General features: G+C 48.3%; 1 protein-coding gene and 3 long non-coding RNA genes across 6 annotated transcripts in view; 2 read left to right on the forward strand and 2 right to left on the reverse strand.

The window, feature by feature from the left end:
- Positions 1-1202: 1202 nt before the first annotated feature.
- LOC123582317 lies at positions 1203-5737 on the reverse strand. Its single transcript, XR_006704312.1, has 3 exons — positions 5657-5737; positions 4527-4724; positions 1203-1306 (listed from the first exon to the last, which is right to left on the reverse strand). It is a non-coding gene; the product is annotated as an uncharacterized LOC123582317 (long non-coding RNA).
- A 23418-nt stretch (positions 5738-29155) lies between these two features.
- LOC123584093 lies at positions 29156-51748 on the reverse strand. Its single transcript, XR_006705153.1, has 3 exons — positions 51618-51748; positions 49480-49649; positions 29156-33592 (listed from the first exon to the last, which is right to left on the reverse strand). It is a non-coding gene; the product is annotated as an uncharacterized LOC123584093 (long non-coding RNA).
- A 422-nt stretch (positions 51749-52170) lies between these two features.
- Positions 52171-55604, forward strand: FOS (Fos proto-oncogene, AP-1 transcription factor subunit). The gene is made up of 4 exons (XM_045451543.1): positions 52171-52489; positions 53254-53508; positions 53925-54032; positions 54156-55604. Exons 1-4 carry the CDS (start codon positions 52349-52351, stop codon positions 54795-54797), a joined length of 1146 nt encoding a protein of 381 aa, XP_045307499.1. The 5' UTR covers positions 52171-52348; the 3' UTR covers positions 54798-55604.
- Positions 55605-65114: 9510 nt separating this feature from the next.
- Positions 65115-70518, forward strand: part of LOC123584095 — a 15339-nt gene continuing 9935 nt past the window's right edge. Inside the window, exons 1-2 of one of the 3 annotated variants that reach the window (XR_006705156.1) lie at positions 65115-65193; positions 66860-67068. This is a non-coding gene — a long non-coding RNA (uncharacterized LOC123584095). Of the gene's footprint in view, positions 65260-66510; positions 66753-66859; positions 67069-70518 lie in introns of those variants that run through there. The other 2 variants (XR_006705155.1, XR_006705154.1) reach the window with 2 other exon arrangements.

Below are 70518 nucleotides of genomic sequence, written 5' to 3' on the forward strand. Positions count from 1 at the left end.
GTTGACTTAACAATAAAAAATTGGAAATCTGCACCTGAGTGGCTCAGTTGATTAAGCGTCAGAGTCTGGATTTCGACTCAGGTCATGAGCTCATGGGTTGTGAGACTGAGCCCTACGTCAGGCTCTACACTAAGTACAGAGCCTGCTTGGGATTCTCTCTCCCCTCTTCTCTCTGCCCTTCCCCTGTTCGTTCTCTTTCCCTCTCTCTCAAAATAAATAAATAAACATTGAAGGGAAATGGGTGTTCATGGGGGAAAAAATCTCCAAGCAAAACTAAGTAGCAATTAGGGAAGGAGACAGAGGGTGGTTGGTCCCAACAGCATACCAGGTAAGGTAGCATACCGCGAAACCTACATTCCAGAAGTGTTTTCACACATCATGAATTTCAAGATATTCTGACTGCTATTTCCTCCTGATTCATACCTTCATTTCTTTAGTATCTCAGGAATTTCTCCACTCTTGAGCAGCTCTTGATTCAGGGTGGCTTTTGTTTATTTGTTTGTGTAACAGTGTTATCTTACAGACTTGGTCACCGAATCACATTTTGGCCTTAACTGTGTTTCCTTATGTGCAGAGACTCTAAGGCTGGTGAGGCCAGGGAACTGGAACGTATCCACCATTGCATGTGTAGCACCTGACTCCAAGTTGGGCACATGGCAGTTGCTTAGTAACTATTTGTTGGAGGGATGAATAAAAGAGGTGCTTCCGCATCTGAAGTAAATTTCTGCCTGAAAAGCATGGATTTTCCAATGATATTTCATTTTATAAATATATCCCTTTGGTAGAACTTGATGGTTCTTCCTAGGTCTTCAGGTCTTGGAAAAAAAAAAAAAAACTTGTCAACAGGCCCTTGCCAACTCTGGTGAATTCACAGGAAGTCATGAAGATACTATCACGTCTTACGGAAACCATGTCTTCTACTTAAGCAGTGCATAACGAGTGGGCTGGTCTCAGGAGGCTGCTTCCCAGGACCTACACTGAGGCCCAGACTCTGGGCTGACCACAGAGGTATAATCAGAGGCTGTGCAGTCAAAGGTTTGTACGTTTATTGCTTTCTCTGTTCTGCAGTCCCGGCTTCCTTAAGGAAGCTGCTTCTCTTTCACTCCAATGTGGTGGGAGAGGAGCTCATGGTTCATCCACCTCCCTGGGAGACCTGTGACTCCTGCCAGGCCAGCCGGCCAGGCTTCTCTCTGGTTTTTAAAGCTTGGAGCTGGAGGAGAAGGGGAGTTGCCTTTTAGAACATGGAACTGGGAGGATGTGATGCAGAGTCAGCGGTCGGCCAGCTTCTCTGCCATGTGGAGAAAATCTGCAGGAGAAGAGAAAGGGGGTTTGGTCAAGATTGGGAAATGGAGAGAGAAAGAGAGACCTAACATCCCTATTTGTGTCTGGATCCAATCGTACTTCAGGCAACTTCAACCCGCTGAACTTCCCAGGCATGAGAGCCCCAAATATTCTTCTTTCTTAGCTGATTTGGGTTTCTGTCAGTTGCTGTGGAGAGTTCCATGATGCTGGAGAAAAGTGTGCAACTCCCTTCCCACGTCTAATGAGACTGGTACCCGCTCAGCCAGGGAAGCGGCTATCTGGGCCTCTGCTTGGCCGGGGTGCTGGGCAGAGATAGCCAGCCCTCTCTCCCCCCCAACACAGCTCAGGCTCTCCCTTTCATAGCAAGACTGTCACTGGGGGATGGCACCCCACCCACAGACTACAGGTCCTATCCTCTCTTCCATCTGTGTGGTAACGTGACTAGCTCACCAATGGAATGTGAGCGGTGGTGACACGTGTTGCTTCCAGGCTGGAAGGCATTTAAGAAACAGTGGCCCCTTGGGGCACCTGGGTGGCTCAGTCGGTTAAGCATCTGACTTCGGCTCAGGTCATGAGCTCACTGTTTGCGAGTTCAAGCCCCACATCAGGCTCTCCACTGTCAGCACGGAGCCTGCTTCCGATCCTCTGTCCCCCTCTCTCTCGCCACCCCCCCCCCCGCCCCGGCTCGTGTTCACTCTGTCTCTCTCTCTCTCAAAATTAAATAAATATAAAAAGATTAAGAAACAGTGGTTCCTTCATCGCTCTCTCCTTTCTCGCTACCTCCGAGCTGGATAAGGTGAATTCCGAGGCCCCCAAGGATGGCAGAGCCACAGCTGGAAGGAGGTTGGGTCCTGCCTTTGGGCCAGGAAAACTCCCATCTGACTGTTATACGAGTCAGAAGTAAACTTTTATTAGGTTAAGCCACCGAAATGTTAGGATTTGCTTAAGGGAAGGAGGCCGAGAGACGGAAGAAGGAGAACTGTACTCTAGTCAAGTCCAAGGGACGATTTCAAGGATGGAAACAGGAGCCAAAGCTGAGCAACCAGGGAGGACTGGAGGGCGATAGTAAGTGAGGAATAAAAGCAGAGACAGATGCGAGGGAACAGCAAGCCAAGTGGGGGTGCTTGTGGATGGGCTGGAGGGCTGCCAGCAGCGTGGAACGTGGGTGGGTCTTCTGGGTGGAGAGGGGCAGGGGCGGGGTGGGCAGGAAGCACAGGGAACATGGGGAATGGTGCCAGGTGTTGAGCCAGGGGGATGAGTCGAACCCACAAACAGGAAATCAGTCGATGACAGCAGAACATCCAAGGCTTGGGGACGAGTTGGGATGTAGAACAGGAAACACGTCAAGGCAAGTGGTTTAGAACTAACGACCGAGGTATTTTGGAAACCTCATTCTCTGCGGAGTCCTAGGATGGCACTGGCAGGTAAACTGAAGGAAGGTAGCAGGCCAGGAGGGGATGAGGCCAAGGCAAGGGCACATGCCTAGCCCAAGGGGGCAGCTGCCACTCAGCTCCTGCGGACTATTGCCATGTGGACATGTAGCCCCGATGTCTACGGATCTTATCATTTTTTCAAGAAAAGCAGGAAATCCTGATTTGTGTGTGTGTGTGTGTGTGTGTGTGTGTGAAGTCTCTTGATTTTTAAATGCTGGCAACTAATAGAAAATTTTTAAAAACACCCTGTGGGCCAAACAAAACACATTCACAGGTTGAATTGGCCCACAGGCTGCCAGTTTTCGGCCTCTGGCTGAAAGGAAATGGGTAGAACCAGAAGCATGTAGAAAAACAAAAACAAAAAACATAACAATCATTCAGAGTGTCCCCGGATTTCCAAGCACCACAGGAAACAGAAGAGCTTTGCGACAATCACCCACAAAACACAATACGTCTGGTCTTCAGAAAAGCTACGGGCTTCTGGGAGTTGCCAGAGATATACCTCGTAGTCCCCCAAATCTGTTGCAGTTTCCTAAAACTTGAATCCATAGCTCTGATGGAGTGAGCTCATTTTCTTTCATGTTTCTCTCGGGTGCGTCAGTTTTTAGGGTTACTTTCTTTTCTGAAAGGCCATCAACTTTATTTTGACAGCTGAGTTTCCAGTAAAAGCAATCACTTGAGTGAAGGCAATTTAGAGAAACCGAACTTGAGCCAAGTAAGAGCTTGGCTAACTAAATTTTATGATAGGAAATGCTTCCAGGCCAAAAACCTCAAGAAGTGTTCAAAGGTTTTCAAAGACTGCATCCAGCTAGTTTAGTTTATTAACCTTGGCCTGTGTCTGAGCCAGGGTCGTGCTCAGAGGATGTGGCAAATGCAGAATCTGATTTTTTTTTTTTTCTTCAACGTTTATTTATTTTTGGGACAGAGAGAGACAGAGCATGAACGGGGGAGGGGCAGAGAGAGAGGGAGACACAGAATCGGAAACAGGCTCCAGGCTCCGAGCCATCAGCCCAGAGCCCGACGCGGGGCTCGAACTCACGGACCGCGAGATCGTGACCTGGCTGAAGTCGGACGCTTAACCGACTGCGCCACCCAGGCGCCCCTGATTTTTTTTTTTTTTTAATGCGGTGTCTTAGAGGGTATGTATTAACATGACTGGCTGCCGAACTCTATTGGTGCCCCAACTTAAACTGTAGTTCAAGGCTTTGCACACCCCAACTGTCCTGTTTGCCCAGGACTGACTAGCTTCCTGAGATGTGGGCCCTTCAGTACTAAGACTGGGACAGGCTTGGGCAGACCAGAACACCCTCCATCCATAGGGTCCTTTCCTCAGGGTTCATGCTATAAAGCGTTGACAGTTTCTCACCCCTGAAACTAACAGACTATTGTATGTCAATTATACTTAAATAAAAAAAAAGTTTTGCCACTTTTTGATTGTCTCTTAAAAAACAAAAACAAAAACCTCTCCCATCTCAACTGCAACGGCCATGTGCTCTCCTGGTTCTCTTCCTGTTTCTCTAATTGTTCCTACTCATCTCTTCCTCCTCCTACCTCTCAACTATGAATCGCACCTCAGGGTCCAGTCCTCGGGCTTCTGTTCTATTTTCTGCCCGTCTCAGTGGACTCAACGTGGACGATTTCCACATTTAGATCTTGAGCTCACACTCTCACCCGAGATCCAACCCTCCAGCTCCAACGGCTTCACCAACATTTTCCCCTGGGATGTCCTTGATCATCTCAAGCCCTGAGTCATCATTATCTTCCAGCCCCATCCAGCTCCCACTTACTCACCAAGTGTCGTCTTCCATTCGAGGCAACACCACCTTTTCAAGCCTTTAGTCTCAAAATGCTAGAGACGCTAACTCCAAATTAGCACCTGCGCGCTACGCGTGTTCTCAGCAACTACCATACTGCTGGGCACATTGGAAGGGCTCAGTAAATGCTCCGTGAATCAAATCGGATCTTGGGGAATGAGTCCGAGGAGGAAACCTGTAATAGCATGCTATGCTATCAGAGGCTCGCAATATCCAAGTGATTACCCAGAATTTGTAGGGAGAAGCAAAGTGAAGGTCTGACCTACCTTCTGCCGACACAGCTAATTTAAATCTTTACCGATGCAACTTCAACCGTAGTGTCATGAACACACTATGAAGACGCACACAGTTGTGTCTTTCCACAATGTCAGCTTTATTCAGTCATAAAGCAAGGCTAAAGGAATTACAAAGGAGGTTTGGAGGAGTGCCTGGGTGGCTCAATGGGTCCAGCAATCGACTTTGGTTCAGGTCACGATCTCACGGTTCCTGAGTTCGACCCCCATGTCGGGCTTTGCGCTGACAGTGGGAAGCCTGCTTGGGATTCTCCGTCCGCCTCTGTCACTCCCCCTCCCTCACTCACGCTCTCTCTCTTTCAAAAATAAATAAACATTTAAAAAAAAAAAAGCAGTTTTGGGATTCCAAACTCAATGACATTTCGCCGGGTGATTAACTTGGCTTCTTCCAGGCACACACGGCAGAACACAAGACGAGCCACGCAACAAACAAGATAGAACAAGGGGTAGCAAGTTAACAAGCCAAGTGTGAAGTCAATCTGTGTGTGCGTGAGGTTGAGATAAGGCCTCAGTCCGGTCAGGGTCAGCTCTCAGCACTTACGGCTTATTATGTGCAGGCAGTGAAGGATCTCAGTTCTGTTCCAAGGTCAACTGGGCAGGGCCTTCAGTGGCAGCTGCCTTTTTGAAGTGATCAGACAAAGAGGGGTCATGTCTGAAGAGTCTGACCGTTTGCTGCAAAAATCTTCCCTTTCTTTAAAGGGATTTAATTGATCTTGGGTCCCTGCAGACCTCCTCTGCTTCTGCTTAACAGTTCCAAGTGAGTTGTCCGCTGACTTTGGTCTCGGTGATAATCTGGTAGCTGCAGTGCCCTTACCTGCTGTGTCATTGCTCGAAACGGGCCTCTGCTTGACATGAGTGACTCCATCTTGCTCTCTGCACAGAAACATTTGACCACCTATGAGTTAAATAAACTCAAGAGTTATTAAATTTCTAGCTCACTTTTTATGGTGTTGTTTTTTTTTTTTTCAGGCAGAGTCAAAGATATTTCCAAGGTTCCAGACAATTCTAAGGATTAACATGAAAAATACGGATTTTATTTGCTGGGTTCCTGACAAAAGGAACTTTTAATTACCAAATGCTCAGAATCAGAGCAAAGCTAGTGGCTATAAACCAAGTCTTTCCTCTTCCGTCCTCTACCCTTTCCTAGGTTCTTAGAAGACAATCACTTTATTTTGTATTCTTTTTCAACGTTTATTTATTTTTGAGAGAGAGAGAGAGAGAGAGCAGGGGAGGGGCAGAGAGAGAAGGAGACACGGAATCCGAAGAAGGCTCCAGGCACTCAGCACAGAGCCCAATGTGGGGCTCAAACCTACAAGGTGTGAGATCAGGGCCCGAGCCAAAGTCAGAAGCTTAACGGACTGAGCCACCCAGGCACCCCGAGGACAGTTGCTTTAAAAATACTCCTGAAATAGGGGCACCTGGGTGGCTCAGTCGGTTCAGCTTCCAACTTCAGGTCATGATCTCACAGTTCGTGGGTTTCAGCCCCACCTGGGGCCCTGTGCTGACAGCTCAGAGCCCAGGCCCTGCTTCGGATTCTGTGTCTCCCTCTCTGCTCCTCCCCTGCTCTCTCTCTCTCTCTCTCTCCCTCAAAAGAAATAAACATTAAAAAAAAATACTTTTGAAATAGATCTATAGCATGTTTTGATGGGGACCAGCAGCTTGGAAATAATGCTGCTTAGGGAAATTCTCCCCCAACAGGTCTTCCTTTTCAGATATCCCCAAGTCTGGGGATTCCTCAGAACCCCTTTTATTTGCATTTGTAAAGCACAAACATAACTTAGACCCGAGTTAGTCAACCTTCGGCACTATTGACATTTGGGGCTGGATGATTCTTTGACAAGGAAGGTGCTTTCCTGGGCATTCTGGGGTGCGTAGCAGCATCCTAGGCTTCTACCCACTGGATGCCAGCCTCACACACACACACCCTCCATTTATCACAGCCAAAAATGTCACCAGGGGTTGCCAAATGTCTCCTGAGGGACAACTTGCCCATAGTTAATTCTTTTACTCGGAAACAATAGTGGAACCTGTTTACCTATACTCCTGAAATGTCTCTTTGTTATTTGAGTCTCTCTGGCCAAGACCCAGACAGTTGCATTCCCAGGGTTGGGAGGAGAGAATTATCTCCAGGCAGGGCCCAAGGCTGGACCTGACAGGCCCATCCATCAAGGAGGCTCTAATTGGACCCATTACCTTATCTGAGAGCAAATTCTCCTCTGAAAGATCACCCTGCACCACAGTGCCTCTGGGGTAATTTGCTCTGGGGGATGGGACGGAGCTGGGTGCTGGAGAGGGAAGGTCAGCTGGGCTCTAAGACGCCCTCGAATGGGTGGCCTGAGTCAGCGGAGCTGCTCCGGGCCTCGGGGATTTCCAGGGGGAACTGGGTGGACAGAATTCCCCCTGGATGATGGTCTAGACAGGGCTCACCCTTCCCTCTGCTCATCAGGGGTTTCTGCTTCCCCTTTAGGAAGAGGAAACACCCTGGCTGTTTATTTTGGGGCTGCAGATCTGTTGTGAATAAGCCCCAGGACGGGCAGCGGGACAAGTCCTCTGCGTGTGGGGCATTTTAGGAAACAGGCTGCACTGACTGCAGCCCTTGCCAGAGGGCTCCAGGGGGGCCAGTAGATGAATTACGAACAGGAAGATAACGCCTGGGATCAAATCCAGTAAATAAGAAAATGTAACTTAAAAGCAGTTTAGAGTTCTGGCTAACCTTCCAAATCTTAAAAAAGCAATTGTTAGAAAATACATAATCCCATAGCCACCGACGGCCATTTATTGAAATACCTTCCATGTGCAAAACAGCTGGGCTCATATACATACTATTACATAATTTTTCCACTTAAAATATGTCTCCTAAACATGATTTCATTTTAACAATTATATATGCTCTATCACTTTTTGAAAAGCAGTCTCTATGCCCAATGTAGGGCTCGAACTTATGACCCCTGAGATCGAGTCATGTGCTCTATCGCTGTTAAGGACTAAAACATTTTTCTTTTTTTTTTCCTTTCAGCTTATTTACTTATTTATTTTGAGAGAGAGACAGAGGGCACGAGCAGAGGGGCAGAGAAAGAGAGAGAGAGAGAGAGAGAGAGAGAGAGAGAGAGAGAGAGAGAAGCTCAAGCAGGCACCATGCTTAGGACAGAGCCCGATGCAGGGCTTGAACCCTTGCCATCTCAAGAACCATGAGCTAAAGCTAAAACCAAGAGTTGATGCTTAACCAACTGAGCCACCCAGGCGCCCCTAAAACCTTTTCCTGTGGTACAAATATGCCATAACTATTTCAACTAAAATCTATACCCAAATATTTTAGTTGTTCACATTTTTGCCATTATAAAGGATGCCTGGGAGGCGCCTGGGTGGCTCGGTGGGCTAAGCACGGCTCAGGTCATGATCTCACGGTTTGGGTTGTGAGTTCAAGTCCCAGGTTGGGTTCTGTGCTGACAGCTCAGAGCCTGCAGCCTGCTTCGGATTCTGTGTCTCCCTCTCTCTCTCTGCCCCTCCCCGACTTGCGCTCTGTGTCTCTCTCAAAACAATGAATAAACATTGTAAGAAATTAAAAAAAAAAAAAAGGATGCCTGCCACAAACATATGTGTACAGAAATTCTTTCTTATGCTTTTCCCAATTATGTTCTCTAAAACTTTTCATTCATTTTCTTTCTTCCTTTTTCCACCTTTCTTCTCTCTTGCCTGCGCCCTCCTCCACCCAAATGAATGTCGACACCTAGTACATATATTTGTACGCCTTTCTCTGTGCCCAAGCAACGACGTGCAGCCTATGTACGCACAGGGGGCTGATTTGTTTGGTCACCTGTTTAAGAGTAACGGAGTGCTGCCCCAGATTCTGAGTGATTTGGTTTTCTCTCTTGATGAGAAACCCTCTACCTCTAGCAGGTTCTTTCCTAATAAGTTATTTATTTCAATTATGTATATATATTTATATTAATTAATTAACTAAAATAAATGAATGAATGAATGAATGAATGAAATAAACCTGTACTTGTTCTGTGGCAGCCAAGAAACATAGCAGACTTTATTTGCTGTTTTCCAAACACCCCGAATACTTTCCTGCCTCTGTGCCTTTGCTTGTACCATTCACCTTGCCTGGAATGCCCTTCCACCCGCCTCACTTATCCAAGCTCCACTTACCGCTTAAGGCCCAGTTCCAATCCTGCTTCTTGCCTGTAACTACCTCTGAAGCCTCCAGCTGGAAGTCAGCTTGTCCTCAGGACATTTTTATTCTCTGCATTCCTCTCATTCATTTCCTTGCAGTATTCGGCTTTAAGCTTTTAAAATCTGAATTTGAAAAGCCCCTGGGGGGGCGCCTGGGTGGCGCAGTCGGTTAAGCGTCCGACTTCAGCCAGGTCACGATCTCGCGGTCCGTGAGTTCGAGCCCCGCGTCGGGCTCTGGGCTGATGGCCTGGAGCCTGTTTCCGATTCTGTGTCTCCCTCTCTCTCTGCCCCTCCCCTGTTCATGCTCTATCTCTCTCTGTCCCAAAAATAAATAAAAACGTTGAAAAAAAAATTAAAAAAAAAAAAAAAAAGAAAAGCTCCTGGGGACAGGGACCGCACCTCATGTGTCTTGTGTTACCACAGGGTGCAGCACCATCACCCATAATGTACTCAAATAGCCAATAGCCATCGAACCCGAGAACGAATGAAATGAATGAATGTGTGAGCACCCGCGCGCTACTCCCACTGTCACCCGAACGCTCCCTACGGAGACAGTTTCAGAAACAGATTCGAATCCGGGAAGATTCGGAACACTTTGAGAGACAGATATTTTAGAGGTTCTTCATAATATTTTGTCCTCATTGGAAAGCATTGCCTTGTGGAAAATACAAAAAGGCACGAAGAGTAAAATGAAGATCACTCCTCCTTCAGTCACGTGGAGAAAATTCACCTTTAACATTTTAGTGTATATCTTTTTAGTGTTTCTACGCATATATGAACTTATAAGATATGATATATACATGTATATGTGCATGTATACATGTATGCACACCACACACACAACTTTAAAAATTGGGGGGGTTGGCGCCTGGGTGGCTCAGTCATTTGGGCGTCCAACTTCGGCTCAGGTCATGATCTCACAGCCCGTGGGTTCGAGCCCCGCGTCGGGTTCTGTGCTGACAGCTCAGAGCCTGGAGCTTGTTTTGGATTCTGTGTCTCCCTCTCTGCCTCTGCCCCCTCCCCCACTTGTGCTCTGTCTCTCTCTCAAAAATAAATAAAATTTTTTAAACATTGGGGGAGGGGGATAATGGGAGGAGCAACTCTTGGATGCCCTGGCCCCTGCTCCTGGGCTCTTGGTTAAGGGCAACAAATTCCTGGGGCTCTTTGGGCTCAAGGAGTCATTTAGGTGGGGGAGGAACACTTTGCTAAGAGCTGAGGGTCCCTGGGTTCCTGCATCCTTGTGTCCCACGTGGGACAGAGAAATAGTGTCTCCCTCGTTTATCACTCCCTCGCGTTCTTGCCCCTCCACGGGGAAGCCCAGTTACCTCAGGAGTTCTGGGTCTCACGCATCCTAGAAAACCTTAGCCCTCAGGCAACAATTTCCCTGCCGTCCCAGCCTCTTCCTATTGGACCCGCCAAAAGTACAAGAATTACCCAACAAGTGAGTGGGTGAATGGGTTCTCCCTGGGAATTTTGACACTCCCAGAGGAGAGAGGGAAGTCCACCCACTCCCCAGAATGGATCCTCAGACAGACTGTGGCTGACGGGCTGAAGGGTGTTTTTGGGGTGGGGCAGCGGATAAGAACTCACCTTCCTTGTGTGTTGACTCAGTGCGGGACACCGCTAGCCCTTTACACACCTTCTCATTTAACTTTCAAAAAACAAAACAAAACAAACAAACAAACCCTCAAGGTGGTATCCTCATGCCCAGTTAACAAAAGAGGAAACTGAGGGGGGTGCAGAAGCCTACAATTAAACTGTGTGATCCTAGCTGGCCCCACCTACGTGGCCACACTACTGTGGCCTCATTCTGTAAGAGGGATGACCTTTCTCCTCCGAGGAATCGGGGAAACGTCCTTGACTCTTTCCCTCACCCCCACGTTCGGTCCCTCCGCAAGACATGCCCACTCTGGCTCCAAGCCTCTCCTGCGTCTTCCGCGCCTCCCTGTCCCCACGGCTCCCACTCTGGTCTCAAACACCTTTACTCTCTCCTAAACTATGGCCTGCTGCTCTTATAGTTTGTTTTCTACACCCCAGCCAGAATGATCTTCTAAACAGATCACAACACTCCCCTGCTCAAAAGCTTCTAATAGATTCCCAACGAACCTGCAACAGACCCCAAGCGTCTTGCCTTGGCTTATAAATCCCTACAGGATGTGGGCGGCTTGCTCCTTAGACCTCCGTTCTGGCCACTTCTCCCGACCTCCTTGCTCCAGCCACACTTGTCTCTGTTCCCCCAACTGTGAGACCGCTCTGCCCCGAGACCCTGCAGTTCCTGCTGTTTACTTCTGGTGTAATTTCTCCCCTCAATCCTCACGTTGCTTCCTTCTTGCCATTCAGGACTCTGTTGAAAGACACCTCCCCAGAGAGGTTCTCCCTAACCACCTGTTCTCAGTAGCCGCTCAATCACTTGCGACCACATCATCCTGTCTTTTTTTTTTTTTTTTTGGGGGGGGGGGCTCTTGGCATCCTGTCTTAATGATCTGCATAGTACTTAGCACTATGAGTCACTTTAAAAATGCCATCATTCATTCATTCATTCATTCACTCCCTGCATCCTCCCACTAGGATCTGTCCCCGATGGCAACAGTGCCTGGCATATAGTGGTTGCTCAAGAAGTCTTTGTTGAATACGTTAGCAAATGAATGAATGAGTGAATGAATGACGTTTTTTCCTAGTTCATGAATTTAATGTGCACTTATCATCTGTTAAGGACCAGCTGCTGAGCTGTGGGCTATGTGAAAAGTGAAAATGAACAAGACACATCAACCCTCAAGAAGTGTTTGACTTATGATGTCTGAGATGTGCTTTAAAATAATCTAGAGAAAAAAGAAGGGAGAGTATATAAAACAAGGCTGATCAAATATCAATGACTGTTGAGGTAGCATGATGGGGAAAGGGGGCTTTATTCTGCTCTTCTCTTGATTTTTGTGTATCTTGGAAAATGTCCAAAATAAAAAGTTTCTTAAAAAAAAAAAAATCTCCCGGGGCGCCTACGTGGCTCAGTCGGTTAAGCATCTGACTTCGGCTCAGGTCATGGTCTCACAATTTGTGGGTTCGAGACCGGCGTTGGGCTCTGTGCTGACAGCTCAGAGCCTGGCTCCTGCTTCAGATTCTCCCTCTCTCTCTCTGCCTCTTCCCTGCTCATGCTCTGTCTCTCTCTTTCTTTCTCTCAAAAATAAACATTAAAAGAAAAAAACAAAGCCTATCACCAGGATGGGGGGAGGTATGCCAACTGGTAATCAAGATACACCCATAACTGCTTTGCTGCAGGCTAGTGAGGAACGCTATAAATGAGGGGGACTGTTAATGAATCAGCATTTATCACACTGATTGAGCATCTAGTGTGTGTCAGGGACTGTGCGAAGTGCCACGGGTATAATGGCACACACAGGGCCTGCTTTCGTGCAACGTACGATCTAGCCTATAGACATAGGGACGGTAGCTGAGGAAGAAGGACAAACACAGGGTGCTGAGAGAGTGTGTAAGAAAGAGCACTCAATTGCTCTGGAGTTCAGGAAAGAGAGGGAGGTGAAGGGCAGACAGGGACGGCCACCCAGGCAGAGGGAACAGCTTGCACAATGGCTCAGTGGCTCAGTTCCTGCATCCCAGGACCCAGAGAAGACTAGCATTCCAGGGCAGACAGAGCAAGGAGGAAAGTGGAAAGAGATAAGGCTAGACCAGTGAGCAGGGCCCAGACCCCACAATGACATGAAGGTCCTATTATACATTTGGGACTCCATCCCCCGCCGCTGAAGGAGTGCGGAAGGAGGTTTCTGGAAGTGGGTGACCAATGAACTAGGCTTTGGAGTTGGGGAGCATCGCAACCGGGTAGCAAGGGTAGCCCCCCAAGGCGTTCCTAGTGAAGGTAGCATGGTGAACTCTGATCCAGAGGGAGAAGAGTTCAAGGTATTGAGGAAATAGTGGGTGGCCTGGCATGGGAGGGGCACACGGTATTGTGCAGAGGTATAGCAGGCAATAAGGCTAGATAGGAAGGTCAGAGACAAGCGCCAGACAGCAGGCTAAGGAGTTTGGACTTTATTCCTCAGACAATGGGGAGCCACTGAAGATCTTTTTGATCATTGGACAGATATGATCAGAGCTGCCCTAAGCAAGGATGGATTTGATGGGGAAAGCAGGCAGGACATTATTATATATGTGAGAGGCGAAGGGGGTCTGATTTTAACGCTCAGCAATGTATTAAGCACATACTATGTGCCAGGCATTGCATTGAAAGCTGAGGATACAAAGAGGACAAAGGGGCTGCCCCTGTCCTGCCCTACAGAGCTCTTAGATGGCTAACATGACAATGAGAACCCAGTGTGATACGACTGTGACATGACCAGGATGTTATGAAAATCCTTAAGAAAGGGGGCCGCTGGGGGCGCCTGGGTGGCTCAGTCGGTTAAGCATCCGACTTCGGCTCAGGTCACGAACTCACGGTTCGTGAGTTCGAGCCCTGCGTCGGGCTCTCTGCTGACAGCTCAGGGCCTGGAGCCTGTTTCTGATTCTGTGTCTCCCTCCCCTCAGTTCCTCCCCTGCTCACACTCTGTCTCTCTCTCAAAATAAATAAAGATTAAAAAAAAATTAAAAAAAAAAAAAAAGAAGAAGAAAGGGGGCCGCTGGACCTCCCTGAAGCAGGGGACGTGGTCAGGAAAGGCTCTCAAAGTGATACGAAGCCTCCTTGAGCCTCTCTTGAGGGATGAATTACCAGAAAAGACTGGAGAATAGCATTCCATGTCAGGTGGTCACAGCACAGGTAGAAAAGTCTGGAAGTCTGAGAGCAGAATGACTAGACTTGACCAGAAAATGGGGAAGGCAGTGCTGTGTCCCGAGGGGAGGCCAGGGAGATAAGTGGGAGACACAGGGAGGGTTTGCATGTCAAACCCGTTTGTTTCTCAACATTAATAGCATTAATAGCATTAACAGTAATAGCATAAGTTATCCCAACCTCTCCCCTTTGTTCTGTCAGCCCTGGGGGTAGTGGTTGTCGTTCCCGTGATACTTCAGATCTTTCTGTGTTTTCAGTGTCCTCCTTGATAACTTTAGACTTCATCAACAATTGATCTGAAAAATTAATCTGAAATCTTAACTGAGCTCTGTTAGAATCGTCCCTGTGGGGGCAGCTGGGTGGCTCAGTCAGTGAAATGTCTGACTCTTGATTTCAGATCAGGTCAGGTTCGAGTCCTGCGTCAGGCTCCGAGCTGCCAGCGCGGAGCTTGCTTGGGATTCCCTGTCTCCCTCTGGCTCTGGCTCTCTTTCTGTGTGTGTGTGTGTGTGTGTGTGTGTGTGTGTGTGTGTGTGTGTCAAAAATAAATAAACATTAAAAAAAATAGCTGGTGTGATTTCAGTTCCCTGGAGCTTGAGGGATTTTAAGAGGAGATCTGCATTTTAGAAAGGTCTCTCTAAGAACGATTATAGAGAATGAAGCAGGGAGGCAGAGCCTGTTCAGGCAGTGGTTGGAGTATTGGAGGGGAAGCGGGGAGACCAAGGACAACAGCCTGCAGGATGGAGGTGGAAAGGAGAGGATCCAGTCAAGAGTGAGTAGGGACATTGAATTGACAGAGGTTGGGGACTGTAATTGGAGGTTTGCTTAGGCTTCTGGCTTTGCATGGAGTGCCATTTACTGGGGCGCAAAATCTAGGAGAATTAGGTGAGTGTTGAGGGGATTGAGCCTGAAGGGCGGTGGAACCACGGGTGGAGATGTTCCAGAGGCAGCCGCACGTCCAAATCTGTGGTCAGAAAAGGAGTGGGAATGGGACAGATGGATTAGGCGATCAAGTATGAATTGTTGGGGGTGGTGGCCCTGGGCACGAGCCCCCTGGGAGCAAATGGAGGACGAGGAGAAGATGACCGGGGGTGGAGCCCCGGGAACTGCAACACTTAGGAGTGCCCGGGGAAGAGGGACCCACGGAGAATCCTGAAGAGAATCATGGAAAGCACGAAAATGGCAGAGGGAGGACCAGGCAGGGCATTTAGAAGGAGGATGGTGTCTGGGCACCTTGTGCTTACCAAGGGGGTGTGCATTACACGCACAAGCATACATGTACATTTTTAAAGTCATTCCTTCCCCTAAGTTTGGAATATTAAGCAGAAACTTGTTCACCTCAGTCCTGGTGTCACCGTGCGACCTGGCCCAACCCCTCATCATTGTCCAACTGCGTCAGGAGAAGCCACCTGGCAGGAAGGAGCCAGGTAGAGCAGAGAGCAGCTGGGTCTTGAAGTCAATAACTGGTGATAAGGCCAGATGTGTAGCCATAGCAAATAATAAAGAACCGGAGTCATCCCAGGTAGGAAGAAGTGGTCAACTGTCTTCAGCCAGGAGCAAGGAAGGGGCGGAGGGGTGTCCCAGACACCTGGGAGGGGAAGTGGGAGGGCGAGCACATTTATGGAGTGGGCCAGGCCTCCTGCTAGGCTCTTTGCACGTTATCTCAATTAACCTTCCCCTTTCAGAGATAAGGAAGCTGAGGCTCAGAGAGGTTGTATAATGTGCCCAAGGTCATATAATAAAGGGGTGACTTAAGATTTGAACCCAGGGGCGCCTGGGTGGCTCAGTCGGTTAAGCGACCGACTTCGGCTCGGGTCATGATCTCACGGCTCGTGGGTTCGAGCCCCGCGTCGGGCTCTGTGCTGACAGCTCAGAGCCTGGAGCCTGCTTCTGATTCTGTGTCTCCCTCTGTCTGCACCTCCCCTGCTCATGCTCTGTCTCTCTCTGTCTCTCCAAAAATAAATAAATGCTAATAAAAAAAAAAATTGAACCCAGGTCAAAGCCTGTGCTGTCTCAGATTAGCCCTTAGTCTCCAACCAGATCTATTTTCCTGGTGACCTGAAGGGCCACGTTCTTTAATTTTTGGGCACTGAGACAAAGCTTCTTGTTGAAGCTTGAGCTGAGTGATGGCTCAGCGCCCAATCAGCGGCCTGAGTTAGGTGTTCTCCATGAGTGGCTTCTGATGAAACCAGACTTCCTGTTTCATCATGCTGCGTATTGTCTCGCTCCTGGGTTTCTTGCCAAATGCCTTCCTTGCCACTCCCGGATGGGGTTGAGGTGACGGGGGAACAGGCTGTAATGAGGTGTCTGTCAAGACCTGCTTACCTTCCAGAGACCCTAAGATCTGAGGAACAGCCAGCAACTCTGGAGGCAGATCAATTGCCACCCCATGTCGGAGATCCTGAAAGACCCCCCTGGAGCCTGATTACGGGCCAAATGATGATAATAGCTAAAGGGCACTGGATGGCTTTCTGTAAACCAGGCTTTGGGCTGTGCATCTTACATGCATTGTTTCTGTTTCATGTAATCCTTAAAACAATCCCGTGAGCTAAGTGATTATCATGCCCCCTTTGCACGCAAGGGAACCACTCAGAGTAAGGTTGTCTATACCCAGTAAACATCAGGAATGTCTGAAGCAAAGGCATAGAGAGAGGCCTGCCTTGCCACCCTCACTCTCTCTCCTGTCCTTGCCCCAGGGTCCTCGGTTTGGATTCCCTGATCTGTGAGAAACTCCTCCTTCTTTTTTTCTAAGGCCAAAGGAAATTCTGGCCAGGGTTGCAAAATGGTGGCAAAGGAAACGTGTGCCTTGGGGGTATCCAGAGTCCCAGTCAGGAGCTTTCATTCCACGGATCTTTTTACATAGAGAGAAATATGAAACTGTGTCCCCTGTTACAGGTATTTCGTATGCCTGTACGAAGGGGCGGGGTATGCATGTATGTCTGTGTCCGTGTATGTGTTCACATGTGTACATGAGGGCAGGGTAGGAATTAGGCAAATCAACCTCAAAGACCTGTCGCCTGCCTCTATGGCCATACGTGGCTTCCGCGACTGCATTTTCTAAACCAAAGTCAGGACACGTGGACCGGCTCGTATAAGTGTCTTTGCAACAATGAAACTGATACCATTCACAGGAGATACAGAGGCTGTTGGCCAACAGTTCAGCAGAGGTGCTCTGGTGTGCTTTGGGGGATGTCCTAGAGGCCCCTGGGAGAGACAAGGTTTGGCTAAGAGTTGAGACCGGAGTATGTAAGTGTAAGCTTGCCAGCTGCTCACAGCCCACTAAGGATTAGCATTATGATATGTGATTTTAAAGATGCGGTTACGGGGGATCTGATATTCCCAGAACATCCAAGAGAAACATGATAGCCTAACGCTAGTAGGAAGATCTGAAACAATAGCTTGTTTTAGGGGCTATTATGAGATGCATCACATTAATAATTGAATCTTTATATACTCACAAAATGTCATGGAGAATTGAGCCAGGCTTACACAGGAGGTCAAAAAGATTGCCTCTGCTTAAAATATCCGGTGAGTGGAGACCAAAGTGATTGGCTTTGCATGACGTGAATTTAACAAGCATGTATTGTTTCCTACCACTGCTCCCTACCAGCCTCCAGATCCCGGGTGTCAGGCCCAAAGAGGACTGAGACGCGGTCTGCAGAGGTGACAGGGGTGACAGTTGTGCAGGGCTAATTATGATGCCATGTGACGAGGGTGGCTTATAACAGTGGCAAGAGTGGAGTCCAGGGGTGCCTGGGTGGCTTGGTCGGTTAAGTTGGCCGAGCCGACTTCGGCTCAGGTCATGATCTCGTGGTACGCGAGTTCAAGCCCCGCGTTGGGCTCTGTGCTGACAGCTAAGAGCCTGGAGCCTGCTTCGGATTCTGTGTCTCCCTCTCTCTCTCTCTCTTGGCTCCTCCTCCACTCATGCGTGCTCTCTCTCTCTCTCTCTCCCTCAAAAATAAATAAACATTAAAAAAAAAAACAAGAGTGGAGCCCAGAGGGTGATTAATTCATTCGCAGGAGGGGTCTGGTACTAGCTTTCTCCTCATTTGTCACATAACACATTGCCACAAACTTAGTGGCTTAAACAGCAAACATGTATTACCTCACAGTTTCTGTGTGTTAAGAGTCCAAGCACTGCTTAGCTGGATCCTCTCATCAGACTGTAGTCAAGGTGTCTCTTGGGCTGCCTGACTTTCTGGAGCTTGGGTCCTCTTCCAAGCTCACGTGGTTGTGGGAAGAATTTCGTTCCTTGTGCCTGTATGATTAAAGCCCCTCTTTTCCTTCTAGCTGTCGGTGGGGATACCCTCAGCAACCACAGGCTGCCTCAAGTCTTTGTCACGTGACCCGTTCCATAGGCCCTCTCACAATATGGCAGCTTACTTCTTCAAGGCCAGCAGGAGAATCTCTCTGATTTCAGGGAGGGTCCCAACCCCTCTTTTGAAGGGCTCACCTGATTAGGTCAGACCCACCCAAGATAACCCCCCTTTTGATTACCCCCAAATCAACTGATTGGGGATCTTACTTACATCTGCAAAATCCCTTCTGCCAAAATCAAGGGGGTGATATCACATCATATTCACAGACCCTACCCAAACCACACTCAAGGGTATCCAAGGCATGTACACCAGAGGACAGGAAACTTGGGGGCTATCTTAGAATTCTGCATACCAAGAGTGGGGGAGGGGGAAGGAAGAGGAAAGTGCCAGGGCACACAACCTTTATGCTGAGTACTGAAGAATGAATTTAAGTGCTTCTAGCACTCCAGGGCTCCAAGGGAGGGAGGCTGTTGGGGAGGGGAGAGAGAAGAGTGGCAAGAACATTACGGAGACAGAAGACCATACATAAAGTTACAAGGGCATGTAGAAACCTGCTCGGTGGCAATCAAATTGTCTAGCGGGGCCATAGACTGCAGGGGGGTGGGGGCCAATGTGGAGAAAAAATAGAATATTAAGTCATGAACACCATGTTCTTTCAATGGGTTCTTGGCCTCAATTCCTGAAACCAGACAAGGTGGGCTAGAGACAAAAAAATGTCAGAAAAACAAGTCCTTTCCCTGGAGGTCTCTCTCCAGGGATCCCTGACCTCACCCATCAGTGCCTCATAGTCCTGTTGTTCTAACAAGATGCATATCCACACTCTCCCTGAACCCTTATGCCCAGGCTTCTAAGGGGGACCAGAGTCTTGCTTACTGAGTCAGCTTCTGGATGCTCCTTTGTGTGTGTGTGTGTGTGTGTGTGTGTGTGTGTAAAAGACAACCAGTGAGCATATTGGAGAGAACTAGAGGAAGCCAGAGATGCTAGGCAGCCTACACAAAAATGAAGAGCTAACTGAGAAGAAGTTGGAAGAGGGAGAGAAAAATCCATGAGGGCTGGGTGTCTGGAAGTTTTAGGAGACTCAGAGCAGCTACAAGGTCTAGAGAGGAGAAGAGTGGGAAGGTTCAGAAGCGTGGCTAGGTTTTGGGGCTCCTGGGTGGCTCAGTGGGTTAAGTGGCTGGCTTCAGCTCGGGTCATGATCTCAAGGCTTGTGAGTTTGAGCCCCGCGTCGGGCTCGGAGCCTGGAGCCTGCTTCTGACTCTGTGTCGCCAGCTCTCTCTGCCCCTCCCCCACTCATGCTCTCTTTCTCTCTCTCTCTCTCTCTCTCTCTCTCTCAAAAATAAACATTAGAAAAAACTTTAAAAAAAGTAAAGAAGCACGGCTAGGTTTACCGATCAGATCTTTTTTTTCTCTTCTCAATATTTAAATAAAAATGGGAATTCATTTTTAAAACCAGTTGTTTTTTTACGTTTATCGATTTACTTTGAGAGAGAGAGAAAAAGCGTGGGGGGGGGGGCGGGGCAGAGAACAAGAATCCCAAGCAGGCCGCACTGTCCGAGCAGAGCCTGATGTGGGGCTCGAACCCACAAAACCGTGAGATCATGACCTGAGCCCAAGTTGGCCACTTAACCGACTGAGCCACCCAGGGTCCCCTAAAGCTGGTTTTAAAGCAGTTTAGATTATTTCTCCTGCGTACAAGTGGTTTTGTTTTGGGAGATGATACTGTGCAGATCCTGGGCCACCTGAGAGCTTCAGGATATATTCAGGTTACCTTAGAAGGAAAAGAATCTGACACATCTCTGGTACCTCAGTGTGAAGTGGTTTAATATGTTACCTCTCTCCGAAGTATTTACTTAAAAGACAGCTCAAAGGTCAGAAACACCCCTACTCCCCAGGAGCGGATGTGCATATGCTAGCAGAATTTCAGAGGTAATAGGGTAAGATGATGACTTTCTTCAAAAAAAAAAAAAAAAAAAAAAAAAAGACAACCCAGTTTGATTCTGTATTATTCTTCCGTACTATTCTTGTAATTTCTCCGGTCTCTGGTTCCGAGGGTCATCTGCATTTCCTCCCTTGGAATTTATATGTGGTCCTCAGCGATCAAGATGACAAACCTATAAGTATACATTTGGGGGGGGGGGGGACGACAAAATCTTTCGCCCTGCCTTTCCTCAAGCAGAAAGAGAAACCAAATCAGCCAGCTGCCTCAGCTGGCCAGCATTTCTGCCCGTCACACCTGTGAGCAGGGATTATGGCTTCCACATGAGGCCAAGGCCTTGAGGAGGCCTTCAGAATAGTCAGCCAAATTCATCCAGCCTCGTCCCCTTGTCTTGACTTCTTGGCCCAACTTTTAACCTCCGGATTGTGTGCGTTTGGTTGAACTTCAATAGACACGGTGGGGTTTCGTTTTTGTTGTTGTTTGTTTGTTTTGCAGAATGGGGTGCTAAAGGGCGGGGGAGGGTGGCTATCCTTGACCTCAGCCAACCTTGACCCCACATAGGCCAGAGAGAGGTGGTGTGGAAGGAAGTGAAGAGGAAATGCGAAGGACAAGAGGGTGTGGAAACTGACTCCCCGACCCCCCCCCCCGACCCCCACCAGAGGCCTGGAACATCCTTCTCAAAGCCCCATACAGCCAAGCTCCTTGCATCAGCTCCTGGCCATTCCTCTGAAATGTTCTCAGAGCAGGGCTCCACGTGGCGCGCACGTACGGCCCGAGTACACACACCACACACACGCGCGCGCACACACGCACACACCCCCCTCTGTCTGGTGACAGATGGGGCCTGAAGGATCTGGCAGTGTGCGTGGCCGATGGCAGAGAGTCGAGCTGGCTTCTCACTGTCTCCCTGGAGTCCCACTGCAGACGCAGGTGCGCGTCAGTGCCCGCTCTAATTTTGTCCCCGGTTGATGGAGGAGACTAACCGAGCAGCAGGGAGGCTGCTATTTTGGGTCTCTCCCTGGCTCTGGGTTATATAAAGCCTATTGCTGTGACCTGCATTGCTTTGTGGCTGTGCCTCACTCTTGCTCCTTCTGTCACAATATGTCATCAGTTCAGACATTCACACACACACCCCCGGGGCTCTTGGGGAATGAGGAGGGAGGTGTGTGCTGGCAGAGTGTGTGCGCGCGTGTGTGTGTGTGTGTGTGTGTGTGTGTATGTGTGTGCACTCTCCTGCCAGCTCACTGCGGGGAGGAGGCCTGCAGATACAACCGGGAGCTGGGGGACTGTGTATGAGGAGGTTTGTTTCTGAAGGAAATGGAAAGATCTTTCTGATGGAGGAACGTGAGTGCGTGCGCTTTGGGCTTTAGGACGGAGCACGTTTGTGAGATGATGTTATGGGCCCGCGGTTGGCATGGTGATAAGACGAACTTCTATTTCAGTAACTCTTTTTCATTTGGAAGGAGCCCAAGAGTTTCATAAATTATACACAAACAGCTCTGCCTCTGAATGGCAGGAATTAGCGGTGGCAGCAGGACGCACAAATGTGAAAGCGTGCATTTGCGGATGGGTTGATGGCAGGATATGGTATTTCCCACATCTTTGGGGGCAGATTTTACCTGGAAAAATTTCCGTATAGATCCAAAAACCCTTCTTGTGCTAGTATGGCGGCCACTGTGTAAAGACAGGTGCTTGCAAATGTTAGCGACGTGTGACATCTAATTTATCCTTGTACTTCCCAGTATTGAACCTTAATAAATATTTTTAGGGCCATCTGGGTGGCTCGGTCGGTTAAGTGTCTGGCTCTCGATTTTGGCTTAAGTCATGATCTCTCGGCTGTGGGATGGAGCCCTGTGTTGGGCTCCTCACTGACAGTGTGGAGCCTGCTTGAGATTCTCTCTCTCTCTCTCTCTCTCTCTCTCTGCCCCACCCCCTCTCAGAATGGATAAGTAAACTTAAAAAATATTTTTAGATATGTCAATTTTGATAAGGAATAGGCAACAAAATCATAAAATAATATAGCTTATTAGTCTAGGAATTTGAAAGAGCCAAGTTTCCCAAGATATAAATTATTCACCCAGGATAAGCCTAACAGAGCTCGATGACCTTATCACACAGGTGTTTATCCCGTCCCCCGATACAAGCCAGGGAAAGGAGATGTTCTGTTCTTGGTGAGCTACGTGTTTCCCATATATAATCTCCAGGGTATATTCTGGCTGACATGATGGAGCTCGTAAGGCATTACCCAAGGGCGTGAAGATTTATTTGGCAGCTCGGCTCTTGGAGCCTGACAGAATGTGAGACCATGGTTCTCATTTGGGCTTTCCCGTCACCGGCAGTTACCATAGCAGGTGGGGCTCCCGTTGCTAGTAACTTGACCATGGCACTGTTTCTCAGCTGCTTTTGAAAGGTGTTGAAGACCCTTCTCTTGCACTGGCCAAAGCACTTCTAAGGGGTTTTGAGGAGAAGCAGCTCAGGAACTTTTCACGTAGACCAGCCTGCTACATGGGACCTACACCTTAGAGCTTTCCAGTGAAGGGAGTGGCTTAGGAAGCAGGAAAGGGAACCGGACCAGAATCAGAGTGGGGCTGGTAGAGGCCTGATGGGGAAACGAAGCTCGGAAAGGGGAAGGTGTAAATGAATCACTGTGTGTCAATAATTGACTTAAGCCCCTCCTCTCTGCTCCCGGCTGGGGGCAGAAACTCACTCCTCTGGCTCCTTGATGGTGTCCTCACTGCTCCCCAACCTCTCCTACCTGCCCCAACCCCCCACGGTCACAGTGGTGTTTCTAAAACCCAAATCTGCTCACCTCACTGTGTAAATCTCTTCAAAGGCTCTTCATTGTTCTCTCCAGAGAAACCACATACGCTTTCCATGAGCTGGGGCCTGCGTATCTCTCTGGCTTAGGTCAGATAACAACCCTTTCAACCCTCCCTGAAGGGGGTCTCCTCTCACCCCCTTCATCCCACCCCCTGACACCTTAAACCTTCTTCGGCTGCTTGCAATCCCCTACATGTGCTAAACTCTCTTGTCTTCCATGGGTTTGCATGGACTGTTCCATCTACCTGGAATGCATTTCCAGTCCTTTTCTCCCCCCCCCCCCCCCCAGCTTCTTTCAGGCCTCAAATCAAGCATCACCTTCTCCAGGAAGTTGTGTTAACCCCTCCATGCCTGGATCAGACACCAGGCTCTCCTCTGGCATCGTCGCTTCCCTCGGCCAGAGTGCTTAAGTGCCTTGCAGTCTGTCCTGCCCGGACCATGGGCTTCTAGAAGACAGGACTGGACAGCTCCTGACCCGGCCCACTGCTCAGCCTGAAACCAGTGTCTGCTGAATGAATGACTGAATCCGAGAAGCCACATTTCCAAACTACGAGTTCCCCAAACGTCATGAGGTGTAGGGATAGGGACAGGGTTGGTAGGACATGTCAACGACGTTGGAGAGGAGAGGGAAATCTGGGAAATCTGGCCCCAAGGAAATCTGGTCCTGGGAAATCCGACCACGGACGGCACCAGTGGGCCTGTAGGCGTCTGGCTCTGAAGCCGAAGGCAGAGGGCCCGGCTGGCCTCAGTGCTGCGTCTTGCAAATAGGCCTGTGGCTCAGGCTGGAGCAGTTCGTGTGCTGTCTGCGCTAGCATTTCTCAGCACCCTCCCCGCAGTCTGCTCCTGTCTGCCTTTTCTGCGCTCCGCCCCACCGCCCCACCGCGCATCTGTGGTGGGAGAGGGGCGCAACTTGCATTTGGACCTCAGTGTCCCGCCTCCACCCACGCGCGCCCTGTGGTCACACCAAGAACCGCCGAGGTAGCAATGATTCTGGCACGACCCTCAGGATCTACAGCTCCAGCCCACCGGGCCAGCTGCTCCTTCTACCAGGCCGCGCTCTGGAGAGGCTGGCCTCGGGCACAGGACAGAAGCCAGCATGCTGAGCGCCTCACACTTGGCTGAATTAGGCCAGGCCAGCTCGGGTCAGGGCATTTCGCTCAGCAGTTCTGCTGGTAGCGGGCACTTAGATATTTCTGAAGAAACGGAGACAGCAGTAGAAGGGGCCTCATACTATAAATCAGATTTCAAATGCAGTGAGGGCGGCTCTTTCATTAAACCCCTGAAACACCTTTCATACAGGAAATACTGTTCATCGCCACTTAATTCATCCGTCTTAATACTCACATTTTCATTTATTGGGCTTTATTAGAGTCTACTTTCTCTGTGCTCTCAAGGCATCATCACTGCCCCAAATATTTTCATTTAATTCCGTGTTGGAAGCTACCTACTGATCTTCCAAAGACGACTCTGTGTGTGTGTGCGTGTGTGTGTGTGTGTGTGTGCACATGCGTTGTCCTGAGTCCTTTGTCCCTGTTCTCAGAATTGTCCCGTGATATTAGAATGATAATGCTATTAACCCAGGAATAAACTGGCTGTAGGGGAGGTGACAACATAACTGGCATTTTCTGGGAAAGCAGAATTTTAAACAGTGCCTTTTTTAGGCTCCTGAATCCCGACAGACACTCACCCTGCTGTGACAGAGAGGGGCGGCAGAGAGCCTGCCTGAATGGGAGCCTGGGGGAACAGAAAGGAAAGGCCATCTGTTGGCAGTTCCACAATTTTAGGACAGCTGCAGGGGTTAAAGGCGCTCCCTCTAAATGAGATGACACTGGGCCACGGAGGGGAAGGGGGAGAAGATTTTGCAGTTGATGACGAGAAGGAGAGGGGACTCAGTTTACACCGTGGGTGGGAGTAAGGAGATTATCTGTAGTAGGTACTATTACCATCACTGGGAAAGGCATGTGTTTTCCCTGCCAAGAAACTGATAATGAATTAGAACACCTTCCAGGGATCAGAACAAGTTACAACAAGATATTCTGTGCTCAGTATATAAGATATTTCAAAATCAGCAGTGCATTCAGGTTTACGGGGCATGATGAGTGAGACATTGTAGAAGATCTCATACTTGGAATTTATTTTGGTTTCTTTTTAAAAGTCACATGACGGGTGCCTGGCTGGCTTAGTTGGGAGCGCGTGAGACTCTGGATCTCAGGGTTGTGAGTTCGAGCCCCACGTTGGATGTAGAGATTACTTAAACAAACATTTTTAAACAACTGAAAAAAAAATGAAAAGTCACATAACGGGAGTGGGGCGCCTGGCTGGCTCAGTCCATAGAGCATACGATTCTCAATCTCAAGGTTGTAAGTTTGAGCTCCATGTTGGGTGTAGAGATTACTTAAAAATAAAATCTTTTTAAAAAATGTTTGTTTATTCTTGAGAGAGAGGTGAGGGAGACAGCATGAGTGGGAAAGGTGCAGAGAGAGAGGGAGACACAGAATCTGAAGCAGGCTCCAGGCTCTGTGCTGTCAGCAAAGAGCCCGATGCGGGGCTTGAACTCACAAGCCGTGAGATCATGACCCGAGCTGCAGTCGGCCGCTTAACCGACTGAGCCACCCAGGAGCCCCCATGATGGGTATCCTTACTACCCAAATTTTACAGATGGGGAAATGAGGCCACAGAGAGATTAGGTACGTGCCCAAGACCACACTGCTAGTAAATGGAAGAGACAAGATTTAGACCTAGGCAGCCTGACTTTGGCTCCCAGACTTGTAACCACTCTTCTGTACCAGCGTGTGCCCTCTTCAAACTGTCTGATGATGGCATACGAGGTGTGCGTTTTACCTCAATGCCTAAGAATGAAACTATGTGGAAATCCTGTACGAACGTCAACATGACCTCATCATTAATAAATGCTTATGGATCCGGGTCAGTCATGTTTCTCAGGGCTTAGCAGCAACTCCACAGAAAACTCAGAGTAAGTCTTATTTCTTGATGACCTGACCCAGAGTATTTAGCAAGTGATCCCTTTATTTACTCAATATATGATTATCGAGTATTTATTTTATACCAGGCACACCGACTAGGCTCTGGAAATAAAACTGAGACTAAGGCATAGTCCTTCGCCCTCAAGGAGCATGTAACGCCTGGACATCTCTCAGTCAGTGGCCAACAGGTTAAAAGCACGACAGTATCCTAAAGGCTAACGGTCACCTGTTGTCTATTCGCTACCCCCTCAGATGTGGGGGTAATTCCTGTTTGCCGGAGACCTTGGGGGCAACCCAACACCTCAATGGGCCGACACCTCTAAAAGTCACCCGCGTCCAGAAGTGTTTTCCCAGCAGTTCTGAGGGCTTGAAGTTCTTATCAGGGGAGTGACATGGAGTGACGGTCGTAAAGACAGACAATTGTGAAAAGAATGTGTAGCCTGAACCTATGGTGGTTTGAATACAAAGAATACATACATGGAAAGGTTTAGGGGCTAGTTTCTAGCGAGCCACTCATGGAACCGGAAAGTCTGAGAGGCGATCCTCTGTCAGGCAAGGCTTCGTCTAGGAGCTCTAGGACCCAGCTCTCGAGGGAGAGGGTCAACTCCACAGAGAACACGGGGATTGAGAGGGGGGAGGGGTGATCCCTGGGGTGGCGGGTAGAAGCAAGAATGAGTGTTGGGTGGCAAAACAAGAGGTCTATGCCATCAACTAAGGAAACTGTGCAGTTCAGAGGAAGATCTGATGGGGCCATAGCTCCTCAACTCACTTGCTCCTCCAGAATTTCCTAGTAGGTATCCCTCCCATCCACACTGACCGAAGCGAAGAAATGGCAAACTTGCCCAGGCTAGGGCAGATTATGAACAACTGTCTATATTGGGAGTAGCAGGGACTAGTGATCAGGAGGCCTGTGCAGAGAGGAGCAGGTGAGAAGGAAAGGCTTGTATATACTGGAGAAGTTCAGGTGTCAGAAACCTACACCTGTCTCCGTGGGAGTGGCAGCTTTGTGACTGTCTTTTAGACATTGGACAGAAGCCTGGAATTTCAAACGCCCCCCAGGGCAGGCAGGGCAGGGAAGGCAGATCAGTGCAGTGGCTGATTCACCAAACCAGAAACGAGTGCCCGCCTAAAGGGGGCGGCTGTCACCCCCTATCACCGTCTTCTTCCTAGGGAGGCTGTAAATCCAGACTGTGGGCTGGAACAGAAAAATATGTCTGTGGGTCAGAATCCAGTCTGTGGACCCCTCAGGTTGTGACGTCTGCTAGGAGCCATATTGTCACAGAGCCAGTGAAAGTCCCTTCTCCACTTGTGCAATTTCAAATCCGTGTGCTAATCTATGCGCAAATCAACAAATACCCAGTGACAGCCCGTGCCCAAGTTCAGCCCTTTGATCTACACTATCTAACTAAAATCTGAAAAACACCGTGTGGGCCTCGAAAGGAGAGGGAACATCACTGTGAGAACTGTACTATCATTTCCTGGCGGGGGTGTGGTTAAATTCACAACTTTCGGTGTGACACTAACCGTCGGAGGGTTTTACATTCTATTTCCTGTTTCCTTTTCTCAATAAAGAAAGGAAAAGCACCCCCCTCCCCCGTCGCAGTAAAGGTACGCTGAGTTCCATAGGAAGACACCATGGGGGTTCCGATTTGGCCACAAGCAAAAACAAAACGTAACCCCCGAGACCTGGTAAATAGCAATATGCCAGAAGACTGTGGATCGTATGGTTGCTTGGGATTGTTTTGATCATCGCCTGCAGCAATTTTCCACGGCACCCTTGGTAGACTAGTGACCAAAGTCCTTTACCTTTGAGTGGCTGGAACCATTTCCCGTGGAAGGTTTAGAAAACAGTAATGGTGGTAATGTGATCACAGGAGCTGTAGTGTGCCAAGGGCTGTGAGTGAGTGGGCATGCCTCACATGGCTCTGATCTCACATAAACGCTCCAAGAATGTCCCCCATTTTCCAGAAGGAAACGGAGATTTGGAGGATTTTCGATAATTTGCCCAAGTCACGCCACAAGTGAGGGAGCTGGAGTTTCATTCTTTGTTTTATTCTCGAATATTTATTCGTCACCTATGTATTGGCCAGGCACTCCGAAAAGATTGATAGATGAAAGCAGCTGGGCTCAAAATGACTCTCACTTGCCGAAAATGATCTCTGTGCAGAGGCACCATTTGGAATATTTATCTTGAGTTTTCTTTCATTTTGTTCAGACACCTAGTGAGTGTCTACTGTGTCCACAGATCTTAGGCTGAGTGCTGGGGGGACTGCAGTGATCCCGACTTTTGGAGGCTTGTAATTTAAATTTTTTTTTTTTCAACGTTTATTTATTTTTGGGACAGAGAGAGACAGAGCATGAACGGGGGAGGGGCAGAGAGAGAGGGAGACACAGAATCGGAAACAGGCTCCAGGCTCTGAGCCATCAGCCCAGAGCCTGACGCGGGGCTCGAACTCACAGACCGCGAGATCGTGACCTGGCTGAAGTCGGACGCTCAACCGACTGCGCCACCCAGGCGCCCCAGGAGGCTTGTAATTTAGTTGGGAGACAGAGCCTGTGCAATACGACACTTGAATAATCACACAGGATCATGTGTGTTTCAGAGCCAGAAGTTCAGAGGGTGGAGTTCAGAAAAAAGTTCAGAGGGTGGAGAGACTTCCTTGGGCTGGAATGGGTGGGACAGCAGAACATTAAAGAAGGTCTTTGAGGGATGAAAAATTGCTGAATGGCCAGGACACCCTCCGTAGGTGTGCAGAAGAAAAGGGCAACGCACAGCACAAGTCATGGTGTAGATGGGGAAAGGATACGGTGATGCCATATAATTTGGTGGGTAAGCATGCAATCTGGGCAGTCACATCCTATGGTCTCAGGTGTGAATCCAGGCTTGACACCTTTCTACTTGTATGATCCTGGATCGATTATTTAACTTGTATGAAGCCTCAGTTTCCTAACCTGGGAAGGGGGCATCATGAGTGAAATGAGGCAGATAAAGTAGGCTCTGGCACATGGGAGGCCCCTGTTGTAAACTTGGTCTCTTTGTGGGGCGGGGGGACCTTGGGGCTGTTCCATCTGAATAGTGGAGACAGATATGTGGCCAACCTGAAACCATAACGTAAGAGCCCCCAAAGGGGACTGGAAACTCTACAGCCATGAACTAAAAGCAGCAGGCATCAGCCCCAGAATCGGATAAAGCCACCAAACCACAAATGTGCTGCTCAGGTCTTTAAAGTCCTACGCCAGGGCAAGACCTGCTGTAACTTTGTGTGATGGAGTCAAACCACACCTTTTTTTTTTTTTTTTTTTTTTTTCATTTTCTCATCAGACTTCACAGGAAATATACTCCTTTGTTCAGATGTGAGATAAGGTACCCCCTCACCCTGACTCTCCTTTGTGGCATTAACTCACCCACCGGGTCGCTCACTTTCTATCCTAGGCCCGTGTCATCATTGGCTTATATTTAGCAGGCACGTGGGTTTGTACTGCTCTTAGGTTAGAAGTCAAACAGAAGTTAAATCTATTAAGACATGGTTTGTCATCAGACTGAGATGATAGTCTAAGAAGAGGAGGTGAGAGTCTCCGGGGGGACTCAGCCAAGGGGGGGGGGGTGTTTTTATTAAAGGGCTATTTGTTTTGCCCTTTAATTTACGATTGAATTAAATTAATTAAATCTTTAGCATTTTAGCTCACAAATAGGATTTAGCGATCCTCCACATTGCTGTTGCTCATTAATTATTTTAGCTTTCATGACTTTCGACCTAACTCCTGTGCCCCACAGAGAGGATCTATACCGAGGTGTTGACAGTGATTTCTCAGCAGCTGTTACAAATTAATAGCTTTGGCCGCCTTCCCAAGTGGACCCATTAAAATCGTCAAGAAAATTGGCTTTAAGGAATTACCCAAAGATCCCTGACCTAATCTAATGGGATTTCTTCCCCATTCTAGGAGCACCCACTCCTGAATCTCTTCAGGAAGGACTACATAAGGATTGACAGTCGGAGGATATGAGAGGAGGAATGCAAACAGTAACCCAGTTGGAGATAGCTTACAGCCAGTTTTCAACAAGATTTTCTCATATCCAGAGAAAAAAGGACGCAAAGAGGGAAGAAACTACTGCAACAATAACAATGCCTAACATGTACTGAGCATTTACCATACGCATCCCATGCATTCTCTTTTTGACCTCTTAACAGCGCTGTTGAGGAAGGGACTATTGTCATCCCCGTTTTCAGACAAGGAAACTGAGGTACAGGGAGCTAAGACAATTTGGAAGATAAATACTTTGCAAGTAAGTGGCAGAGCTAGGATTAAAACCCAAGGAGTCTGGCTCCAGGGCCGGTGTTATTAAATAATACCAAGGTGTGTTTACGTGTTATTGGGAGGAGGTGGAGGGAAATGAGGTGCTATAAAAGGGCCAGGAATAGAAAGGTGCCTGGAGGGTTTTGGCTTTGGCCTTGTATGATGCCATCCTAGTCACAGCACAGATCCCAAGCCCAGATGGACAAGTCTCACTTCCAGTCATAGCACAGAACCCAAGCCCTGTCTGCGCAAATACCCAGAAATATGACACTCACAGTTTTGTACTTAGGTAGTCTCTGCCTCCATCCGGCTCTATGCTTGGAGGGTCAGCAAGGTTCCAGCCCAGTTTTAGGCTTTTATATGGGATCTAGTTAGCCTGAGGGAATTATTGGAACCACCTCTGGCCCATGTTGCTCTAGAGTGGCCAGTCAGAATCTGGGGGCCAACATCAGATCACACTTCTGGAGGACCCAAGGATCCCCAGTAAACTGGATTTGGGGGCCTTGAACCCCCCAGTCCAATATGGAAATGTCTCAAGACTTCTTCCTGTCCCCATGTCCCCACTGATTCAGAGGACGGGTCCTCACTTTGCTTTAGATAGTTAAGAGAGCCCACTCTCGGAAGTCAGCCATTCCTGGGTATGAATCTCAGGTATCGCCCGTCGAGACTTGGAGAAGCTAACTTCTCTGAGCCTCCATTTTTCATCCAGCAAGTGGAGATAATAACAGAACCTACTTCATAGAGTTGTTTTAAGGATTAAATAAATGAATCCATATCAGCCACATAAAGCACGCTAAGAGCTCAATAACTGTGGGCAACGGTAATTATCTACACCTCGTCTCCATTGAAGAAATAATTGTTAAGTGTCTCAAGTCCACAGTGCACATTATCACATCCGGTAGGGAGTGGCCTTGGAGAACAAAGCCTGTGGCCTTGCCAGGCCCTGCAGCCATGTGGTCGGGCCTCTCTGGTAGAGGAAATGGTTTCATCACCTGGCTGTCTAGGTCAGGGCCACTTTCTTCAGGGAAGGGCTCTGTGGCCTTGCCTGCTGGACATGACTCAGCCCCCTCACCTGGCTCTGCCACCCCTCAGTGTGCAAAGGAGTGGAGAGAGGCACACGCCTGCCTACCTAGTTGAGCGCTCTTTCCTGACAGAACCTGAGTGTAATTGTGCAAGGTTTTGCTCTTGTGCCCGGGGCAGGTAAGGATCCGGTGGAAGCCAGTGCACTTCTGAAGGTGCACTTCCTTTTACTGACCTGGCTGGGTGACCATGACTGTCACCTTCACCTAGGAAATGCCTGTCTTTCCTCGAGTAAAGGATGAAGGGCGAGGGTAGTTTCTAGGCTTGATAGAAAGGCCCTTTCAAGTTGACTCGGGAGCCTCCTAAGTGTCACGCTGACAGGGTAGGGACTGGGGGCTGCGTCTGTGTCTGCTCTCCAGGACATCTCTAACCCCTGACACAGTGTGGGCCCTCTGGGAACGTCTCTACCACATAGCGGTTAAGCACGTGGGTTGGGTTCCAGAGCCGGACTACCTGCTGTGGAATCAAGGCACTGTTGCCTATTAGCCGGTGACCTCTGGCAATTTCCTTCCCCTCTCTGTGCCTCTGTGCCTCGTCTGTAAAAGAAGATGATGATAACAGTACTCACCTACTCACCTCTTTAGGTTGTTTTGAAGCCTAAACGAGTTTTCATAAAAACGCTTAGAACAACGCCTGGCACCTTGTAGCCTAAGTGTTGGCTGCTATTTCCCACGTGCTAGAGATTTCAGTACTAGATAAAGGCTCAGGTAAATAAGCGGGCAAATCCAGAGTTCTAGACTAAGTATTTGACCTTGAAGTCTGTTCTCCTTGAATGTTATCACCTTGTCTGAGAAGAGTCCTTAGTTTGGACGGTTTAGGAGAGTCTAGATTTCAAAGTAGAACCCAATTGTCAGGCTTTGGATTTTTGTTTTAGACCCAGGAGTTATGGTGCCCATGGGTACTAGGTATCCAGGGTTATCCAGCCCAAATGGACATAATCAACCATCCCCTGGTCCTGGATCCCAGGACGATGGGAGTCTGGTAAGCCTGCCCTTTGACCTGAATCTGAATGACGTTAGTAATACAGGAATAGGTAAAATGCCAGCCACACCTGGCTGGCCCATAAAGAGGAAATACTTCCCACACCTTGCTTTTGCACACTGAGGGCCCCCAGGTAAAGGCATCCCCAGTGCAAGCCGCTTGCTTTAATACCTGGGTGTGTCTGCAGGAACCACCCAGTACAAACCGGAGTGAACCTGCTGCCCTTTCCCCTCTGAGCTGCCAAGTCAAACAGAACACAGGGAACACAAATAGAATCATCACAATAAACCGGTTGTTGGAGTCAGACACAGGAGAACCCACTCCCTGGCACCGCCACCCCCTCCACGGGTCCAGACAGGATGAGGTGCTAGGAGGGCTGAGGAAGGTGCGGCCTGTGGGCATTCCTGCCCAGCAAGCAACCCTTTGGCTCCTCTGGACTCAATTGCCACCCACGTGGAGCTCTGCAGGAGCTGCTTGCCAAGGCTGGGAGGGAGGAGGGTCTCCCCTTCCTCCGGGGCCCTGGATTGACGGGAAATGCCCTTCCCACCCACTCAACTTGACTAATGCTGCCGCTTGTCAAGGAAGGGAACTCTTTAGACACATTAAAATCCTAAAGGCATCTGAGGTTTGGAGGAATTCGTGCTGGACGTGCCTCTCTGCAGGGTCAGACGTGGGGGAGGAGAGAGGGGAAGGAGGAGGGGCCAGGCCCAAGTGACAGCTTCAGAAGAATCTGGCAGAACTCTCCAGGTAGTGCCCTCCCTAGCCTGGGGCAGGTCAGAGTCTCCCAGAACTCGCCCGAACTTTTCTGCTGCCTGTGCTCTGGGGCATGTCTCTCTTTGTCTCTTGGATCTCAGGCCAATGAGGAAATATAGGTTAATCCCAGGAGGCAGGGATGGGATCCAAGTTCTTGCTTTGTGGTGTCAGCACCTTTTCATGAAGTTCTAGCAGATCTCACAAAAGATCTTCAGTCTCCCCTCGGCCTTTTCTTTATCGTAGGTTGGGGAAAAAGGGCTAGAGTCTCCCCGGAGAGAAGTAAACTTGCCATGTGATCCCAGTAGAGGTTTTCTGTGTATTCCACTTCGTCCCAGGATGTAGGAAGAGCAAAAGCTCTGAAAACTGACCCCTGGATTGGAAGCCTGGCTCTGTACTCCATCCTCTGGCAAGTTACTTAATTGCTGGAGCCTTGGTTTCTTCAGGTGTCAAAATGGGTATAAAACGCTCTAGTTCACAGGGAGGTAGAGAGGATAAAATGAGATACCGTAGATGAGGACACGCTAGACGCTCCTGGTACATCAAAGGCCTAGATAAATCTTGCCTTTTTCCCGTCTCTCACCCTCTCTGTCAGCGGCTTGCTGGGACCTTGATTGGCCAGAAGAATTAGAAGAAAGACCTAGAGAGAGAGAGACAGAGAAAGAGAGAGAGAGGATCTCACAGTAAACAAGACGGTCTCATTCTAACTTAACTCTGAGTTTCCAGTAGGGACATTAGCAACCACTTTTTTTCTAGGTGGTAAGATCGGTCATTTATGTGCCTCGGGGTAAATCATAGCAATGCTTTCCTTTCCCGTCTGAAACAAAACACAAGCCACTTCATTACCAGGCCCAAACTGATTCAATCTAATCTACCCTCAAGACAGCACTTCCCACTTACTTGAACTTGAGGTTTCCCTCTTTTCCATTTGCCTTATGCTTTAGGTGCAGTACCAGGGGTGGGGAAAGGGCAACTGAAACTTCCAGGGGCGTTAGCTTGACTATCAGTTGTCAGAAAAAAGTTGAAATTCTCATGACTCCCCTGAAAATGTCAGAACTAGTAGGTCGCTCCCTAGCCCATGGTCCCGTAATAAGCAAAATCTGCCTAATGCTTGGATACGTGGCACGGATCTCAACTTCGGTCTGGGGACTTTTTTTCTTAAGTGCCGATGATGACTTTATTCTGCTCACTGTGCCCTTCTTCCTGCGTTTGGCCTACATTTACAAAAGGCTGCCATCCTCTGCTTAGTAAGGACTAGACAGGAAAAACATTATGGTGGAGACGGGTGGATGGGACAAGGGTTTGGGGAGTGCTGATCAACTGGGTAGACACTTGGGGAGTGGCAACAGAGTGGGAAGGGAATTAAGGGAGAACTGTTTAGAGAAGGGTGTCAGGGAAGTGAGTAATAGGTAGGTCAGAGGATGGAGAAAAGGAATATTGAAAGAGAACGGATATGCTCTGTGGGCAGGTGGTAAAATATCTGAATGGGAGCCCAGGCAGGGCTAGCAAGGAGTAATCGGGAGGGAACTTGGAGGCGCTGATTTGTCAGAGGAAAATGGGATTGGGTATGCTCCGGCGGAGGATTGGAGGGATCCCAGATCAAGCCCAGATGCCATTCATTTTAGTGAAATCCTTCTTTATGCTTCTGCCATTGGAAACACACACCATGTGCTCATCCCAATGACTTATTATTTTTTTTTAAAGCCCTGCACTTTATGTTTGTGACTTTGCTATGTGCCTTACTGTTTTAGTATATTTTTTAGTAATCTCTGCACTCAGTGTGGGGCTCATACTCACGACCCCGAGATCAAGAGTTGCGTGGTCTTCCGAATGAGCTAGCCATTGGAGGCACCCAATGGCTTATCTTTTTTAATGTTTGTTTGTTTGTTTGTTTGTTTGTTAAGAGAGAGAGAGCAGGGGAGGGGCAGGGAGTGGGAGAATCCCAAGCAGGCTCTTGCTCCGATCAGAGCAGAGCCGGACACAGGACTCCATCTCATGACCTGATCATGACCTAAGCCAAAATCGAGTTGGGCGCTTAACCTACTGAGCCACCCAGGCGCCCCTGCTATGGCTTATTTTTAATTCAAGAACATAATAGCCCCTCTGCTTTCCCTCAAAAAATTAGACACAATGTAAATGCAGCTAGGCTAGATAAAATTCAAAGTCTCAGACCCTTCAGCTGTGCCTTATCATTCCAATGTTATAGAGCAGTTGCCTTCATACAGTCATCTTAACCCCTCACTCCTGATACTGAATCTCCTTTTGTTTACAGTTGTTCTGCACCCTTCCTATAACTTTCGAGAGACTCGTGTGAGGAGAAAGGAGGCTGGCACCCTGAGATTTGTCACACTCCGCTAGCTTGTATACCCAACACAAAACTAAGCAGTACAGAAATCAAAGCTTCACTTCCTATTGGCCTGGGTTCTTCAGGCCTTCCCACTTTTCAGTATCCAGTCCTCCTGGATTTCTAAATTTTCCCTCCCTTTGGGAGGATTGTTCCTTGAACGGGGTTATTAGATCGCCTCCCTCAAGTCTTCAATAAAGCGCCAAGGCACGATAATGTGCTGCTTTTAAAGTATAAACGACATCCAAACTTCTGATTCCCTTGATTCTGGAGTCGACTGCAAGCAGTGGGAAAGTTTTCTATGCTGGGTTTTGCTCCTGTCTCCTGGGTCAGGCAGTTTGGCCAGTGGTTGTTCTGTGGGCTGGAGGAGACTGCGGTCTGGAAGGTCACCCTGACAATTACCGCCAACTGAGCGTGGAGGGAGTGGTCTAGGTTTGGCCCTCAGTCTGGAGTCACAGGCAGCACAGAGATCTTGGCTCAGGACCCGGGGCTGAGGCGTGCTGGGACAGCCTTGGGGGTGTCCTGGCTTTCCAGGGGCTGGGGAACCCTCTCTGGCCCGGGGGCGGGAGACGCTGTTCCAGAATCGGTTCTGGCTCCACTGCAGTCTCAGCACTTTCTAATTCCAGCGCCAAACAACAACAGCCGCCCAGCTGCAGCCATGGCAACAGGCCCCGCCCACCAGACCTCGTTCCGAGCCTGCAGCACGTGACCGCAACGTCTGCGTCGCTCCCTCCGCCCCTGGCGCGGCGGGAGGGCGGGGAAGTGCGGGGATGACGTTTACTCAGTCGTCTCCATGGATATAATGCATAGACGTCAACGTCGCCCAGTGTTTAGTGTGTAACGTTCCTCCGTCTCCATGGGAACGTCAGGCGGCCAAACACCAGGCCCCAGCAACAGGCTTCTGATTGGCCGAGTCTTCCAAAGGCGGGGCTTCGTCGCCCGCGCCAGCTCTACCGTGTTGCTGTTTTGGTTGTTTGTCTCCCATTTGTTTATTTCTCAAACAGATCCTGGAGGCTGAGGTCTGGATCCGTCGCCAAGGATGAGATCCAGGAGAAAACGTGCTCAACGTGCAGCTTGCATTTACCGATTATACAGCCTCAAGATGACATAGGCCCTTTGTGACCAAGTCCATTGTGAGAGTCACGGCCCTCAGGCCTGGCGGCTGTCACGGCCCAATATTTGGAGTTACATCCCCGACCCTCCCCCACTTCACAGCTCAAAAATGCTCTTCCCCTCTCAGCCTCATCCCGGAGACTGTGTTGCCTTCACAGTTACGCTTGTTCACCCTCCCAGAGCAGTCAGGGCCTTCCGTACCTAATGCCAGGATTCAGTGCTACCCCCTGCAGGATTTGGCTACGGTTTCCCGTCTGGTCCTAATTCTGTTGAATGACATCATTTATCCGTATTCCTACCCAGAGATGCCCAGATTGCTTGTACCTTGAACAAATACCAAAGGATCCCAAAGGATAGGGGTTGGTACTTGTATTCATGGACTCATCGAATCTTACGCTTTTCTCTTTGCCTATTTTAATTCGAGACGAGGAGGAGGGGGGCACTTGACTTCTCCAAAAGAAATAGAAATAAATTGAGGACAGAGATGGGGGTGGATGGAGTGGGGGAGAATTCTGATCTGAAAATCTCAGATTTCTTCACATATGAAAGTAATACACTGATGGAGTTAAACGTTCGGAGGCACAAATAATGTTTCCAGAAACAGTTTTAACCTTACCCTGAGCTCCCACCAGTGAAGCCAAGTTATTATCTGGCAAGAGATAGGGATCTAGCCTCAGGGGTTTCAGTCAAGTTGTGCTTAAAAGAATGCCTTAAAATCTTTAGTTATGGTGTCAAATATAATAAATCTTCACCAGCTCATGCACATACAAGTCTGAAATGTTGCATAAAAGGTTTAGATGACCCGATAATATGTTTTCAAAACCCAGAAAGGGAGAGAGAGACACTGATGCAAACCTCAAGTTAAAAATAAGAAAGTAAAATTACTTTCACAGATTGGAATTGATAAGAAGGGCATCTTGTTCTCTCTGCTCTAATCAGCCCACCACCTCCTGTCCCCTTTATCTGCTCTGGGGAATATCCTTGCTAAGTGTCCTCCCTGGCACTCCTTGGCCAGCTTCTAGCCTACAATTTCCTTTGGAGATGTGAATGAAATTGGAAGCCTGCTCAATACAAATAGGACCAAAGGGCACAGCTACTTATTGTAATGAACTTCATTCTGATTAAGTCACAGAGACTGCAAGTGCTTACTATTTACCCAGTAAATATATTAAATTGCCAGGCAAGTCTCCCTCCTGTCCTGATGCTGCCAAGGCATATCTGAAAGTCTGATATAAGATCATTTTTAGACCATCAAACATCCCTTCTGAATTCTATCATCTGTCTTTACATTTCTAGGAATACAGAGCATCTTGGTCTCCGAGAGCCTATCTATCTGGGTTGCAAAGAAAGAGTAATAATGAGACAATATTTACACTGTACCTTGAAGATGGACCTGAAAAGCTAGGAGGGGTGACTGAGGGCGTTTCTCAGTGTGGACAAGGAAGAGGGGAGTATGATGGAAAATGACAGAATTTCTAAGTACCTAGATTTGACTCTAGCACATGAGCTGGATTTTATGATTCTGTTGAAAAGCACCAGTTACAACCTCAAAGCTTCCATGTCCTTCTCCATCCCCCAGACTTAGTTCTGGAACTTTCTTCCTTTCTTTTATTTACTTATTTATTTATTTATTTATTTATTTATTTATTTATTTATGAAGGAGAGAGAGAGAGAGCATGAGTGGGGGAGGAGCAGAGAGAGAGGGAGACACAGAATCCGAAGCAGGCTCCAGGCTCTGAGCCATCAGCACAGAGCCCGATGCGGGGCTCGAACCCACAAACTGTGACATCATGACCCGAGCCGAAGTCTGACGCTTAACCGACTGAGCCACCCAGGCACCCCTTGACTTAGTTCTTTCTTTTCGTTCTTTTGACCATGACCCAAACATGGTTGTGGGCCATAGCATGTGGCAGGGGAGTTTTTAATCCGGGAAATACCAAATAGATGATAGTTTCGATGGTACTCAAAGCAACAGTTGGTTTCCTATGTGTCTACATGCACACGCACATGCACAGACCCTCCTGCCCCCGGGGTTTGTCTGAGCTGCTCCGCTTAGCTGACCAAATTCAACCTAAAGACCGCAATGTCCTGCTCTGCTGCTGAGTTCCTCAAACGGCAAGAGGACTAAATTCCTCCAGCATATTTCCTCGCCTGTAACATGGGATCTGGAGAACTTACTGACCCTACATGTTTGCTCAGCCCTAAGAGAATTATAATGATGGAACGGTTATTAGTTGGTACCGTGGGAATACCAAATGGCATATAAATGCTTGATTATCATTAATGGGCATTATTTCCCCCCAACACCTTTCCATCTTGGTGTTGAGTGGAGCCTGCACCTGCCAGGGTTCCACAGCAGACAGGCTTGTCTCAGGCCCGGAGGAGCAGCGACCCACCTGGCCTTCCAAGACCCAAGTGCACATCATACCTCTTGCACATCCCAGCTGTGACTGAAATTGAGCTCTTCAACTCACACTCCTCCTGTCTTCAGTTGTAGAAGTGAAGATATTGTGGGGCACCTAGGTGGCTCAGTTGGTTGAGCGTCCGACTCTTGATATCAGCTCTGGTCATGATCTCGTGGTCATGGGATCGAGCCCCACGTCAGGCTCTGTGCTGAGCGTGGAAGCTGCTTGGGATTATCTCTCTCCCTCTCTCTCTGCCCCACTCTTGTTCATGCTCTCTCACTCTCTCTCTCTCTAAATAAATAAATAAACATTAAAAAAATTATAAAACGAAAAAAAGATGCTGCTACCTTCCCTGCTTACCTCTCGGCACTGTTATGAGGGTCACACTAGGGAATGTTCAAGAAAGGGCTTTGAAAACCATAAAGCAGAAGGCATTCAAGCTTAAAAATGTTTTACTAGACAAGGTGACCTATAAGTGGAACAGTGTCAAGCTGGGCTTGGGTGTCATTCATAGGCAGGCTGGGTGAATGCCTACCTGTGCGATCTGATACATCCCATGTCAGGGCATGCTCCCTCACTCTCCCTAAAATTCCATTATCAGTGGAATATGCCTTTGGAGTCAGCATCTACCACTCTCTTCAAGTCTTAGGTTGAAAATACAAATTCTTTGATGAGTGAGCAGTAAACTCCTAAAGTTTAACATAAATTAGGTTATCAGACATGTTCCACCCTGACAGGTGAGACAGCACCACATGAGAACACTGGGCTCTTAGGTGGGTCTGAAAAACAGGATCCTGGGAGCCTAGGGAACATTATTCATTTTAATCAAAGTTGCCCCTCCAAGTTGTGCCATTTGGTGACAGAGGATACTTGGAGCCCACCCAGCAGATCTGGAGCGCTACTCATACATGAAAAGGAGAGACTTACCCTGTCCTTACCCAAAGCCTCTGAGGCCACTACAGCAATCCAGGGGTTCCCACACTGCTGGATTTTAGGGGCTGGCAAAGTTTTTAAAAAGTTGGTGAACTGGTGTGGGGAGTGGGTGGGGGCGCCAGTCAGTTGAGCGTCCAACTTGGGCTCAGGTCATGATCTCACAGTCTGTGAGTTTGAGCCCCGTGTGGGACTCTGCGCTGACAGCTCAGAGCCTGGAGCCTGCTTCAGATTCTGTGTGTGTGTGTGTCTCTCTCTGCCCCTCCCCTGATTGTGCTCTCTCTCTCTCTTTCTCTCAAAAATAAATTAAAAAAAAAATTTTTTTTTTTAAAGTTGGTGAACTTGGATGTCTGGGTGGCTCAGTTGGTTGAGTGTCTGACTCCTGATTTCGTCTCAGGTCATGGTCCCAGGGTCATGGGATCGAGCTCTGCATTGGCCTCTGCTCTGAGTGTGGAGCCTGCTTGAGATTCTCTCTCTCCCTCTGCCCCTCCTCCCCATTCATTCGCTCTCTCTCTCTCTTTTTCTCTCTCTAAAAGAAAAAAAAAGTTGGTGAACTGACATAGGTTGTCAGCTCTCAATTTTACCAAACCATCACCATTTGTTATCACCATCATTTTATAAATAAGAGGACATTTTAACATTAACAAAAGTCAGAAAGACATAATCTAAGACTTAGGGACAGCTCTTTTAAATTGAATGTATATAGCTCTGTGAAAACTCCTTGCTTTGTCATTTTTTTCCCTATCTTCCTCCGACAGTTCTATTCCTTCTTTAGTCTCCATGGCGTATCGTTGACAGTGGTAGAGAGCAGACAGAAGCATCAAGGAGAAGTAAAAATCGAATTCAAGGGTTGATTCATTTTCCTAATCAAACGGACCACTTCTTAAACCACGTGCCTTTGGATCACCAGTTTCTGTGGCAAAGGGGTGGGACACAATCTCACCAGGATGGGTAAGAGTGCAATACAATGGTGGGAATATAATACTTTGCATAGTTCCTTTGGAATTACACCAGTCTGGGTGGGTCAGTTTGTTTCCAGTTGGTCTGATCCTTGCTTGGACCAGGCTCCACCCACCCAAACACTTCCAGGTTTACATGAGGAGGTGGGATTTTGACTGCTCTACGCCTGTTCAACAAGATCAGATGGGGCTGAGTGGTGAAGATCGGCATGTTCCCTGGAGGAGGGAACAAGCCTGCCTTCCAACTGGTGTCCCAGGCAGGTGCAGGAGACACTGGCAGAGCCAGTTTAACCAGCATCTCTGGGCAAGGTTTGGCCCATACTTTTTTCCTGCTTGCAGTTTCCTCTGGCAGAAGTGGAAACACTCTTCTTGGCAGGTTAGCTCAGTTAGTTAGAAGTGGCAACACTCTACGTGTTCTGCGGCTGTATATGAACCGAATGCAACCAGCATTATAGCACTGTATATAGTGCTGATAGAGATATCACTATATATATTATTATATATTATATATGCTTTCCTTCCAAAACCCAGTGTAAACAGAAGCTGAGGCTATCATTTAATTCTAAGCAATTTAAGAATAATCAAAGCCCATGAGACTTTCTCTCTCATCAGTAACTCCCTGCTAGATACCTAGGGAAATAAATTCACTTATTCAGGTCACCAGGGCACTACCCACCTACTACACTGGGGAGAAAACAGCACAATTATCTATTGTGGAGTAGTGAATTATAAGATCATTATTTAAAGAGATGTATTGAAACTACTCAGCCAAAATGGCATCATAATGTATCATGGCACTTTGGTGAATATTAAATAACGTAATGATATCTGTAAAACATTCAGCACAATCCCTGAGCGGCACTCAATAAATATTAGCTACTGTTATTTCCATTTATTCGAGAAGTATTTTTTGAGCAGCCGATTCATGGCCAGAAACCGTATTATGGGCTTGCGAGTCCATCATGGGTGAAATAAGCAGGATTTCTCTCCTTCCGGAGTGGAGAGACAGACACCAAACAAACTCAATCAACAATTAAGGCCTACTCATACGAGGCCTTCTGTGGGCGTTTGGGGGTTCATCAGATCCCAAAGATCCCAACCCTTGTAGAACGGATCTCTTAGATATCAGCCCCATTGTTTTCTAAATAAGTATTCATTATTAGAAACAGTGTTAAGTGCTATACATGCAAAGCCTGGAGTGAGCGAAAGACTTCTAGAGGGTTCCTAATTCAAGCTGGGTGCTCAGGACACAACATTTCAAGTTTGAAACCTGGATAAGAGTAGGTTTAGCTGAGGAGGAGAGCGGGAGATGGGGGCAGAGAACACAGGTTTAACACTAGTAACTCACATTTATTTTATTTTATTTTTTTTTTAATTTTTTTTTTCAACGTTTATTTATTTTTGGGACAGAGAGAGACAGAGCATGAACGGGGGAGGGGCAGAGAGAGAGGGAGACACAGAATCGGAAACAGGCTCCAGGCTCTGAGCCATCAGCCCAGAGCCCGACGCGGGGCTCGAACTCACGGACCGCGAGATCGTGACCTGGCTGAAGTCGGACGCTTAACCGACTGCGCCACCCAGGCGCCCCAAGTAACTCACATTTAATTTGTGCTTTCCGTGGTACAATGCCTTTTCACAAACGTCCTGCAGCAGAGGCTTGCCACCGGAGTGAATTTAGTCCCCAGCTCCAGGATGCATGGCGGCAGCTGCCTACTTTGCTCCTTTCCAGGAGATCACCAACGTTTGACAGTTGCTGCCTCAGTTTTCCTTGCTCTCCATTGCCTGGAATAGTTAGTATCAGCTACAACAAGGATGACTGCTGAGGCCCGAACGCAGCTTCTTTTACTTGTAATGAAAGCCACCCTCGTGCCCCCAGGAATGTGTTCGCAAACACTCGCTGCTGGGTTTAAATAATCAAGTATGGGCTGAATGATAATCAGTCTCTGAGGGCTGAGCTGTCTTCTTTCCCCAAAACATACATAATCCTTTAGCTCGCTGTGCCCTTTGCCTCCTGAATTTTCTCGCCTTCAGGTTTCAACGCTCCTCTTATTCCTACCAGCAAGTTCCACAGCCTGGCTCATATTCCAGCTATGAAATAGTTCACATAGTTCTGGGTAGACACAGAATTTACGGGAACTGAAGACGGGCGGATTCTGATAATGGCTTGTGGAATAGCCTTCGGTGCAGTCAAAATAACAAAGAATTTAAGAAACTAATGCGTTGAGACTTTTAGTCTCCCATAAACTTCCCAAATGTTCTTACTTAAACCCTGTGTAAGTATCAGCAGAATCCAGGGGAGCGTGGCCCTGGGTGAGAAAGAGTGGTTTGTCCAGCGTTCTGCTGTTTTACAGCACAAATTCTGAGCCGAATTCCGTTTATTGTCAATAGCTCTCTAACAAAGGGCAAAATGGAATGTGCCTGTTTTCAAATTCCTGTGAAAAGGGGTCCTGGAAGACCTCAGATCCTGGTCTAGGGCAATTTGCGTCACTGTTTTTCGGGGCTTTGAATGAAGACTCTAAGCTGTTGAGAGAGATCTTACCAAACGTCAACGTTAGCGTGGAGCCACTTATCAGAAGGATCTATATAGGTTGTTACTGCAGAAAAACGAAATAGAACTGTCCATGCCTGGTTTGAAGTACAGTGATGGCTAGGGAGGAAAGTAAGCCGGGAAGAGCTGGGACATTTCTAAATTTGGTACCATTGATCCAAAATTTGGTGTTTATCATCCGGGGGAGGGAGAGATGGTTCGGGGGCAACTCAGACACTAGAGCTTGTGGTGCGCATTTTAAGGACAGAGGGTTGCTGGGTTCAGAGGTGAGGAAAAATCCACGGTTATGTTTCTCAGTACTTAACTTTACACTGGGAAGCATTTCCTCTGCCCAGAATGCTCTGCTTCTTGTCTTCCCGTGGCTGGTTCCTTCCTGTCATTTATTTCTCATCACGAAAGTCACCTCCTTCCACCTAATCCAAACACTCACAACATATCTCTCCATTTTAATTACCTGCTCGCTTTTATCTGATATTTTGGTTTGTTTTCTTGTTTATTACTAGACTACGAGCTTTGCTTTAATAGGAAGCTTGTCTGTTTACTATGGATTCCAGCGACTAGCACGTAGTAGATACTCAATAAAGATACTGAATGAAGAATAAGGAATAGGATAATTGTCCCTGTACGATTTGAGTCATGAAAAAATTAACTTTGTAGAGGTCTTACCTAGTACCTGCAGGTGATTTTCTGGTTCTTATGCAAGATAATAATAATTTGAGGTAAATGAAGCCCCTTTCATCCCTGGCAGGGATTCTGAAACCAATGGAAAAGTAGAAGGTAGGATAGAGATTTCTGATAAGACCACAACTAAATTGGGGCACTTACATGTCTCAAACTCTTGATTTTAGCTCAGGTCATGATCTCGCAGTTTGGTCTGTGGGACCAAGCACTGTGTTGGGCTCTGTGCTGACAGCACGGATCCTGGTTGGGATTCTCTCTGTTCCTCTCCCACTCGTGCTCTCTCTCTCTCTCTCTCAAAAATGAATAAACAAACACTAAAAACAGAACACCACAACTAAATTAATCTCGAACACCGTGGGGCTGCTTTATCTAAACATACAATCTAGAATCACCTCATTTGAAACTCTTCGGTATTCTCCATTGCTAGGGGTTTTGTGTACTTCTCTGGTCATCTTACCACACGGGCCAGAAACGGGTAAGACGTGTTGAAATATTCACTGTGGCTCGGAGCTGCTGTTTGGTAAGCCTGCTGATCTGGCAGGCCAATGAGTGGAGTGCTACTTGAAAACACCAGGTTTTCTCCATTTCCCCAGCCTATTTCACAACGTCTTGCTTCACTCTTTTCCAAGTTCCAAGCTCAGACAGACACCAGCTGGATGAACACTAGACTTGGATGGCAAAGTCATAGTAGCAAATGAACCCCCGAAGTCCCGCCTCCTGTGAACTGTCCCATTCACGACAAACAGAGGCCAGGAGAAAATGAAGATTCTTCACCCGCAGACACCCTCTGGGCAGGTTCCCCACAGTTGATTCCAAACCACCTGATCAATGTGGAAGAAGGAATAGAATGGTTCAGCCAAACTATGCAAATGAAGAATCCTGTCGGCTGATCCCATCCACGGAGCTAAGCAATCTGAACGGGGCAGGAGTGCGTGGTCCTCTGTTGTAACCTTGAAGTTCAGCTCCAGCCCAGATAGGGCTGATGTAGGCCCTGCAGCCAGGCCTCAGGTGATCGCGTGGTCTGCGATACTCCAGTCCTGTCCAGTGCAAGTCTTACAATCAACAAATACTGACCGAGCCCTAGCCACATGCCCAGTCATGGCTAGATTGCCCAAGAAGCCAAGTAGGAACATGCTGGGGCCAGGGCAGGGCCAGGGATGGGGGTAAGGGGCATTCAAGAAAGAACCGGGAAAACTGTAGCCATCATTCTGTTTATTGAGTACCTTGCTGTTGTGCAAGGCACTGTTTCTGGCACTGGGGAACCCGCAATTTTTCCCTCCCGCATGAACTTACATCCTGGCCTTATTTCAGCATACTTGTGAGTTTTAGCTTTTGAAATAAAATTTTATTTTGCAATTTAATGTTGTTTTTATTTTGAACCTCTTGGGAGAGTACCATCGTCATTTTAGTATGGGGGCCATAAAAATTTTATTACGGCCTATTCCCCGTACTGTTAAACATACAAACAAAAAGTTAGGTTTTTAAACCTTATGCCCAAATATTTTCTAAAAAAGTCACTTGCAGTATTAACTTGAATTTGTGAAAAAGAAAGGATTTGTGGGGGGGGGGGGGCGCGCCGCACTTGGGTGACTCCGTCAATTAAGCATCCAACTCTTGGTTTCGGCTCAGGTCATGATCTCATGGGTCTTGAGTTTGAGCCCCACATCGGGCTCTGCAATGAAGGCGAGGAGCCTGCTTGGGATTCTGTCTCCTTCTCTCTGCCCCTCCCCCACCCACTTTCTATCTCTCTCTCTCTCTCTCTCTCTCTCTCTCTCATAAATAAATAAATAAACATTCAAAAAGAAAAAAAGAAAGAAAGAAAGAATGGAGAACCTATCCCAGACAGATTGTCTTATTGTGCTGATCACTGCTTCTGAATGGGGTGGTTTTGGATTTAAAACCACAGGTAGTGGAAGCATTTAGACAGCAAATATGATGGGTGTATGCAGTTCTAAGAATGGGTGTACCCATGGGCTTTGGAAGCATTTATATTATTATGCCTGATAAAGTAGGTGCTGCTCAGGATTTTGGTTCCCCTCACCTCCGGAGAGTACAGGTAAGAAGTCACCCATCGAGCCCCTTTATCCAAAGAGAGAATCCACGCTGCCTTCTCTGAGCTTTCTGTTTAATGTTCATTCTTTCCTCACACATTTATTGAATGCTTTCTAGTGTCACGAAGCTAGGCACCAAGGGTAGTTTCCTACCGAATGAGACAGATAAGCCCCCTGCTTTTGCGGAAATCGTGGCCTAGTAGAGGAAGACAATGAAAAACGACGTAAATAAAACAAATAGGGTACCATGGTGCTAAGTCCTAGACAGAAAATGGCAGCAGGTAATGTAACAGAAAGTGACTGAGGGATGCCACATTGGACTGGGGACGGGACAGGCTTCGTGGAGAATTTGATATTTGAGCAGGCATTGATCATGCGGAAGAGTCAACATGTTAAGATGTGGGGGGAAGAGCGAGCAATGGATAGAAAGTCTCAGCTACAGACCCAGCTTGGCAGGTTTGAGGAACAGGAAGAAGGCCAGCGTGGCTGGAGTGGAGGAGATGAGAGAAAGTGTTTCAAGATGAGGTCGGAGGGTTAGGCAGGGGCTGGGACCTACATTTGGTAGACCTCAGTAAGGAATGTAAATTTTTTTTCTACAGTGTGATTCTGTAAATTGGCCACTAAACAGGTTTGAAGGGATTGATGGTTTAGGGTTTAGTGTTATGATTTAATTCCGAGCCCCACTAAGTGGGAGAGTAGACTTCCAGCGTGAGATCTGTCCCTGTCTTCATTGATTACCTCTCAATCTCCGGCGGGCCAGAGTCTGAAGGTGGAATTCTTCAGTAAAGTCATTTTGGGGATGTTAGCCAGTGATCTCTAACTCACTGACACTCCATGTGAAATAACAGCGGAGAAAATCAGACCTCAGCTGGGAGTTTTCTGGTAGGACACAAGCAGATACTGAGCTAAGACAAAAAGTGTTTGTATCTGAGGATGAAACTCGAATCTATAGATCAGAAGGCAGCATAACTCTGAATGCTTACATACTGGCCAGGATTTTCCTGGTTTAATGTTTACTTATTTTTGAGAGAGTGAGAGAGAGCGCGCGAGTGAGCGAGCACGTGCGTGCCTGAGTGGGGGAAGGGCAGAGAGAGAGGGAGACACAGAATCGGAAGCAGGCTCCAGGCTCCGAGCACCAGCAGAGAGCTCCACACGGGGCTCGAACTCACCGACAGAGAGATCATGACCTGAGCTGAATGAAGTCAGACGCCTAAATCCACTGAGCCGCCCACGCGCCCCTTCCTGGTTTAGATTGTTTTTTTTTTTTTTTTTTTTTTTTTTTTTTGTCGTCACAATTATTACCGTCTCTTTTAAGGATCTTTCTTGCTGAGCAAGGCTGTAGATAAAATGGTATCAACTATGCTTGAGATGTCTTAACACCTTGGAGCGCGTCACGTGCTAGCCCATTCTGGCCATGCCTGGCCCTACCCGTGCTGACTCTGGGATTTTCCCCGTTGGATGGGAGTCCTGCAGCTGCAGTGTTTAGTCAGGGTGTGTTGTTTTCCTATAGGTTTAGTGACCTAGATGGGCTTCTTCTGAAAGTCCAGCAGCTAAGTCCACCAGAGCTGCAGAAGTTCAGCTCAGGACAGCTGAGGAACCAATGACCTGGAGAAGACTTGCTGGTCTGCCCGCGGTGAGCTCTGCTTTCTACAGGAAGTGTCAGCAAGACTGACAATGAGGGTCCAATGATGCAGGCTGTGGTGAGACAGGCTGCAAGCTTGGGCTGAAATGTCTCCTTCTCAGGCACTATAACTATTCCCCAATGTCCTCAGCTCCAGAGGGAGCGTATCCCAGGGACCACACTGAGCTTTGTTTAAATGCTCGCATTAGCAGAAGGACGGGGATCCCATTGAATCATCATCTCCTGTCAAAAAGCCAAGGGTTGTTCCGAAGGAATGCAGCTTTTCCCAAAGAGGCTAAATCCCTAGTACTGATTAGTCCTCATGGCCACGGTGGGGGCGGTGAGGGCGAGGGGGGAGGGCAGTGTGTTTGTACGTGAGTGTGTGCAGCGACGGTGGTGGTAATCCTGTGCCTCCACTGTTTTAAAACAGGAGCAGTCTTTTTGCTCACTGTCTGAGCCATAGGGTGAGTAACCTTGACCCCTAAAGCCCTCCACTGGGTGTCATGTGTGTGTGAGTCCTGCCCCTCCTTGGGTCCAGACATTTAGAATGAATAAATTAGAGGGTGGTGGTAACATGGTCATTGTCATTGCAGACAATGTGGCATTTATGTATGGGCACTGGCTGTCTTTATCATGGGGCTCAATAACAAGGGCAAGTTTGATCTTTCATCACGAACCACTGGGGTGTTCTTTAGGCCTAGAGCCTGCAACAGCTGAAAATAGCCCTAGCATCTTGTTATTTTCTCTTTCCCAATTTTTGCCTATTCATACCCAAGAATAAAAGACACAGCCTGTTCAGCCTTTCCAAAGATTTAAAGAACCTTATCTATTGATGTCTAAGTACCCATAAAGGACAATATTTGCCTTGCTTGCATGAGGGTATTCATTCATTCATTCATCCGTCCATTCAGGAGATAGTCATCGAACACCTGCTACAGGCGAGGCACTGGGCTAGGTACTAAGTGAATATCAGTACATGAAAAAGACAAGGGCCAAAGCATGGGGATGTTGAATAAATCTAAGAAGCGACTTCCCCAAGTCCCTGAAGGAGTTGATTTTGCTATACACATCTTCCTGACTTCTGGTCCCGTGCTCTGACCACAACCCTTCACCGCTAGACCACACTTCCCCAAATAAATAACTACTTCTGCATGCTGGGGACGGATTGTGTGCGGCAGCATTTACGTAGGCAGTACAGACAGCAGCCTTTCACTTAATGTTGCAATAACACCGGGCTAAACAATGTGCACTGGCTTCCAGAGTTGCTGAACAAATGCTTGATGTGGGTCAGGTCTCTTAATTCAAATGCCAGAGAAGTACAAAATAGGAAAAGTCTCTATCTGATAAGGAGCAACTGTTGAGGAAAGATATATTTGTTGTCAGTTTGGGTTAAAATCAGACACAGGATTCTACCCTCCTCTTCACTTCTGGATCCCCACAGAGGAGGAACTCCGCACATAGATAATCACAAAGTGCGTAAGTTTTGGTTTTATATGCTCAGACTTGCCCCGAACACAGAACCCCTGCCCTGCTAGAAGGCAGCACTATGTTCACAGAGGCACACGCACATCTGTCTCAAAGTCACCCTGACCTTGGCTAATGGCAAAGATAATTTCGTGCATCAGTTCTGATTTCCCTCTATTTTAAGGCTACATCATGTGAGCTCCACATTGAAAATGTGATTTTGTAGTCCTGAAGCAGATACCATGAGCAGATTCAGATGTGAGAGTACGTTAGGGTGATCACAGATTCAGATGCTCTGGCATTTCAATCTTTATCGTGTCACTTCCCAGAGGACAGTGGGTCCAGGTCCCATCTCTGTACCGTAGTCACTTCCTCTGATACTGGTCTCTGAGCCCTCCTCTGTGTTCTGACCTCTGTCAAAGAGCTTGCTGCTGCTTTGTAATTCTCTCCTGATTTGCTGATCTTCTCCCCAAAGCTGGAAGGTCTCTGAAGGTAGGGACAGGTCCATTCTGTTCTGTACAGTAAGTGCCAGCCCCCAGAACTCAGAGGAGTGCATGGCCATAGGAGGCTGTCAGTAGTTCCTGGATGAATAAATAAAAGAATTATGAATTCATGGTTCTGTCCTTTTCAGAGGATGGGTTTAAATCTCCAACTCTCAGGTCATCATGGTGCCGGGAAGGAAAGAGTTAAGCTATCTGGAGGGGCTAGGTTCATTCAGAGACCCCTTTCCTTTTATTGGCAAAGACAGGATAAAGTGATATATGAGATAAATCCTGGGATATAAAATCTTGACACATCCTTTAGGTGCTGAGTTGAGCTAATTCAAACTCTGAAGGGGAAATAAATGAAGTCATTCTAGGTGTTCTCTTAAGCGGCCTGAGATCCAGTTCTGAAGGGAAGGCAAGACCAGACCCAGGAATTTAAAGCTTGACCTCCTTTGTCCAAGCTAAGAAGAGAAATGGATTGGCCTTCATGACTTTTTTTTTTGGTAAATAATCAAGAACAGTGAAGTAGCCTGACAGATGATACAATTAGGAGAACTGAAGGCCAGAGAATTGTTTCACGATTCAAGGCAGCTCGGAGAAGTCTGTGCTTATGTATTATGTTTTTCCTTCTCGCTCTCCTTTTTTAAGTGCGGAGGTTGGGGGGCGCCGAAATTCCCACCAACATAAACCAGTGCCATACAATGATGAAATTCTGTTTTCACCTCTGCCTGTGACAGGGAATGCAAAAAATAGCAAGTGGCCCAGTTCCACGAATCCCCGCCTCCCTGCCCTCCCAGCTCCCGCCGGGTTCTCATCTCTAAGAATGGAGGTTAGCGCACCGCGGCGCGCGAGCCCCACGCAGTCCCAGGACCCGGAGGATGATGTCAGGCGGCGGGAGTGGCCGCAGCCGGGCCGGGGAGGCCGAGGCCCCGGGGGAGCGAGTAGGGAGGGCGGCCTGGCCCGGCCGACGGCGCGCCCGGCCGCGCGGCGTCGCCTGGAGACAGCCCTGGCGGCGCAGTGTTGCTGTAAACAGCCGCTTCCCTGTTACTATCTATAGCAGGATCGCCTGGCTCCGGGGTGCGGCGGCTGGAGGCAGGTCGGCGGTCCGGCTCCCCGCGCTCCCCGAGGGATCCGCCTGCTGCCCTGATCCCGCCTCGCCCCTTTCCGTGAGCCCCTGGCCCGAAGAGTGGGGGAAGGGACACAGAGGCTCTGCTGGGATCTGCGGCTTCGCGTCCCGGAGGTGGCCGGCGCGCTGGGACCCAACCAGGGGCAATGTGACCCCAGCTGTCCTTTGCAGCGGAGCAGGAGGCTGGGGGCGTCAGGGGGCGCAACGCACTCCCGAGCATCTAGGCGCCCCAACCCCGTTTTCCAGGCCACGGGGCCGCGTCTTAGGTCCCAGTGGCCGAGGTCCCCGGCCTGGGCGCTGCTGGCCACGGTCCTTCCAGCGTGCCCGATGCTCCCCCCTCCAAGTCCTCGCTGGAAAATCACCCGCTTCTGGGCTCCCAGTAAGCACAGCTTCCTGGGGGAACCGAACCACATCTAACTCCCCAGCTTGGACTTGCGCTCCCCCAAGAGCTCTCTCCACCCGGTACTCCCAACTGACCACCTTGCCCACATAACATCCCCCCACCCCCACCCCATTCCTCGGGCCCCAGCTCAGAAGGAGGCAAACGAACCCATCAGACATCCTTGCGTGGAGGTTCTGCACAATGTTTACTGGCTAGTGTCTCAGAGATTTGACAGTAACACTAACATCCTTAAGTATGGCCGAGAAAAAAAAATGCGTTTTTTCCTTAAAAACAAACAAAAAATTAAAATCAAAATGCCCAGCATCGTAGGTAAAGTAGGTTATCGTAGTCCCTTATTTTGGATCTCCGGACTTTCTGCTTCCAAATGCAGTAACAGTCCTAGTATTGCTCGAGAGTGGGGGCTTAAGGGTCTGCTTCCACAGTTTGCACTGAATTAGGGCTAGAATTTGGAATGTCGTGGTGCTGGGGTGGGGGGGCGCATTCCTTCGGGGGCCGAGGCTTAAGCCCTCGGGCTCTGTACCTGTTTCTCCTTTACCTTAGCCCCAGCACGTTTCCGGGGTTCCGTATACTGGTAAAAAGTCGCTTCCACCCCATCCCCCAACTCCGCTCCGGGAACAAGGGTCCGCATTGAACCAGGTGCGAATGTTCGCTCGCGTTCTTCGCCTTTCCCGCCTCCCCTCCCCCGACCGCGGCCCCCGCCTCCCCCCGCGCTGCACCCTTGGTGTTGGCTGCAGCCCGCGAGCAGTTCCCGTCAATCCATTCCCCCCCCCCCCCCTTACACAGGATGTCCATATTAGGACATCTGCGTCAGCAGGTTTCCACGGCCGTTCCCTGCGGTCGCGGGGGGAGCTATCCCCGGAGTCCCTCATCTTAGGGGGTCCGTGAGACCCCTAAATCCTAGATTGCTAAGCATTGAGGAGAGAAGGAAACGCAACAAGACGGGAGACGGGAGGCTGCGAGGGCGGCGGAGGCGGCAAGGAGGCGGCAGAGGTGTCCAGGTCCGCTCGCCACCCCCCCAGCGCCGCGATGGTCGCGCCCATGACGTGTGGCTGCTCATTCATAGAATGCTGTTATAAAAGCAGTGGCTGCGGCGCCTCGTACTCCAACCGCATCTGCAGCGAGCAGCCCAGAAGTCGAGACAGAGCCGGCGGCGGCGGCGGCGGTGCAGCGAACGAGCAGTGACCGCGCTCCTACCCAGCTCTGCCCCACAGCTCCTACCTGCCTCTGCCCCTCAGCCCCTCGCCCGGGCCTAGACTCACCGCGACCATGATGTTCTCTGGCTTCAACGCCGACTACGAGGCGTCCTCCTCCCGCTGCAGCAGCGCCTCCCCGGCCGGGGACAATCTCTCCTACTACCACTCACCGGCCGACTCCTTCTCCAGCATGGGCTCTCCTGTCAATGCGCAGGTGAGGCTGGCTTCGCGCCGCCGCGGGGCCCGGGGCTCGGGGTCACCGGGGAGGAGACACGGGGGGCGGGACGCTCGGGGAGAAGAGTCGGGGACCCCTTGGGCCCGGGAGGGAGGCTGCCCCGGCCGGAGCAGCCCTATCTCGGAGAGCCCCGGACTTGTTCCGAGTGCACGCACGCTTGTCATAGTAAGAATCGGTCCTCCTCTCCCGCGGCAGGCTCATCCTGAGTTGCTCTGGGACCGCGCTCTCTGACTGGTCTCTGACATGAGCTGGGGCAAACAGGTCCCAAGCAAAGATTCGCGAACTCGATCCTGGCTCCTCCGGGAGGCGGCAAAAAGCGGCGATTCCCCCTCCCCTAGCTGCCTGGAGCAGGGAGGAGGGGCGGGGGAGGAGGGCGAAGCAGGCGGGTGTGTAAGGCAGTTTCATTGATAAAAAGCGAGTTCATTCAGGAGACTCCGGAGCGGCGCCTGCGTCAGCGCAGACGTCAGGGATATTTATAACAAACCCCCTTTCAAGCGGGTGATGCCGAAGGGATAACGGGGACGCAGCAGCAGGGTGGAGGAGAAGGGCACTGCGTTGCGGATTTCTTGGGAGGAAACGGGGAGACCTTCCATCCAAGATGAGGGGCATATAAAAAGACGAGAGCAGTCCAGGGCACGCTTCTCCCTCTCCCTGCTGCATGCGGCACTGGAAACTCGGCTGTCGCCACCGGTGTCCGGAACCTGCTCACTCACGTCAGCTCTCCCCTCCTGTCTTCGTTCTAGGACTTCTGCACGGATCTGGCCGTCTCCAGCGCCAACTTTATCCCAACGGTGACTGCCATCTCCACCAGCCCGGACCTGCAGTGGCTGGTGCAGCCCACCCTGGTCTCCTCCGTGGCTCCTTCTCAGACCAGAGCCCCCCACCCGTATGGAGTCCCCGCCCCCTCCGCCGGGGCTTACTCCAGGGCTGGAGTCGTGAAGACCGCGACCGCAGGAGGCCGAGCTCAGAGCATTGGCAGGAGGGGCAAAGTGGAACAGGTGAGGAGTTCTTCTGCGCCTTCTCTCAGCAGGGGGCATGGGTTGGCGTGGGTGGAGACAGGGAGCACAGTAGATAGGGCGAAGCCACGGATGCAATTCACCGCGCAGCCTGAACGGGGGACCCCTGGCTCCAAGCCATCTCCACCCCAAGCCAGACTGTGGTAGCCCTGCCCCAAGAAGTACTGCAATAGTTTCTTCCCTAATAGGTTCCTACCTCCTGCTTTTGGACCGGGCTCTTTGTCCTGATTTTAAATGCCAGTCACACCTAGCCCACAACGGCAGGTTGGAAATGGCTTCCCAGCCGAGGTGCCAGGAAGCTGAGAAGCGCCAAGGGCCAGTTTCCCTGGGGTGGCTGAACAGAGCTGATGGCAGACCTTGTCACTGACTGTTGGCCTTTCTGAAAATTATTTTTCTAGTTGTCCCCAGAAGAAGAAGAGAAAAGGAGAATCCGAAGGGAAAGGAATAAGATGGCTGCAGCCAAGTGCCGGAACCGGAGGCGGGAGCTCACGGATACGCTGCAAGCGGTGGGTAGATCCTGGGGGGGCGGGTCACTCCTTTTTCAAACTTTGGGAGCAAGTTGGCGACTGGGTATAGGGGAGCTTGAGTAAGCCTGTGTCTTATGCTTTGCTTTATCCCTCTGTGTGCAGGAGACAGACCAACTAGAAGATGAGAAGTCTGCTTTGCAGACTGAGATTGCCAACCTGCTGAAGGAGAAGGAAAAACTAGAGTTCATCCTGGCAGCTCACCGACCCGCCTGCAAGATCCCCGATGACCTGGGCTTCCCGGAAGAGATGTCTGTGGCTTCCCTAGATCTGAGCGGGGGCCTGCCGGAAGCTGCCACCCCCGAGTCGGAGGAGGCTTTCACCCTGCCCCTCCTCAATGATCCTGAGCCCAAGCCCTCCGTGGAGCCGGTCAAGAGCATCAGCAGCATGGAGCTGAAGGCCGAGCCCTTTGATGACTTCCTGTTCCCAGCGTCGTCCAGGCCCAGCGGCTCCGAGACCGCCCGCTCTGTGCCAGACATGGACCTGTCTGGTTCCTTCTATGCAGCAGACTGGGAGCCCCTGCATGGTGGCTCCCTGGGGATGGGGCCCATGGCCACAGAGCTGGAGCCTCTGTGCACCCCGGTGGTCACCTGTACTCCTAGCTGCACTACTTACACGTCTTCCTTCGTCTTCACCTACCCTGAGGCTGACTCCTTCCCCAGCTGTGGGGCTGCTCACCGCAAGGGCAGCAGCAGCAACGAACCCTCCTCTGACTCGCTCAGCTCACCCACGCTGCTGGCCCTGTGAGCAGGCGGGGAGGGGAGGCAGCAGGCACCCACGAGCGCCGCTGCCCGAGTCGGTGCATTACAGAGAGGAGAAACACGTCTTCCCTCGAGGGTTCCCGTAGACCTAGGGAGGACCTTATCTGTGCGTGAAACACACCAGGCTGTGTGGGCCTCAAGGGCTTGAAAGCATCCACGTGTGGACTCAAGTCCTTACCTCTTCCGGAGATGTAGCAAAACGCATGGAGTGTGTATTGTTCCCAGTGACACATCTGAGAGCTGGTAGTTAGTAGCATGTTGAGCCAGGCCTGGGTCTGTGTCTCTTATCTCTTTCTCTTTAGTCTTCTCATAGCATTAACTAATCTATTGGGTTCATTATTGGAATTAACCTGGTGCTGGATATTTTCGAATTGTATCTAGTGCAGCTGATTTTAACAATAAGTACTGTGTTCCGGCAATAGTGTGTTCTGATTAGCAATGACCAATATTAAACTAAGAAAAGATATGACTTTATTTTCTGGTAGATAGAAATAAATAGCTATATCCATGTACTGTAGTTTTTTCTTCAACATCAATGTTCATCGTAACGTTACTGATCATGCATTGTTGAGGTGGTCTGAATGTTCTGACATTAACAGTTTTCCATGAAAACGTTTTATTGTGTTTTTAATTTATTTATTAAGATGGATTCTCAGATATTTATATTTTTATTTTATTTTTTTCTACCTTGAGGTCTTTTGAGATGTGGAAAGTGAATTTGAATGAAAAATTTAAGCATTGTTTGCTTATTGTTCAAAGACATTGTCAATAAAAGCATTTAAGTTGAATGCGACCAAACTTGTGCTCTTTATTCTGGAAGTTTTGTAAGATCCTGAAAGGTATCAGAGACCAGTTTGTCAAGAAGGGTAGCTCCTGGAGGGGGACACGCCCCTTCGTTTGATCCCTTATTGAAAAGGAAAGGGAAACCCTAAAGCTGATGTTGGGAATATTTTACAAATATGGGTTCATCTGGCGAGGCTAAGATTCCTTAGCAGATTCTGGGGTAGCAACTGACTGTACTATATAGCTTTTGAGGGAACACGTCTTCCTGCTTCTTTCTCTGTTTTGGAAGTCCAAGGGGGAAATATTTAAACCTAGTTGTGCCAATATTAAACCGAAAGGTCTTGATCTTAAAGGAATCCTTTTAAGCAAACAGAATTGAGCTTTGCACAAACCACTTTAACTTTTTATTCCCTCAAAATTACGTGAGGGGTTACTCTCACCTTCAAGGTGAGCAAATTGAAGAAAGTTTAGAATGCTTTCTCAGTGTTCCACCAGTGAGATCGAATCTTAACTTCCTCATACCTTATCCTATCCCTAAGGCTGAGCTGCCTCTTAATATTTGGTCTAAAAAAAAAGAAACAAAACTCAGGCCTTAACTCAAGCATACATTTAGTTGGGCTATTTTTATTCTAACGAGGAAAGGAGGGCTACTGTCCTATCCCTCGGTAATAAATGCATTGTAATTGCTGACATTTCTTTAACATCATAAGCCTGCCATTCTGTTTACACTGGGGGAAGAGAAAACTGGCCCTGAGAATTTGCAAGAGATCTTGAACAGTTCAAATAATGGTTGATCAGTCGGTAAATAAAAAGTTACATAACAGCTCATTAAGGAGAAGTCAACATGACTCTGAATAAGCTTTAACTTAGAATCTTTAAGAAGAACATGACCTTTGTCTGGGACACCTCTAGTAATGGGGCCCTGACACGCACATGCACAAACCACAAAGAAAAGAGCCGGGGCCATTCCCCACCCTGTTCTCAGATACCAGGCCGGTACCGTGTGTGGAAGCCAGAGGCCATGCTTCCCCACACCTGCTCTGTGGAAGGGGAGCTTCGGTGCCAGCCTCCCCATGCTTTGGTGATAATGAAAATCACTGGGTGGTTATGGGGTGTCACACTCAGTCAAGTTGAAAGTTTTAATTGAAAATGACAGTTCCATCGAGGTTGATGTTCTCACCTACGGTCTCCCTGTGCCTGCAGAATAATTGACATTCGAAACCCACTTGCTTTAGGCTCTTGAGAACACTGATAGATCACATACGACTGCACATTACTTTTGCCTGTCTTGCAGTGATGAAAGTGGCTTTAGACTCCCTATTTGCTGTTCAGAGGGTAAATTTTCTGTAGCCTTTAAATGCAGCCTAGACTAATTACAAAATTACTGTAATTAACACCTAGATCTGAAATAACAAGGTGAGATACCCTGTAAAGAAGCTAGCCACCCCCCTCCCCTGCTTTTGCATACAGGAATAACAACCCACAGAAGGAGATTTCCCCGGCGGAGAAGGGTGGCTGGACCTCAGCTTTGGACACTGAACTGCTCCCCCGGGACCTGGCTAATGACCCCTGTCAGTCCCACGCTGACTATAGAGAAAGAACATTGCTTTCCCTTTGACAGCCTTATCCTATGCCCAGACACAGACCATTCTTCTATTTCACCATGACCCAGCGAAGAACAGGTTGCTTCATCGACAAGACCGCATTACGGGTCCAGGGAGAGGTACTTGCACACAAGGAATCCCTTACCAGGCTTCTCGGAGGACAGAGTATCCTCCATAGGGTTGACATCTCACCCAGCTCCCTGCAGACTATTCTCATGGGATCAAGAGAAGAAAGGAATTCCCTCTCTTTCAGCCAAAAGGCTCTTTCCAAATCTTCCTTTCCTGAGTCAGGATTCAACAATTCCCATGGATGATGGATACTAGGAATGTCGACTTCTTTTGGGGAAAGGCTGATCTCTACCCACAGGATACGACCTCACACTGGTCTCAACAAAACAACTATCCCACAATATACAAAAGATACACATATGATAGAAGGGGATGGGAATGAGGATGGGAGGGTCATTTTCTTATGGGGGAACATGTCTGGTTTGGCTCATCAATGGATCCCCAGACCTGTCTCAGTGTCTGGGGTTTAGTACCGGGATAATAAATATCGGCCTGGTGGCTGAATGCAGACATTCTGCACTATTTCCATGAGCAGAAGTACATTCCACACATATTCTCTAAATTCTCCTATTCCAGACCCTTTTATGATATTAAGCAATGGGGATTTCACATCTTTTATGTCTGGCTTCAAACACATACCCCACTTCTATCCTTGGCTCCTCTGACCTCTGCCCAATTCAATTTCAAAGTGAACACCCTGCCATTGGGTTTCCAGCTCCAAATTAATTTTAGATAAAAAAAGAATAGAAGAAAACATATTTATCTGTATATAATGGTGGATTATAGATTCTGTACTGTCTTTGCACATCCCTGCATCTTGCTCAATGACTAAAATTAAAAGGTAGCATTTAGCCATTTGTTCTAAGAACAATAATTTCGTATCAACAGCAACTTTCTAGGTGTGAATGAAAGCAAATCAATTACGCCATCTTTAGTTAAAGGACAGAAGCGAGACTGAGGCAAAGTAAAAATTCTCGGATGATTACTCTTAGGAGAGCACCTGAAGTTTCAGTGTTTTTCAAACAAAAAAAAAATCTAAAACAAAACAAAAAATCAACCTTTAAACTGTGTCTGAGGCTTCCTCGAAGCACAGAATAGTCAAATAATCAAAAAACAAATGAGAATTGAGGATCATTTGAATGCTGAACATCAGATGGCTTTAAGGTGTGCTGTTTTGCTATTCACATGAAGGAGCTGTCAGTCCCATGCTGACTATAGGGGAAGAACATTTCTCCTCCACATCCCCATCTTGTCCTTTTCCCCTACAGCCCCTGCTCACCAGCCTTCCTTCCATTCCAGACACACAGCGGGCTTGATCGTGCTGCAGGGCCTTTGCACTTGCTGTCTCTCTGTCTGGGCGTCTTTCCCCAGGTTGGCTCCTTCCTGTCATTCAGGATTCAGCTCAAAGGATACTTCCTTCAAGAGCCCTTCCCACATCATTGTATCTGGTGATTTATGCACACATTTCCTCTCCATGACGCTGTCTTATCATCCTGCTTTGTGTCTCCATAGCACATGTCGCCGTCCGCAACATCTAATTTATGTTTTCTTTTCCTTTTTAATGAGTTTCGGCCCTTCTTCACCACTGCATTGTAAGTTCCATGTGAGCAGGGATCTCTTCTGTCTTGATCACTTCTGTTTCCCCAGTATCTATTAGGCACTCGAATGCTTGTTAAATGAATGAAGATGGATGAATAAATGAAGGCAGGTGAAATTTACAAAATTAATCTAAAGGCAGATAAGTAGAATTTAAAAGTGAAGATAAAGCTGTGTACCTCATGGACTTCTTCCTGGATAGAAAAGCATTTCCTTTGTTTAAAAAAATTCCTGTCAAGGGTTCTACAGTATTAAGGTAGGGCACTAGCTAGAGTGGGAAAGAACATTAAGAGGTCCCCAAAATACAAGCATACTGCAGGTCAGTGACACTTTGAGACAAATTTACAAATTGAGAAATGTTTCAACATCAAATGAAGAATGGACGTATGGTAAATATAGGCATAACCATCTTCAACGCTTTTATTTATTTTTGAGAGACAGAGAGAGACAGAGCACAAGTGAGGAAGGGGCAGAGACAGAGGGAGACACTGAATCCAAAGCAGGCTCCAGGCTCTGAGCTGTCAGTACAGAGCCTGATGTGAGGCTCGAACTCACGAACCTAGAGATCATGACCTGAGCCAAAGTCGGACGCTTAACCCACTGAGCCACCCAGGCACCCTGGTATAACCATCTTCAAAGAAACAAACAAAATTATGGTTTTCACCCTTATTCTTATGAAATTTTATTTTATTTTTAAAAGTTTATTTATTTATTTATTTTGAGAGAGAGAGAGAGAAAGAGAGTAGGAGAGAGGCAGAGAGAGAGAGAAAGAGAGAGAGAGAGGGAGAGAGAGAGAATCCCAAGCAGGCTCTGCACTGCCAGCACAGAGCCCAAGGTGGGGCTCAAACCCAGGAGCTGTGAGATCATGACCTGAGCTGATACCAAGAGTCAGAAGCTTAACCATCTGAGCCACCCAGGCGCCCCCACATGAAATTTTAGACAATCACACAAATCCATTTGGAGTGCCTACAAACTGGTACGCTAAATTATAAAACCTACAATTTAGTTTGCATTAAAATAGAAGACTGGGCACCTGGGAAGCTCAGTCAGTTGAGCTTCTGACTTCGGTTCAGGTCATGAGCTGGGGGTTCGTGGGTTCAAGCCCATGTTGGGCTTACTGCTGTCAGTGCAGAGCCCGCTTTGGGTCCTCTGTCCCCCTCTCTCTGCCCCTCCCCTGCTTGCTCTCTCTCTCCCTCAAAAATAAAGAAAAACATTAAATAAAAAAAAAGAATAGAAGAATAAGGGTTAGCAGTTATTACTATCATTACTGTTATCAATCTTATCATCATAATCATCATTTATCCTCATATCATCATAATCATTAAGAATATGCCCAGACCTGAGGAAAAGCAGTTGGTAATAAAGTGTATTGACTCCTGATGAATGAGTTCAAAATCCCCGAAGGACACTGGCCGGATAGATGGCTACTTTCTTTGCACACAGGAGAAAGCGACAGAAGCATAAACTGGGTTTAGTTCAAAGCAATTCATTTCAATGACTCCACACACTCATTCACTAAGTTGCCTTTCCTTTGTCCAAGGGCAGAAAGGGTTCTTGGCCACTGTCCCAAGGAGGCTGCCTGGCTTGATGGCCATCAGTTCTTCTTGACTAATAAGCCCTTTTTACTTTCGGCTCACACTGAGAAGGCAGCGCTTTGCTTGGTCCAATCAGTTGATTAGAATAAGAATCCGGAGGGGTTTGATCGATGGTTACATTAGAAGCAGGGCCTCAGAAGGAGGTCTTGTCAAAGGATGAGGAGCAGAAGGCCGCCATGTTTACTTTGGGGGAACAGTGTGCAGTCAGATTTACGGAAGCAATGATTGATTTGCAGGCTTTTTGATCAACTACGAGACTCTCATCACAGCTTTAATTACCAAAACAAGTGAATTTGGATTTGAGGAATTGGATCCAATATAGCAGAGTGGTTCAGAGCAACGACTCAGGTTTGAATCCTGGCTCCTTGACCTTGGGCCAGTTACTTCACCTCTCTGCACCTTAGTTTAAGTAAAAGGGGGATAATTGTACCTTACCTCTTGGGGTTGTTGCAAGTATTAAAAAAAGTTAGTATGTATTGGGTGCCTGTTACAGTATAGAAGTGTTTGCTATTATTTATTATCTCTATAATTAAGGGAGATGGGGGTCAGGGGAGAAAATATTTACCCTCTCGGGCAAGCATGGTCTTCATTTAATTCAATAAAAAGTTTCTGGATGTCTATTATTTATCAGGTGCTGGTTTCAGATATGAGAAAGGCATAGGCCTGTACTCAAAGAGTTCATGGTCTCGTAAGGGAGAAAGACACGTAAACATGTGCATCATAATACACCGTAACGGTGAAAACATCAGATGCAACAGTTGTGCAGAAGAGGGAGTGATGAACTCTATCTGGGGGCGTCTCCGAGCCGGTGATCTCTGAGCTGGGCTTTGAAGATGGATGGAGTTTGCCAGATGAGCGAGTGGCCGGTGGAGGGATTCCAGGAAGCAGAGGGTTATCCCCGTAAAGGCACACACTCCTGAAACAACACACTTGCTTTTGCTGGACTATAAAATATGGGTGGAGGGGGGAGGAAGGAAAGGAGGGGGATGTGATTATAGAGCATCCCCGAAGTGCATTTGATTTCGTTTACATTAATATTGCAGCATCAAAGCGGAGGGGGCTGGAGATAGGTCAGGAAGAGGTAACTGTGGCCAGATCATGAAGAGCCTGGTATTTACTTGCTTCAGTTGTGTGTAGGCTGGACCGGGGCAGTGGTGGTGGGAATGCAGAGGGAACAAGAGGTAATTAGGGGGTAGGACTGTTGGGACCTGGTGACTGAGTGGATGTGGGAGGTGAGGGAGGGAGAGGAATCCCAGTCACTCCCAGGTTCACCGGGCTCGACATACATGGAGGCTGTGTGACCGTGACTGCAGGAAGAGTAGGTTTGGGGAATAAGAAAGTAAGTTCCATGTTGGACATGTGGAGTGTGCCAAGCCTGTGGGATACCCGGGGGCGGGGGCGGGGGCGGGGGAGGGTGGTGTAGGCAGTTCACTTATACGATAGACGTTCTATGATGTGAGCTTATGGAGCTCGTCTGGAGGCACGTGGTTGGGATCGGACCTGGAGCCCTAGGATATAATAGTGATAATGGCTAACATTTCACATGTGCTTGTTATATGCCAGGCTGTGCTATGCACTTCACAGGCAATGCTAAATCAGGGACTGTATTCGCTTCGCTAAGCATTTTACGTCTAGTAACTGGCCCATACTGGGCATACGATAATTATTTTGTTGAATGGATGCTCTCGTTAAGTCCGCACCACAGCCCGATGATGCAGATATTATTAGGATCTTCATCTTACAGATGAGGAAAATGAGCTAAAAAAATATCACATTGCCCAAGGTCACACACTTATGAAGTAGCAGATCAGAGATTTGAAATGAGCTCTTTGTGACTATGAAGTCTGACGTGCTGAACTGTTTTGCTAGAATGTTAAAATCTGCTCCTAAGTAGGTACTTATGGGGCTCCTGGGTGGCTCAGTCGGTTAAGTGTCTGACTCTTGATTTAGGCTCAAGTCATGATCTCACAGTTTGTGTGCTCGAGCCCCACACTGGGCTCCTGTGCTGGCTGTGCGGAACCTGTGTGGGATTCTCTCTCTCCCTCTCCCTCTGCCCCTCTCCTGCTTGTGCTCTCTCTACCTCAAGATAAGTAAACTTAAAATAATATGTACTTCTGTGACTTAGGGTGAGCCTTTAGCCCCTCTGAGATTACCCCATCAGGAGTGGATTTCAAAAATCTTGGAGCTCCCTTTCCAGCTTCAAAACTCTGACGACATCAGGTGACCACGGTGGAAATGCACTGCAGGGGCCCATACCCCACCATTTAGGATGGAAGGCTCGAGAAGTGTATGTAGTGCTAGGTGCTACACCACAAAGGCGAGGTGGGAGCTGTGTGGGCGGGCAAAGCAGGCGGATTAGGGTTCTGCGTCTGCACAACGAATTATCGCAAATTTAGCAGCCAGAAGCCACACGTATTTCTTCGTTTCTGTGGACTGCATGGGTAAGCTCCGTCCTCTGTCCATGGTCTCATAAAGCTGCAGTCAAGGTGTCAGTCGAGCTGAATTTTCAGCCGGATGGTTGAAGGGAGAAGAGTCTGCTTCTGAACTCATTCTGGCTTTTGCAGACTTTATTTCCTCATGATTTTGTAACTAAGGCCTGACCTTCTGCTGGCTGTTGGCCAGAGGCCACCCTCAGATCACAGAGACTGCGTTCTCAACATGGTTGCCCACTTAGGCAAGCCTGCCAGGAGAACCTACTAGTCTGTGCTGGTAAAATGGATGTATATATCTCCTTTATATAGAAATAGATACAGGTGAATGTATAAATATTGCAGATTATTTATCACAGGAGTAACATCCCATCACCTTTGCCATATTCTATTGCTTAGAGGCAAGTCTTGGGTTCCACCTGCACCCAAGGGGAGGGAATTACACAAAGGCATGGACACCAGGAGGTAGGAATTACTGGGGGGGTCAACCAAGGGCCTCTCATCCACAAGAGGTCACATTACGTGCTGAGAATGTAAAACTAATAAAACCAACTAAAGTTGGTCTGCTTTTTTATTAATGCCATGAACTGTCAACTTTAGGTGTGACAAAGTATTTCCTGAAAAGAACGTCTCTTGTTGCTTCGAGTTGTAAACAGTTGCTGGGATTACTGTCAACTTTTCATAATGCGTATGTAAGCTTCATTTTTAAAATCACTGATCCTTTAATGCATTGTATGCCACATGGAAGGAAACTCTCTGTTATACTAATAGTTGGTCCGCAACACGTGGACTTAGCTATATGCCTTCATCTCAAGAGTAAGTTTGTAATGGTTCAGAGTCATTTGAAACTGTTTTGGGTGCAATGCACATCTCCAACCTATGGTAGTACACAGCACTGTGTTTAAATAGATTTGAAATAAACACGGACAACAGTGAATGAGAAATCGAACTTGAGTGACTTCAGTTCTGTTATTATTTATGACCGTGTGGAGTTTTTGCGTTTAAAATCTAATACTGTGAGGCGGTGCAAACAGAGGTGTGATATTTTTATTTGGTAAATATACATTTCAGTTCATACAGGCAACACTTCACTAAATTTTAATATTAGCTTTAAAGTGGAAAATTCCTTTACAATTATTCATTTTAAAACTGAAAAACGAGGGGCGCCTGGGTGGCGCAGTCGGTTAAGCGTCCGACTTCAGCCAGGTCACGATCTCACGGCCCGTGAGTTCGAGCCCCGCGTCAGGCTCTGGGCTGATGGCTCATGATGGCTCAGAGCCTGGAGCCTGTTTCCGATTCTGTGTCTCCCTCTCTCTCTCTGACCCTCCCCCGTTCATGCTGTCTCTCTCTGTCCCAAAAATAAATAAACGTTGAAAAAAAAATTAAAAAAAAAAAAACTGAAAAACGATCAAGAAAACAAAACATTACAACAATATTGTGATTTAGTAGTTGCCTAATACTTGGTAAGCTACTGTTTTGCTGCTTAGGAATAAAAATAGCTAGCACTGATTTGGCTCACCACGGGCCAGATTCTTCCAAACACACACTCCCACATACTAGTATCTACATTAACTCGTGAATACAACCTTAGCAGGTAAGTCTTGCTATTAATCTTACAGCTAAAATAATCTGGGGCACAGAATGACTGCGGTTTCCTCGAGATCATCCGAGTGGAGTGGCAGAGCTGGTATCCGAGCCGGGTAATGTGGCTCCGATCCCTGAATTCTTAGCCGCTAGTAAGAAAAGACAAGACGAAACCAATATCCCCAACAACCCTGCAGGCCAATAGAAGCCCTTCAAAAAGGACAGGAAGCCTTCTTCTGGTCCAGAAGGGCTTCTTTCTATTCTAGACCCACCCCTGCTGGATCCTGGGCTGCGGGATAGCTGGCTTCCCGAGGGGGTGCTCTCACGGCGTCCCCTCCTCTGCCCGCGTCTGCCAGGCCCAGGTTTGTCCCGGCCCGTCCCAGCTTCCGGTCCTTTGCTTCTGGCCAGGTCGCAGGGTCAAGCCGTGCCGGGAGCTCGCGAGTCCTCTATTTACTGTTTGGTTTCCATGGTGACACGTAGGCGCCGTCAGCGCCTCCCGTCACAGGCCCCGCAGCGCGGCCCCCACCCGGCGCCGTGACGTCTGCCCGCCGCTTCCGTTCTGCCCATATTTGGCGCAGCCCGCGAGCCGCCCGTCGGGAGGAGGCTGGGAACCGGACTCCCGCCTCGCCCCGCCCCCTGTTCCCGGCCACGCCCCCGCAGGGTGCTGGCGGCGGCTCTGTGTCACGCGCCCCCCCCCCCCCGCCCCTTCCCGCAGACCCGAGGTGAGGCAAGGGGCGGAGGCGTTAGGGACCCCTAGAGAGGGCGTGGGTGATCGGATGAGCTCTGAGGTCTGTAAACATTACTTGACTCTTTGAGGCTGCAGACAAAATTTGGGGCTGTCTCATCTGTCCCGGGTGGGTGAGCTCGGATCACGATTTTCTCACTCTGTGCCGGAAATCATGGAAACAGCCATCCCTCGCCTAACTCTATTTTATATTTTATAGGGTCGAACTTAAAATTCTCGCCCATGGCGCAGTGGAAAGCTTTGTAGCCAGAGGTTCTGGGTCAGTGTTGCCCCTTGGGGGATAAGTGACCTTGGGAAGGTCGCTTCTCTTTACTCGGCGTGGTAAAATGAACTGTGGGGGTGAGTGGGGGGGGGGGGGGATGATCGTAATATTTGCAGCAGTATCAATCAGGCTTGTGAGGGAATACCGTCCCTCACCTTGGAACTACTCCCTATCCCCATGACATAATTAGAATGTCAGTGAAGCCCGCTGAGGACCCCTGCAATTTTGATCCCAATGGTAACTGGATTTGTGTGGCTCTTTGCGCCTTGCTCGTATGAGGCGCTTAATTAAAATAGTTACCTGATTATTGAATGAATCCTAGGCAAATTACCTTCGGATTTCACCTTCATAAATCCGGATCCCTGCAATTCCTCTTCCAGGCGGAAGGAAGAATATTGCGATGATTAATAATCGCGCAGCAGGGTTGCTGATGTAAAGCGATTTGCAGATGTAAAGGGCAATAAGCATTCCTGGGAGGAATCCAGTGAGATTCCAGAAGTCTCCGAGGGAGCCGTGGGTGTATATCGCCGGGCCCTGCGGGCGGGGGTGGGGCGGGCAGTGCCGCAGAGGCCACAGCTGGGGACTGGACTGCTTGGCAAGGGGCTAACTCTTCAAGCTGCTCAGTCGCGCCCCCCACCCCCCACCAATCCCCCGGGTTTTCTGACCAGAGGACTGTGCGTTTTCCAGAATTTCAGAGCAGGAAAGCACATCCCACATTCTCCTGCCCACCCCCCCCCCCCCATTCAGCCCTTCTATTTCACACATGCGGAAACTCAGGCTCTCGAGAAGTTGGTTCGTCCACCCAAACTTGCACAGCTAGTTAGAGACAGATAAAGGCTAGGATTTCTGGCTTCCATCTCACCTCTAACCGCCTGTGTGCTCTTGTGGCTTCAGGACCCTGTTGCCTGGCTCAGATGAGGGGGCGTGCAGTAAAGCTAAGTACTGACCTCAGGCCTCCTAACGGATAACAGTGGCACACCTGCTGCTTCACGCAGCCACAGCCTGACACCAGGGCCTGTGGTGGTGGCCGGGACGTGTGTACTTCCCAAGCCACAAGCGTTCCTCCTTACAGTGGTTGGAATGGCTTCTCTTGTCCAGAGAATGTGACTTGGCTGTCCTGAAACCAGGCTTAGACTAGCCGTTAGTTATTTTTTTAATAGTGACCCAAGCCTTGCATTAAACTTTTCTCAGCTAAGACGACAGCAGAAGACATGTAGCCTGAACCCATGGGAACCCCTTTCAGCCCTTGGAAGGTCTTTTCATGGTACATAAAGGTTAGATTCTGTAGGGGAATGCCTCTTCAACGTCTCTCTCTCTCTCCCCTTTCAATCTCGACCAATTCCTCCTACATTCTACATTCTATTTCTTCCCTCACTTCCAGACTGTGTATGAAGGCAGCTCAGACTAAGAAGATTGCTGCCCACCGCTGGCCTCAGTCATCCTGCTGATTTGAGAAGTCTGGAATCCTTCACCTCTGATTGTACTCGGAGCTATAGCGGCAGAAGCGGCAGCTCTGCCCCCTGGTGGACATATGAGGCACAGCGCCCTTCTCCGATTCCAGAAGCCCCGTCACGGTAGAGGCTAGAGGAGGTATTTGCTCTTTGCTCACTCTGATAGAAATAGAAAAATTTGGCAGGAACAAAAAAACAACCCCAGCCTTTTCTCTTTCTAGTTTATTTCTGAGGATCTGGTGCATTCTTTCTCTTGCCTGGACTGTATTTTTCTTCTTGCTATCCAAACCCTGCCCCTATTTTTTCAATCCCTATTTCAAGTTCCACCTGCTTCATCGCAACTTCTCTGACTTTCGTCTCCTAGGTATCTTCTGAATGCGGCTGTATACAGACCCAGCGCACTGAGTGCACACTTATATATGATGTCATTAGCGTTGTTTTCTTGAGGGTGGGAGCCATGTTTTGTGTGTCTGTGTTCTTAGACTCCGTATTGCCCCGTACAGGGCTGGGGACAGAAACTGCTCCCAATAAGCCCTTGTTGACTAAATGATAAATTAATTGATTAATCTCTGCATTCAAAACAAAACAAAACAAAACCAAAAAACCCAAAACAACGCTAAGCCTTTGCTTCGACAAACCTTCTAGAACTGTTAGTTCTTTGGAGGAATCTAGATAGTGACCTAATCAAATAAAGCCTTGCACAATAAGTAGTTCACCAAGCAATTTCACAAGAGAACACCATCACCACCCAGAGAGGGATGAGAAAGTTTGAAGTGGACTCTCAGAGAGAGGAGAGTGGTGATGTGGAAAGGCCAAAGGACGAAGAATTAGGAGGGAAGGGCCTCTGCTCTTGGGTTCAGAGAGGCAGCACAGGGGCTCTAGGGCCAGGTTTGTATCCAGTCTCTACCATCTGCTGTGCAGCCTTAGGCAAGTGTACTCCCCTCTCCGTGTGTCAGTTTCCCATCTGTAAAAATAAGTACCCATCTCCTAGCAATACGATGAGGATAAACTGAGTTGATATTTCCAAAGCTCCTGGCACATAAGTGCTAGTTAACAGTTTATAAATGAATTTTCCATCTTAAATGTCTTGTAAATGGGATGGGGAATATTATATGATCTCTCGGTTCCCCTCTGCATTAGGCTTCCAGGACAGCGCATGAGCTTCAGGGTCAGGCAGGTCTGGGTTGACTCTTGTCTCTGTTAGCAGTTGTGTGACATTGGGCAGATCACTCGACTCTCTTGGAGCCTCAGTTTTCTCATCTGCGAAAATGAGAATAACTGTGTCTACCTCAAAAGACTGCTGTGTGCATTGCATGCTTGCAAGATGCCTATCACAGAAGGAGCTCAGTAAAGAGAAGCTATGGTTATTATTAGAAATTCTTTTAGACGTTTGTTTATTTTTGAGAGAGAGAGAAACAGTGTGCGAGCAGGGGAGGGGCAGAGAGAGGGGGAGACACAGAATCCAAAGCAGGCTCCGGACTCTGAGCTGTCAGCCCAGAGCCCAACGCGGGGCTCGAACTCACGAACCGAGAGATCATGACCTGAGCCGAAGTTGGACGCTTAACCGACTGAGCCACCCAGGCACCCCTATGGTTATTATTGATGAGAGGAGCCATATATATATATACACGTATATATATATATATATACATATATATATGTATGTGTGTATGTGTGTGTGTGTGTGTGTGTGTGTGTGTATGAATAGGGTCTCCAAAATCTCTGAAGTTTCAAGGAAGAGCTTATGGAACAGCAGTAGTGACACCAGCTCAATCGTGGAACTTGGGGTGGGAGGGGAGGCCCTGGGCCTGGGCCATGATTGGCTATCGCAGCCTCTGAAGAATCCAGGAATGGTTTGACTTGCACATCAGCTCTAGGAACACTTTGTGCCCGAGGGCTGCGCCGAGGGTGTGGACCCAGTGGGGCTAGGCGCCAGCAGCTGTAGGGCCATCCTGCTCCCCTTCCCAGGAGGGGGGACTTTAATAAGAGAGGGTGTGGGCAGGGTGGGCCTTAGAAACCTATTGTTGTGGAGTGTGTATGTGTGGGAATGGCCCAGAGACATCCTGCCCTGCGACCTGGGCTCCCCGGCCTGGTGTGGCCTCCCTCGTGGCAGAACCTGTCCGCACAGCTCCTCAGAGCTGTCATTCCCAAACCTGTCCAAGGACACTGGGATTGATTGCCAGCAGTTCTCCAAGGGGTGGGGGGGTGGGGGGGAAGGAGGGCTGTGATAGTCTTAAAGCCAGATTAACCTTACTTCCCTTCAGCTGCATGTGTGGAAAAGTACTAAATGGAATATGCAAATGCTGTTTGTATTCCTTTGAGTTCTCTTCCAAGGGGAAGGATGGTTGCAAAATCCAGTAATGATAGGGTGTTGCAATTGCAAACACGCTGGGAATCACTCTTATGGTCCTCACACTTGATGGCTCTTGTCGCCTGTGACCCACGAGGAATTGTGTGATCCCCAACAGCAGGGTCCGCACTAAGTGAGTTGCTATTCTGGAATCCCAGATGCAGTCTGAGACCTGGACAAATCCACCTTAGGGGCTGTTTGGTATCTCGGAGGAATCTGTAAGCCCCATTCCAAACTCACGCTGGGAACAGGGTGGGCCCCAGGGACTGGCATCTAGAGCAGAATGGTTTTTTTTTTTTTTTTTTTTTTTTTTTGTTTTTTTTTACTATCTGTAAAAAAACGGGACTTATGAAGGGTCACGAAGGTGCTGGTATTGGTTGTCTGTGGGGAGGAGGGAATGTGTTTCTCTCCTTTTGCTTGTTTGTTCTCTCTGATTTTTTGTTTTTGTTTTTGTGAGAAGAAAACATGTTTTTTTAAATGTTCCCAGCAGAGCAATATGTTTGTTTTTTAATAGATAATAAATGGGAAGGCTCAAACGCCTCCTGAGTTTTTTCATTTTTATTTTATTGCTTTTCCTCTCTTTCGAAAAGAAATAGATGCTCGTGGCGAAACCTTTAAAAATTCAGACAATCAAAATAAGGAAAATAAAAAATCACCTGTAGTCTCATCACAGAGATAACAACCGTTATTACTTTTGATCGTACTTTTCCTATACACTCTACTTTTATACCTTTTAGTTTCTATGCTGTGGTTTTTATGAAAATAGGATCACGCTGTAATAATGTTTTGTAATCTGCTTTTTCTACACCATAGATCATGAACATATTTTTCTATGTGATCAAATTAAATAGCTGGTTACATAGGATTCTGGTTATAAACGTCTAGCAATTTAAATAATTCTGCATTGTTGAAATATAATCTTTGGGCTATTTCTTTTTTATTTTTTTTTTAATGTTTATTTATTTTCGACGGAGAGAGAGAGAGACAGAGCATGAGTGGGGGAGGGGCAGAGAGAGAGAGGGAGACATAGAATCCGAAGCCCGCTCCAGGCTCCAAGCTGTCAGCACAGCACCCTACGAGGGGCTCGAACCCACGGACCCAGAGATCATGACCTGAGCCGAAGTCGGACGCTTAACCGACAGAGCCCCCCAGGACGCCCCACCTTTGGGCGATTTCTACATTTTTTTGCTGTTCTAGACAAGGCTACAAATATCTTTGCAGCTGATTATTTGTACACCT

The sequence above is a fragment of the Leopardus geoffroyi genome, chromosome B3 (genome assembly GCF_018350155.1).
Source record: "Leopardus geoffroyi isolate Oge1 chromosome B3, O.geoffroyi_Oge1_pat1.0, whole genome shotgun sequence".
NCBI lineage: Eukaryota > Metazoa > Chordata > Mammalia > Carnivora > Felidae > Leopardus > Leopardus geoffroyi.

What these genes read in the sequence shown, in the direction of transcription:
- FOS (XM_045451543.1), top strand. Translation starts at nt 52,349, where the DNA reads ATGATGTTCTCTGGCTTCAACGCCGACTACGAGGCGTCCTCCTCCCGC. An exon ending in GCTCTCCTGTCAATGCGCAG is followed by an intron (nt 52,490 to 53,253) that starts GTGAGGCTGGCT and finishes TCTTCGTTCTAG; the next exon opens with GACTTCTGCACGGATCTGGC. An exon ending in TCACGGATACGCTGCAAGCG is followed by an intron (nt 54,033 to 54,155) that starts GTGGGTAGATCC and finishes CTCTGTGTGCAG; the next exon opens with GAGACAGACCAACTAGAAGA.